General features: G+C 36.5%; 2 protein-coding genes, 2 long non-coding RNA genes and 4 pseudogenes across 4 annotated transcripts; 7 read left to right on the top strand and 1 right to left on the bottom strand.

Moving 5' to 3' along the window:
• The first annotated feature begins 17,374 nt into the window (after positions 1-17,374).
• Positions 17,375-18,295, top strand: LOC146898350 (uncharacterized; annotated as a pseudogene).
• A 1,255-nt stretch (positions 18,296-19,550) lies between these two features.
• On the top strand, positions 19,551-21,528 carry LOC146898349 (uncharacterized). Its single transcript, XM_085733924.1, has 3 exons — positions 19,551-20,613; positions 20,878-21,021; positions 21,182-21,528. Exons 1-3 carry the CDS (start codon positions 19,759-19,761, stop codon positions 21,410-21,412), a joined length of 1,230 nt encoding a protein of 409 aa, XP_085590050.1. The 5' UTR covers positions 19,551-19,758; the 3' UTR covers positions 21,413-21,528.
• A 2,081-nt stretch (positions 21,529-23,609) lies between these two features.
• Positions 23,610-30,426, top strand: LOC146898348 (uncharacterized). The gene is made up of 2 exons (XR_015023457.1): positions 23,610-24,023; positions 30,243-30,426. It is a non-coding gene; the product is annotated as an uncharacterized LOC146898348 (long non-coding RNA).
• Positions 30,427-41,357: 10,931 nt separating this feature from the next.
• Positions 41,358-42,826, bottom strand: LOC146898347 (uncharacterized). Its single transcript, XR_015022434.1, has 3 exons — positions 42,503-42,826; positions 42,217-42,412; positions 41,358-41,851 (listed from the first exon to the last, which is right to left on the bottom strand). It is a non-coding gene; the product is annotated as an uncharacterized LOC146898347 (long non-coding RNA).
• A 1,225-nt stretch (positions 42,827-44,051) lies between these two features.
• LOC146898346 (uncharacterized) lies at positions 44,052-45,950 on the top strand (annotated as a pseudogene).
• A 10,428-nt stretch (positions 45,951-56,378) lies between these two features.
• On the top strand, positions 56,379-58,915 carry LOC146898345 (uncharacterized; annotated as a pseudogene).
• Positions 58,916-60,490: 1,575 nt separating this feature from the next.
• LOC146898344 (uncharacterized) lies at positions 60,491-62,434 on the top strand. The gene is made up of 3 exons (XM_085734887.1): positions 60,491-61,553; positions 61,818-61,961; positions 62,122-62,434. Exons 1-3 carry the CDS (start codon positions 60,699-60,701, stop codon positions 62,350-62,352), a joined length of 1,230 nt encoding a protein of 409 aa, XP_085591013.1. The 5' UTR covers positions 60,491-60,698; the 3' UTR covers positions 62,353-62,434.
• Positions 62,435-70,229: 7,795 nt separating this feature from the next.
• LOC146898343 (uncharacterized) lies at positions 70,230-71,172 on the top strand (annotated as a pseudogene).
• The last annotated feature ends 917 nt before the right edge of the window (positions 71,173-72,089 follow it).

The raw sequence follows: 72,089 nt of genomic DNA, 5'->3' as shown, positions 1-72,089 counted from the left end.
TGCTGAATTGAGCATGGAAACTAAGATGCTTCTGAAGATTCAGAATGAGAACCTGTTTCCATGTGGTGACAGTGTGAAACCAAATTTAGCTCAGAAGGTCCTTCTCCAGCACTTCATCAAGAAGGAAAAGGTGAATGTGCCCAAATATATGTTCAAGTACCTCATAGAGTGTCTAAAACAGAGTCAGCTACTGGATAAACCCTGGGTTCCTTATGGAAGACTCTTATCAGAGATTTTCTATCAAGGAGGTGTCTTGGACTGTTTAACCAGAGCTCAAGGCTACACAGATCAGCTGCTGGATACAAAGACTGGAGCATTCATAAATGCTCAAACTCTCAAGAATATGAAGCTGATCACCAAGGTCACCAAACTTATAACTGATCTAAGTGAATCTCTTGTTGTATCTGATCTTATGAGAGATTTTCCACCCATCTGCAAACATGATCCTATTGAAGTGCAGATGAGGTACATCAAGGAACACTATGAGGCAACCAACAAGATCATCAGGTTGGATGAAGTACCTGAAGAAATGTTTGGTGGTGCAGTGCCTCTAGCAAGAGGCAGAAGGTCAAAAAGGAAAATGACTGCAGAAGAATATCTGGAGGTTGAAAAGACTGTTAAGAAGGCAAGAGTTGCTTCTGACAAGCTCAAGATTGGTGGTTCATCAGTACCATCAATTGAAGAAGCTATTGAAGACATGGATTCTAGGTTGATCATGGATGTTGGCATTACTGGTGATCAACCTGTAGTACCAAAGAAGAAGAGGAAGCCAGCAGTAAGGAGGACCAAGGACTTTCCTCATGTTTCTGAGAAGGGTAAAGCTACTACTAATGTGTCAGAAGCTGTTGGAAAAGCTATGGAGATTGCTTCTGAACTTCAAGAGAGGGTAATGACAGAAGCATCACAACTTCTTAAAATTCCTGACACTGCTGAAGATGATCAAATGAAGTCAGCTGATTGTTCAGAACCTTCTACTACAGGTAATATTTTCACACACTCAGAACCCGTAGTACATGAGATATCCAGTGACTCTCCTTCACCTTCTTCAAAATCCTCATCATCATCTTCAGATTCTGATGATGATATACCCATAGCTCAACTTGTTAGAAAAACAGTAAAGCGCCAGTCAACATCAACCAATACTAACACAAAGCCATCTCAGTCAAACACTTATGAACCAGTTGGTCATATAATCAATGAGAAGTTGACTGAGTTGGCTGTGCAGAGAGATAGAGTCATCAATAATATCTTTCGCCTTAACCCTCAACCTCTTAATATTCAACCCCTCAACATGATTGTACCAGAAAATGTTGAGACAACCTCAGAGAAAGCCTCTGAGACAACTCCAGAAGCAGCTGCTTCTGATAAAGTTGTTTCAGAAGACCCCCCACAACAAACACCTTCACCAGAAAAAGCCTCTTCACCCCCTACAACTTCATCACCCCCAATCGTTCCTGAACTATCTGTTCCTGAACAATCAACTCCTCAAAAGACCGTTCCTGAACATTCTGTTCCTGAACAACCAGTTACTAAACCCACTCCTGAACCTGAACCTGAAACTGCCGCTCCTGAACACATTGTTCCTGAGCTAACCTCTGAGGATGATCAATATGATCATGCCTCTGATATGGTAGTTGACCCCACTCCTGACCAACCATCAACCAGCCAATCATCAACTACAAATGACCAATCATCATCAAACCTACCAATTGTTCCCCTAGCCCCTCCAAAACCCTCTAAACAACCTTCACCTCCCACCATTTACCTGGATTCTCAAGTACTAAAAGATGTGTGGGAAGATATTGCTTCTGAAGTTCTCAGACTGATAGCAGGTTGAGATGACTTGGGTCATACAATAAGCTATCAGAAGCAATGGAGAAGGATCAAAGAAAGGGTCGTCAACCTTATTTCAGCACTGCATGATTCCTGCATTGAGGCTCAAGAGCAAGCCAAGCAGAAGCTGGAAGATTGGTTGAATGGCATAGAAGAGAATACTGAAGATGTTGAAGTTCTTGGTACTTGGGTGAAGAATCCACTCAGTATCAGAAGCAGAGAACCTGATGAATTCCTGCCTAAGGAGCTGCATCTGATCATTCCTTCTGAGATTCTGGAAAAGATTGATGCACCTAACCTGGCTCTAGCTCAGGAGAACAAGGTGCTCAAAGAAGAAAATGAAAGGTTGGAAACAGAGCTACTAGAGCAGAAGCTGAAGATATCAAAGTTGGAAGCTGACATGCAAGAAGCCAAGATCAGAGAAGACAACTACAGAAAAGATATGGACAAGAAGTATGCTGATGTTCAAGAGCTTATGAAGAAGATTTTAGAGAAATAAGCCAAACCCATAGTTGCACACTTTTAGCTTATTTTTCTGTCTTTTTAGGCTTTTGATATTCTTTGTTCATTTCTGCTTCTGAATTAGTTATTTTTGCTTCTGATATTATAAGCTTCTGAATTCTTCCTGCTTCTGAAAATCTTTAACTGTTTATACCTTGTATGTCATTATTTTCTTTGATAATAATGCTTGCTATGACTGTTTATTTAATCTTTGAAGATGGTTAAAATGCTTTTAATTTATTTGAATTATGATCTGAACCTTTAATCTTACGTTTTTCTCATCTCTTCTTCTTGTTTATGTCTTTTTGCTAATGACAAAAGGGGGAGTATATGTGATAGTATTTAAAGGCTCTGAGCCCCATTAATTAATGTTTGATAATTTTGAAAATTTCTATCTTTTTTATCGGTGTATCAAAAAGGGGGAGTATCAAATTTCAAATAACAATTAATTGAACCATTCTTCTTATCTATAAGTCAATTCTTTCAATTTTTTTTAGCTCTGATATTATTGTGCGAAAAATGAATTTAATTAACCTGGATAGAACTTAGGGGGAGCTTACAAACCTCACCTTAAAGACTATCAGACTCAGGGGGAGTTAGAGCTTACAAACCCCAGACTCTGAGCTTACAAACCTCAGAACCCCAAGGTCAACTTGTTAATTAGATTAACAATAATTGATCAATTTTTAAATACTATTGTTTGTCATCATCAAAAAGGGGGAGATTGTTGGAACAAAATGTGTTTAACAATGAACCTTAAAAAGTTTTGATGATAACAAGGTATTAAAAATTGTAAATTGGAGTAGCTAATATTTGTTCAAGTGTACAGGACCACAGTTAAAAAAAGTTACATCATTGATTGGTTCTGAATGAGCAAATAAAGAGCAAAAGAAAATGAAGCTTAGATGATTCTGAAGGCAATACGCTCCTGAAAGTAAAAGCGCTCCTGAAGTCAAGCTGCTCCTGAAGAAATAGCGCTCCTGAAGAATAGTGCTCCTGAAGAAGTAGTGCTCCTGAAGAATAGTGCTTCTGAAGACAAGAGGTCCAGAAGCCACATCATCAGAAGCTGCACCATCAGAAGCTGCAGAAGCTGCATCATCAGAAGCTGCCTCATCAGAAGTCATTTCACCAGAAGCTGAAGATCAACTGGATTTGCAGAAGATTCAAAGATTGAAGAATCTACATTGCAAAAGCTGTCTATTGGTTTCGAAAACACAGCAGAAAATTAGTGGAACTTTGCAACGGTCATTTCAAAGGTGTTTGAAGGCATGTGCTTGCAATTTGGACGAAAGCGTTGACATTGTACTTTGTACGAATTGTACAACCACGTTCTCCACTACTCTGTTTTGTGTCCACGCTACAAGACAAGAAAACAGCTTCAGAATACGGCTTCGCCTGCAAAGATGTTCCTTTGGATAAGGAATGAATTTCAAATTTGTTCTTCATAGGACAACAACCAAATCAGGAAAAATATCATTGGTGAAAGATCAAGCTTCAACAACGACTCTTTGGTGTGCTGGCAATTTCACAATGTCTCTTTCACACCTCTATATAAAGGAGTGAAGACTTAGAGTTTTGGTAATGCAAGAACGCTGAACGAAAGACTCACAACTACAGAAAAGATATGGACAAGAAGTATGCTGATGTTCAAGAGCTTCTGAAGAAGATTTTAGAGAAATAAGCCAAACCCATAGTTGCACACTTTTAGCTTATTTTTCTGTCTTTTTAGGCTTTTGATATTCTTTGTTCATTTCTGCTTCTGAATTAGTTCTTTTTGCTTCTGATATTATAAGCTTCTGAATTCTTCCTGCTTCTGAAAATCTTTAACTGTTTATACCTTGTATGTCATTATTTTCTTTGATAATAATGCTTGCTATGACTGTTTATTTAATCTTTGAGGATGGTTAAAATGCTTTTAATTTATTTGAATTATGATCTGAACCTTTAATCTTACGTTTTTCTCATCTCTTCTTTTTGTTTATGTCTTTTTGCTAATGACAAAAGGGGGAGTATATGTGATAGTATTTAAAGGCTCTGAGCCCCATTAATTAATGTTTGATAATTTTGAAAATTTCTATCTTTTTTATCGGTGTATCAAAAAGGGGGAGTATCAAATTTCAAATAACAATTAATTGAACCATTCTTCTTATCTATAAGTCAATTCTTTCAATTTTTTTTAGCTCTGATATTATTGTGCGAAAAATGAATTTAATTAACCTGGATAGAACTTAGGGGGAGCTTACAAACCTCACCTTAAAGACTATCAGACTCAGGGGGAGTTAGAGCTTACAAACCCCAGACTCTGAGCTTACAAACCTCAGAACCCCAAGGTCAACTTGTTAATTAGATTAACAATAATTGATCAATTTTTAAATACTATTGTTTGTCATCATCAAAAAGGGGGAGATTGTTGGAACAAAATGTGTTTAACAATGAACCTTAAAAAGTTTTGATGATAACAAGGTATTAAAAATTGTAAATTGGAGTAGCTAATATTTGTTCAAGTGTACAGGACCACAGTTAAAAAAAGTTACATCATTGATTGGTTCTGAATGAGCAAATAAAGAGCAAAAGAAAATGAAGCTTAGATGATTCTGAAGGCAATACGCTCCTGAAAGTAAAAGCGCTCCTGAAGTCAAGCTGCTCCTGAAGAAATAGCGCTCCTGAAGAATAGTGCTCCTGAAGAAGTAGTGCTCCTGAAGAATAGTGCTTCTGAAGACAAGAGGTCCAGAAGCCACATCATCAGAAGCTGCACCATCAGAAGCTGCAGAAGCTGCATCATCAGAAGCTGCCTCATCAGAAGTCATTTCACCAGAAGCTGAAGATCAACTGGATTTGCAGAAGATTCAAAGATTTAAGAATCTACATTGCAAAAGCTGTCTATTGGTTTCGAAAACACAGCAGAAAATTAGTGGAACTTTGCAACGGTCATTTCAAAGGTGTTTGAAGGCATGTGCTTGCAATTTGGACGAAAGCGTTGACATTGTACTTTGTACGAATTGTACAACCACGTTCTCCACTACTCTGTTTTGTGTCCACGCTACAAGACAAGAAAACAGCTTCAGAATATGGCTTCGCCTGCAAAGATGTTCCTTTGGATAAGGAATGAATTTCAAATTTGTTCTTCATAGGACAACAACCAAATCAGGAAAAATATCATTGGTGAAAGATCAAGCTTCAACAACGACTCTTTGGTGTGCTGGCAATTTCACAACGTCTCTTTCACACCTCTATATAAAGGAGTGAAGACTTAGAGTTTTGGTAATGCAAGAACGCTGAACGAAAGACTCACAACTACAGAAAAGATATGGACAAGAAGTATGCTGATGTTCAAGAGCTTCTGAAGAAGATTTTAGAGAAATAAGCCAAACCCATAGTTGCACACTTTTAGCTTATTTTTCTGTCTTTTTAGGCTTTTGATATTCTTTGTTCATTTCTGCTTCTGAATTAGTTCTTTTTGCTTCTGATATTATAAGCTTCTGAATTCTTCCTGCTTCTGAAAATCTTTAACTGTTTATACCTTGTATGTCATTATTTGCTTTGATAATAATGCTTGCTATGACTGTTTATTTAATCTTTGAAGATGGTTAAAATGCTTTTAATTTATTTGAATTATGATCTGAACCTTTAATCTTACGTTTTTCTCATCTCTTCTTTTTGTTTATGTCTTTTTGCTAATGACAAAAGGGGGAGTATATGTGATAGTATTTAAAGGCTCTGAGCCCCATTAATTAATGTTTGATAATTTTGAAAATTTCTATCTTTTTTATCGGTGTATCAAAAAGGGGGAGTATCAAATTTCAAATAACAATTAATTGAACCATTCTTCTTATCTATAAGTCAATTCTTTCAATTTTTTTTAGCTCTGATATTATTGTGCGAAAAATGAATTTAATTAACCTGGATAGAACTTAGGGGGAGCTTACAAACCTCACCTTAAAGACTATCAGACTCAGGGGGAGTTAGAGCTTACAAACCTCAGACTCTGAGCTTACAAACCTCAGAACCCCAAGGTCAACTTGTTAATTAGATTAACAATAATTGATCAATTTTTAAATACTATTGTTTGTCATCATCAAAAAGGGGGAGATTGTTGGAACAAAATGTGTTTAACAATAAACCTTAAAAAGTTTTGATGATAACAAGGTATTAAAAATTGTAAATTGGACTAGCTAATATTTGTTCAAGTGTACAGGACCACAGTTAAAAAAAGTTACATCATTGATTGGTTCTGAATGAGCAAATAAAGAGCAAAAGAAAATGAAGCTTAGATGATTCTGAAGGCAATACGCTCCTAAAAGTAAAAGCGCTCCTGAAGTCAAGCTGCTCTTGAAGAAATAGCGCTCCTGAAGAATAGTGCTCCTGAAGAAGTAGTGCTCCTGAAGAATAGTGCTTCTGAAGACAAGAGGTCCAGAAGCCACATCATCAGAAGCTGCACCATCAGAAGCTGCATCATCAGAAGCTGCCTCATCAGAAGTCATTTCACCAGAAGCTGAAGATCAACTGGATTTGCAGAAGATTCAAAGATTGAAGAATCTACATTGCAAAAGCTGTCTATTGGTTGCGAAAACACAGCAGAAAATTAGTGGAACTTTGCAACGGTCATTTCAAAGGTGTTTGAAGGCATGTGCTTGCAATTTGGACGAAAGCGTTGACATTGTACTTTGTACGAATTGTACAACCACGTTCTCCACTACTCTGTTTTGTGTCCACGCTACAAGACAAGAAAACAGGTTCAGAATACAGCTTCGCCTGCAAAGATGTTCCTTTGGATAAGGAATGAATTTCAAATTTGTTCTTCATAGGACAACAACCAAATCAGGAAAAATATCATTGGTGAAAGATCAAGCTTCAACAACGACTCTTTGGTGTGCTGGCAATTTCACAACGTCTCTTTCACACCTCTATATAAAGGAGTGAAGACTTAGAGTTTTGGTAATGCAAGAACGCTGAACGAAAGACTCACAACTAGAGAAAAGATATGGACAAGAAGTATGCTGATGTTCAAGAGCTTCTGAAGAAGATTTTAGAGAAATAAGCCAAACCCATAGTTGCACACTTTTAGCTTATTTTTCTGTCTTTTTAGGCTTTTGATATTCTTTGTTCATTTCTGCTTCTGAATTAGTTCTTTTTGCTTCTGATATTATAAGCTTCTGAATTCTTCCTGCTTCTGAAAATCTTTAACTGTTTATACCTTGTATGTCATTATTTGCTTTGATAATAATGCTTGCTATGACTGTTTATTTAATCTTTGAAGATGGTTAAAATGCTTTTAATTTATTTGAATTATGATCTGAACCTTTAATCTTACGTTTTTCTCATCTCTTCTTTTTGTTTATGTCTTTTTGCTAATGACAAAAGGGGGAGTATATGTGATAGTATTTAAAGGCTCTGAGCCCCATTAATTAATGTTTGATAATTTTGAAAATTTCTATCTTTTTTATCGGTGTATCAAAAAGGGGGAGTATCAAATTTCAAATAACAATTAATTGAACCATTCTTCTTATCTATAAGTCAATTCTTTCAATTTTTTTTAGCTCTGATATTATTGTGCGAAAAATGAATTTAATTAACCTGGATAGAACTTAGGGGGAGCTTACAAACCTCACCTTAAAGACTATCAGACTCAGGGGGAGTTAGAACTTACAAACCTCAGACTCTGAGCTTACAAACCGTAGAACCCCAAGGTCAACTTGTTAATTAGATTAACAATAATTGATCAATTTTTAAATACTATTGTTTGTCATCATCAAAAAGGGGGAGATTGTTGGAACAAAATGTGTTTAACAATGAACCTTAAAAAGTTTTGATGATAACAAGGTATTAAAAATTGTAAATTGGACTAGCTAATATTTGTTCAAGTGTACAGGACCACAGTTAAAAAAAGTTACATCATTGATTGGTTCTGAATGAGCAAATAAAGAGCAAAAGAAAATGAAGCTTAGATGATTCTGAAGGCAATACGCTCCTGAAAGTAAAAGCGCTCCTGAAGTCAAGCTGCTCCTGAAGAAATAGCGCTCCTGAAGAATAGTGCTCCTGAAGAAGTAGTGCTCCTGAAGAATAGTGCTTCTGAAGACAAGAGGTCCAGAAGCCACATCATCAGAAGCTGCACCATCAGAAGCTGCAGAAGCTGCACCATCAGAAGCTGCAGAAGCTGCATCATCAGAAGCTGCCTCATCAGAAGTCATTTCACCAGAAGCTGAAGATCAACTGGATTTGCAGAAGATTCAAAGATTGAAGAATCTACATTGCAAAAGCTGTCTATTGGTTTCGAAAACACAGCAGAAAATTAGTGGAACTTTGCAACGGTCATTTCAAAGGTGTTTGAAGGCATGTGCTTGCAATTTGGACGAAAGCGTTGACATTGTACTTTGTACAAATTGTACAACCACGTTCTCCACTACTCTGTTTTGTGTCCACACTACAAGACAAGAAAACAGCTTCAGAATACAGCTTCGCCTGCAAAGATGTTCCTTTGGATAAGGAATGAATTTCAAATTTGTTCTTCATAGGACAACAACCAAATCAGGCAAAATATCATTGGTGAAAGATCAAGCTTCAACAACGACTCTTTGGTGTGCTGGCAATTTCACAACGTCTCTTTCACACCTCTATATAAAGGAGTGAAGACTTAGAGTTTTGGTAATGCAAGAACGCTGAACGAAAGACTCACAACATTTTTACAAGTGCCAAACCTCTGCTGAAACTGTTCTGCATTCACTTAGAATTTCTGTGTTTCAAAGTCATATCTTAGAAATTCTTAAGTCCATTGAGTCTGTATCTGATTTATATTGTGAGCACCTCTGATTGTATATCAAGTGTTCAACCTTAAACAATTTTCTGTGTAATTTTGTTTAGTTAGGAAGTCTCTTGCAGTTGTGCTTGAGCAGGAAGTCTCTTGATTGTGTTCTTGAGCAAAGGAAGTCTCTAGCTTGTGTGCTTGAGCAAAGGAAGTCTCTTGCTTGTATGCTTGAGCAATTGTAATCAGATATTACTCTTAGTGAAATCTCCTTGGAAGTGCAAGGGGGACTGGACTACTTCCGGATTGTGGAAGGAACCAGTATAATTGCTTTGTGTTGTTCTTCTTCTCTCTCTCTGTTTTATTCCACTGCATTTAGATTCTGATCATCACTTCAGAAGCTGTCTCACTTAGCTTCTGATCAGTATGTTCAGTTTTTAGGAGAAACGAAGAATTTTTCAAAACACAATTCAACGCCCCTTCTTGTGTTTTTCTCACCTTCATTATCAACTCGTTCTATGATTTTAGAGTAACAACCGGGGCCTAAACTCAGTATTTATATATAGTAGAAAATCACCAACGTCAATGACCCGTGCGTTAGATTACAAAGTGTTTTTTAAAAGAAAAATCAACGAGCAAGCATTGGTATGATTAAGCAAAATATAGTATGCGAGAATACGAAGGTACAAGGTTAGATGTTCAAGAAAGGTATGTACAAGTGCTAGATGAGTTTGTCAAGGGAATTCAAGTTTGGTCAGAAACAAGTTCAAGTATGATATGTGTACCTCAGCAGGTAAACCCAACCAGCAAGAACGTAAGGTCTATCCCCAAGTAAAGTAATATGAGTATACGATAAGTTATCATGAGTTTTGATCTGACAAGGCATTAGTAAAGACAAGTGTAAGGTTGTGACGTTGGTTGCAAAATGGAAGACTTTGAGAACAGTTCAAGAAGTTAGTAATCAAGTGGCGAACAGCAATGTGAAGTTTCACTCGCTCTAACGGAATAGAGTAACGGTTTAAGCCAACCGGTGGGAATCAGAGTAGCGCCGGGGAAGTTAATCGGTAATCACGGAACATGGAATTTTAGTAAGTATGAATCTTCATGAAGATGTTCGGTTGGTAACACAAGTTTAACAAGAAGCATTATAAGGCAAGCGAAGAGTTCTCGATGTGATAAGTATGTATGAATGTTTATATAGTCAGCATTGGCTAAGGTAAAAGTTTTAAGTATGTGTCTTTACCTGAGTAAGATGAGAAAGACAAGAGTTGCCATATATGAATTAGTTAGGATGCATGAATGATGATAATGGAAAACATGTAAGATTCAGAAGGTTTCCTTTTGTGACTCAAGTAAAGAATCGAAGCATCAAGAATGATGACCGGTATTCAGAGAAGGTAGTAATGTTCAAGTAATACTTGAAAAAGACTATTTGAAGATTCAAGTTTAGTGTTCCTAGATAAGAGGAATAAGATAATGTCAAGAGGTCCAAGGATTTTCTATGGTTATGATAAGTGGTAATGTGAATAAGTATATCGGTTAAGAAGGGAAGAATCCACTCGTGAAGTTAAGCATACTATCAAGAAAGGAGATGCAACCCTTGAGTTTTATGCAATGAGATCCATACCCCCGTATGCAATACTTGTTGACTGAAAACGATACTTGTTAAGACATGCCAAGCCATGATTTTATAACTTTTAAAGCTAAGATTGGTATTAAGGAACTTGGGAACGATGCTTATTTTAGAAACATGGAATTATACATTTTTGAAATTGATGAGATACGTCGTAAGAAAGTAAGTAAACTCACTTAAGACGTACAAAATTCAGGACAAACTTGTTGTGGGCAAGTTTGGGGCGAGATGTAAAATCTTTTTTTTTTTTCAAATGTAGAGACTCGTCCTGTGGTTCTGTGGTTCCATTATAGATTCAGTTTTGAAATGATAAATCTTTTTAAGTCATGTATTTATCGTTCCAAGAACCCGTATACCAAAGTTTAAGAAAATTATTTAAGCAAGATGACAGAACATGTATCGTTAACATTTAACAAATGGCACTCGAAAGTATGTACACGATATGGAAACAACAATGTCCGTATGGTATCAATATCATACGGGATACACGGGTTCGTGGTTAAGAGTGCTCAATGCGGGAGCAAATGGACTTAGTAGGAAGTTTCAAGAGCATGTGAACCACAACATTGGTTATTAGATTGTCAGATGAAGTGACAAATGTGATTTTACTTTTTCATGTCAAGCTATGTGAGTTACTGATAAATGCCAAGAAGTGTTAATTTCATGTTATATTTTAAGCACTTTTTGTTACTTGTTCTGCAAGTTATTGTAGGAAAAGCCGAGAAATAAGCGTTAAATGCCTTATTACGCTTTATATATCTTACTCTATCCTTTTGTGCAGGAATTAGCCTCAAGACACTGATCAAAGACCAAAAATCATGAAAAAGTGCAAATTAGCAGAAGAGGCCATGAAGAACGTCGCTATTAGCAACAAATACGCTATTAGCGAAATTCCTCCAGAAGGTTACGCTATTGGCGTATCTGGAGCGAAGTTTCTAGAGGCCATGAAGAACGTCGCTATTAGCGACATTTACGCTATTAGCGTAATTAGTCCAAGGGACTACGCTATTAGCGCAATTTGGGCGAACTCATGAAGATCAGAGCAATAGGACCAACATGGCACAACCTCATTGGCCACATCTTAAGCCGACTTGCTTCGCTAATAGCACATATTTCGCTATTAGCGTAAGCTTACAAACTCAGCCCATTTAAATAGGATTTTTACCTCTCTTTGGATAGATTATTAGATATAGACTGTTTTATTAGATATTTTTCTACATTCTTATAGAGATAAAATAGGGTAGATCATATAGAGTGAGAGTGATTTTGAAAGTTGGATCTTTCTTCCTTTGTTGAGACATCACAAGGTGAATGAATCCTTCCTTTTCAATCCATCCTTGCAAGGCTTCCATGATGATGTGTAGCTAAATATTCTTTGTTGGGATGAGAGGTACTTAATCCTTGCTAACATGTAATCTTTTGATCTTGCAATATATGGTTCTAGCAATTTATATTCAATATTGTTGTTATTCTTGTGTTAATGCTTTCAATGAGATTCAAGATGATTTGGACACGAACTCTTGAATCTAGAGCTAGAGTAGCAATATATCTTAGGTTAAACTTACTTGACATCTTTGTTAATCTTTGATAATCACCATAATCAAGAGTTTAATGCTTTTGGACACTTAGTCAGGCTGGACACGGTCGATTAAGTGATCCGATCGTCGTTGTGATCGTTTAAGGGATTTGGACACGAATGTTTAAACGATACCTTAGAGTCAATTATATCGCTTTGGACACGAAGGATAGTCTAGAATTGATTGTGATAATATTGGTTATAAAGCTAGAATTCGTATGGATCATTAGGTTACGTGTGACGCTTGGTTAAGGAACTATACTCCTAACAAGTTTCAATCCTTATTTATCTCAACTTTTACTTTTTGCAATTAGTTAGCTAGTTACATTTCAATTCAAACAAACAAGTACTCTTAATACTTAGAATGATAATTGATGTTAAACTGTCCTTGATAACACACTATTCCCTGTGGAGACGATACACAAATACTTATCTTGTTTGATGCAAAACTGCTTCATCAGTTACCCATTATTCCGGGTGCAAAGAGGTCGCATGAGGTTGAAAGCTTTCCTAAGGCTCTGAAAAGAGATAAGAGGTTCGTGGAATCGTTTTTATGAGTAATACAAGTTAGAGGCATGTGTCTCAAGGTACAGTAAGTAAACTGATGTATGAATTATATGTTTACTCGATAAAATTATGTATGCATGAAAAGATGTTTTAATGTTGCAAGTAAGCACTGCAGGGCACACCTGGTTTCCGGTAGGATTCCAGTTAAAAGGCAAATCCTGAGTGTTCATGTTTATGATAAGATACCTTTATGAATGGTTTATGTTAGGTGGGTAAGATACGAGTCCGAGACAATAAGTCTATGTGTAGCAAGGTAAGTTCCAAATCATGATGTAACAAGTTAACTCTAAATTTTGAGTGATATTAAGATGAACAAAGCTATATGCTTATGTGTCTGAATCAAGAAACAAGACGAAACACAATCAATGATGAACTTCTCAAGAGTTTGTGTTTCGAATATGTATGGCTTAGACTAAAGATGGTAAGATTTTGTCATGATGTTTGGTAGTCGATCTCTAAATTTCGAGGACGAAATTTCTTTAAGGGGGTAGGATGTAATATCTCACCTGTCAGTATCGGTATATTACCCGTTAATCGTGCTAGAGGAAATAATTCATGAAAAGTAAGTTAATGGTTAATATTTTATCAGATGTCAGTTTTTACGGGAAAAGTATCAGAGTCGTTTTAAACACGCTTGAGGCAAGGGCAAAATGGTAATTTCACATGGAAAGGATATTTAATTGGTTTTATCCCAAAAATATCTCATTTTCTCCCTTATCTTCTCTCTCTAAGTTGAAGAACATTTCACTCTCCCTTCTCTCTTCTCTCTCACGTCTCTTTCTCTCTTCCTCTCCATCAAACCTTCTCAAATCTTCTTCTTCCCTAACAAGATTTTATGCTTTGATCTCCCATGTTGTCCTAAGTTTGAGAAGCTTGGGGTTTTGCTTGAATCTCTCCTTTTCTGTCTATAAACTTATCTCATCTCTTTCTCTTTGAGGTAGCAATTTTTCCAAGTTTGTGGAAGTGGTGAGTTAAGTATGGATTTCTAGCAACTAGTGAGCAAGAATCAACCTGGGTTTTGGATAGAAGCTTTGAGAACATCTTGTGATCAAGAATTAGGGTTATGGTGAAGAAATCTTTGGGTTGGAATAAAGATGATCAAGCAAGGATCATGATGTCTTATATTGCAAGAAATATCAAGATGGTTTTGGTTTGAGCAAAGGAAGCAAGTGATCACAAACTAGGGTTTTGTCATGTTTGAGCTTGGAGCTTGGAGTTGTTACAAGAACTTGTTTAGGTGAGTTCCATAGATAGTTTTCCCACCCTTTGGGACCATGATTATGCCATGTTAGATTAATATGAAAACTATGAAATTCTAGGGTTTATGTAAGATGATAGTTGCCCCTTCTCTTGCCATGCATACTAAACATGTTAATACTTGCCATGTAAATGTTTTACAAGTTTCCTATGACCTCTAAGAGTCATGACATGCTTAGAGACACTTGGATTGAGGTTTTTGGGTCAAAAATACCATTTTTAAGTGTTCTGGACTGTCATAACTCGTCGGGGCGAGCTATTACTTGCCACAGCGAGCAGAAAGGGCAGAACCAAAGGTTTTGCTTGCCTCCTACTCGCCATGGCAAGCAGCTGCTCGCCTCCCACATGAAGTTACTCGCCTAGGCGAGCAAGTGGTGCCTTCTGGTACTGCTTGCTCGTTTCAAGCAGATTCAGTGTTTTCGTACCGGATTCTTTTGTGCAGTCTTTTCTAAAAGTAGACCCCTCAAACCAAGGTCCTAAATGGTAATCAAGGAAAGCAAGATTTTTATGATAAAGAGGAAAGTATTAAGCTTATTAGTAAGGCATGGCATACGAGAGAATCATGTCATGAATCGGGTAGGCAAGTAACTCATTAAGCAAGGGAAAAACTAGAGCCTCGATATAGTAGTCGAGAACTAGCAAGATAGCAAGAATCCCTAGAATGGTAAGACGCGAAGCATGTTATCTATGAACAAGAATAAGATAGCAAGTATGTTAAGCCATGGATTGATTAGTTAATCTCTCCACCATGATCAAGTATTAGCATGACAAGTATGAATTTACCGCTAATCGGATCGATCAAGGTTCCGAGGTAAATATGTAAGCATGAATAGGTTTAACCTACTCGAACGACAAGACCATGATTAATGTAATGTAGGTGGCATGTCTCTTGCTATCCACGCCAGGGGGATACAAGGGGTTCTCGTAATGAGAACGATTCAAGCCGTAAGGGACCCGCATGTCACCGAGTAAACAAGACGTAGGTGCTCGTGTCTCTTGTTATCCACATCAGGAGGATACGGGAGGTTCTCGACTCAAGGGGAACGGTTTAAGCCGTAAGGGACCCGCACGACACCGAGGGAGTCTGATGCGCGTACATCGGTCATGTATGGGATTGTTCTCAGGGTTACTCCACCCGGGGCTCTCCGTAAAATGAATCAAGATAATGATTGTTTGTTCAACGCTAACCTAATAAATGAACTTATGTACGACCATGCATGTTATGATTATGATTATTCAAGAATGTTTTCATGTATGATCATGTTAAGAACAAGAGCACTAGATGCTATTAGACAAGTACAAGTCATGAATAGAACAAGTAAAGAACATGATACTGATGACGATCTTAGGTTTCCCCTAATCGTCCAGTTTAGATTCGTGTCATGACATGTTATGTTTAGGCCTCGATACGTAGAGCGTATTCTTGGCAATGCAGTCCTAGATTCCCCCTCTGCCGCCATGACACGTATAGGAAGTGAAGCCTATAACATGTAAGTTAAGCCTATGACGGGTCTAGCATGCACTACCATCTAGGAAACATGACCACACACGTATAATCAACCGCCAAGTTGTATTGTAGACACGTGGTGACCGTAGGTTTCCCCTGAGGTTACCTATAGCCTAGGATTTAGGGGAACTCACTGAGACATTATGTCTCATCCCAATCCTTATTTGTTTCAGATAAACAGGTTGGACGGTAAGCTAGTAGCCGAATGGATGTTTCAACAAGTGATCGTTCGTACCCGCAGCAGGATGTTATGGATTTCAAGGACCTATTTATTATGCTTTAGTAAAGATGAGTAGTTTATCTTTGTACGAACGCATGTTGTTGTAAATAATATTCATTCGAAGTTTTATTGTTGTATATTTTAATGTATCCAGTACTAAACTTAACGCACGTGCTAGACTTTCTAGATACGTCTAGTATGGGTGTTACATTTGGTATCAGAGCAAGTCGATTCAGACCGTGCCTTGGGTCATTAAGTTACAACAAAGGTAGTGGGACCATTGGGTTCCGGGTAAATGTTCTATTTGTTGATGTTAGTTGAGCCTGATCAACTCAATTTAAGATTCAACGATTAGAACAGATGCCTGAGAACTGAATAGGACCCAGGAGGAACGAAGTATGTGATGAAGAAACACTGAAAGTGCGAGTTCAGAAGTTTGATCGTGCCAAAAGGTGGCCGGTGAACTAAGCAAGTAGAAGTGTGAATCCTCCGGGAATGTAAGGCATGTTAAGAAGGGACGTTCCGACAATGTCGGGTAAGATGTTAGTGATACTTGCTGTACCCGTAAGTGCAGAAGTTGGATATATTTAAGCATGACCGAAAGTTTCGGTAAGAGTTGTTGTTGGAACGAGTTTATGATATTCTGGGATGCCAGAACAAGGCTACAAGATATTGAGAAGTCGACATATGTTGACGGAGTCTGCAGGCTCTCAGGAATAGCATTATATGAATGGAGTTAAGGACATAAATGTTTGGAAATTTGTGTAAGTGGCAACGTAAAGAGGTAAGCTATTCGTAGTAGAGGAAATTTTATGTTATCAGGATTAAGGCATTGATTTCTTACGTGCCAAGAATTGTAACAAAAAAGGTTGATGTTGCCGTGCATATGTTATAGAATATTTCATGATGCTAGGAATGAATGATGTGCATTGTATACTTGAGAATAAAAAAAAAAAAAATTCATGCAAAGAATGTTTTCTGAAAAATAGAGTTGGAGAAGCTCACCAATAGCGAACATGGGACGAAACTTTCCATTTTTATGAAACCTACCAGTTCGTTCCTATGGTTCGCAATGAATATTGGGGAGATGTCTTCACAATAATGTCTCCACTTGTCGATGGTTACATCCGCAGCCACCAAAGGACAAGAATGATCGTGGGAAACAATTTATTATTGCTGAGGCAGCACCCCCTAAACCATCTCGGCAGAACAATGATGTGGGTGCTTACACTTCGGCCAATGGAAGCATTTGGATGTGGGTTTCGGCTCCGGTTGCTTCAACAGTTACTACCACTCAGAGGGTACCGGTTTCTGCTACTCCTACATCTCTGGTTTCGACTTCACAGGCCATTTTGGCTCCTATTCCTTCCTCTGCATTGAACTCTAATTCACAGGTGGGGCCGATTTCTACTGTTACTTCAACAGTGGCTACTTCTCATACGGACGTCCCTGTATCCATGTCGTCTCTGTCGTCCAACTCTTTCAGCTTTCCATTACACAATGCGTTTGACATAATCTCTCCTGAGGAGTTGCCACGTGTTATGCCAGTGTTAGAGGTTGTTTCCCCTGTTGCGCACGATGACGTGCATCCAGAGCGGTTGAATCAGACATCGCTGGAGGAGTTGTAGAACCCCACACTGGATGATGTCACTGTTACGCTTTATGATGATATGGAAAACAATCGTTCAAGCCCCCGGGAGCTGGGGGAGAGTCCCAAGGGTTCTAACGAGCGTGTACCACATTCATCCCCTGATGAGCACAATGAGCATAATGAGGTGCATGAGGTGTTTGTAGAATCAGTTCAGGTTCAGACGGATACTGTTATTGAGCACGTTGACGTGCATTCTGGGTCAGGCCATTCCTTGGTGTCACCTGTGATTGTAGAGCAGTCCCTTGGTGTAAGCATGCCCACGACAATTCAAGAGGAGCAAGTGGTTGTCGAGTTACAACAACAAGAAGTTCATCCCAGTAAGAATATTCAGCACGGTCTAGATTTGTGGAACAGAGTTCGTGAATATGATGAAAGATAAGCTGCTGAAGACTTCACACCGGTCCTAACAAGGAAGCAGAAACATAAAATTAAAGTACAACAGGTCTTAGCAAAGCAGCCTACTAAAACCCGTTCTCGGGGTGGTAATCATCCGACTGCTCCATGAATTTTCTCTATTGGAATGTTAGAGGTATCAGTAATTCTGATACTTGGATTGTTTTAAAGAATTTATATCTGTCTCACAAACCTTTTCATTCGGGGTTGTTTTTGTTTACTATTTTTTTTTCTTTATGTTTTCTTTTGAGGGTTTTGGTCTAGTCCCCCCTCCTTTGTAATTATTTTCCCCCTTTTTTTTTTTAATAAAATCGCTAGAGTTTGGCGGCATAGGATGGAGGTTTCTCGGGGTGCCAACATAGTTGGGATGTCGATGTTGCCTCTTGACGCCTGTCCTCTCTCCTTGCTTATCAAAAAAAAAACATATTACCTATTTAATGGATACCCACATGATCATGACGTCGACACAAATATCATATTTGTTCAACGGGAGGAGCTCAATAATAATAGTAATAATAATAATAATAATAATAATAATAATAATAATAATAATAATAATAATAATAATAATAATAACAACAACAACTATTGTCATCCCTAAACCCAAGAGTAATTATGTTCCTTTACGTCCCTATGAGCATAGTTCAGTTTGCAGGGACATGCATTGTTATATGCAGGGTTCGGGGTTTGAACCCCAAACTCCCCACATATTCACCTAAAAAAGATGAATTCTAACCACTAGGATACTTGACCCAAAAAATAATAATATTCCTTTACTATCTTTTTTTTTTAGTGTTATTTCTTTACATCTATTAAGAAGAACCACATTAATAATCTTTTCGTGTTTATTCATTTTTTAATTTTATGAAAAGTATTACTTTGCAACTATTGAAATAATAGAGTAATGTGAAAATATAATCATTTAAATCAATTTTGACAACAACTTCTGCCAAGACTCACTAAGAATTTGTTTGATTGTGGTAAAAGTATCCGCATCAGTTATATACATGTTTTTATTAAAAAAATTGGATGTAATAACTAATATCACTAATTAATTTTTGTTTTTTTTCGAAATCATATTCCCTGATTTTTTTTTGTTGAATTTGAAGTGTATTATTAAAACATATAAAGTAAACTCTCACATATGAAAATATAAAATAAAAAAATTCTCTTAAATTTTATTTGTAATGATAATTGATAAAGGGTGACACCACAAGATATTGCGAGATGGATTGTATTACTGTATATTAAAAATGACTATATTGATCCAATTTTTAACAGGTATACACGGTAACGATTATTTTACTTTTGTAAAAAAATTAAAAATTTATTTGGTATGAATCATTTTTTTTTCAAAAGAAAATTATAACAACCAATATCTCTAACTAATTAATATTTGTAAATAATATTGTTAATTATAATATTTTGTTGAGATGTATTCAAAATAAACTTTTTATTTCTAAAAATAGCCAGATAAAAGGAATTTATCTAACTGACTTGCATTTTTAGATTTTCTAATAAATTCTTAACGATTTTTTTTGTTGTTAAACTACTTAACAATATATAAAAACAACTCAGAAACCTAAAAATGTGAGTCAACATATGTGTTGGGATTGTTAAAAAATGTATAAAACATGCAATATCTACACGTCAAAGTTATGTCAATCCTTTAGATTTCAACTATAAAAGTAGGCAACATGCAAGATCTCCACATCTTCACAAAATTGAATTCTACAAGTTTTTAACTTCAATTCCAAGGAGTTCAAGAAGGAAGAAATCTCCACTACGGTATTTTCATTTATTAACTTACACAAAATAATAACAATAGAAGCATTAATCATAACTAATGATGTAACAATAATCATTTGCTTGCAGGTAAACATGAGATTAATCTCTAAATCGTGTATTTTCTCATTATCATTACTTGTGATGCTATCAAGCACAACTTATTCACAACCACAGTCTCCAAAAGTTATCCAATCAACAACATATTTGTCAAAAGAGTTTGAAGTGGGGCCTGGAGAAGTCGCAGATAAACAAATGTATAATATTGAATTTCCAAAGGGTCATGTTGGAATCAAGAGCTTTGATGTTGATCTAGTTGATGAACATGGAAACTCTGTACCATTGCATGAAACTTACATTCATCATTGGTATATTTTAAAATATATTCTAAAGAAGAATATGTCAGTGTCACGAGATCCAAATGATCATACCAAACCTTCTGGGGATCTCATTTACAAAAGAAATGATGGAACATGCAACAAGGGTATTCTTCCACATCAATGGAGTTCTGGAAGTGAAACGCGAGGAACAAGTACAAAACTTCCTTATCCATTTGCGGTTGAAATAGGTAACCTTGCAGATATTACAGAAGGGTGGGAAGAGCAATGGTTGTTGGGTGTGCTGGTCATTGATACACGAGGCGTTGCAGATAAGAAAATTTGTATTCAATGTAGGTGTGACCAGTTTAATCTCCCTGAAAATTTTTATGATGTGACAGTTGGATTCCATGGAAAAGTGACTCCTGAATATAAAGCAGGAGTCCTTTGTTGCCAAGATAAGTTTCAGTGCAAAATGAGAAAGGGATTTCAAGCACCAAGGAGAAATCTTGCCATAAGATACAACATAACCTGGGTTAACTGGGACCAACACCAAATTCCAGTTAGATTTTATGTACTTGATGTCACTGATCGGGTAAAAACAAATGGTTCAGAAACAATCCATGATTGTCAGGTAAGTAAATAATTTAAATTATTATTTTTTAATTTTTGTGGTTAATTAAATTTTGTCACGACCAATATGTGGCTTAGGCGATTGGGTTTGAAAACCTTAGTAGGAGGCTCATTGAAACTCTATTTACTATCAAAGAATATTAAAAACTATCATTTGCATGTAAAAACAAAACAAGATAATTTCTTAAACCTGATGATAATAGTTTTTTTATTACTTTGCACGTTATAAACAAGTGATCCACAAAGTTTTCTAAATTTATTACAGGCAGAGTTTACTATTTCAAAAAATAATAGTACAAACCTATTCCACGTTCAAAAAGCAAGCATCCCTATGAAGAAAGGTGGTTATCTTATCTACGCCTCTGGTCATGCGCATACAGGTGTTATTAATGCAACATTATACGGACAGGTAAAGTTTAATATTATTCATTTGACTAAATTTTGTTAAATTTGGTTATGTTATCTCATTGTATTTTTTAAATGAAAATAAATTTTCTTGATTCCATATATAGTCAAATTAATCTCATGAAATGATTTATTAATTGTTTTGTTTTCCATTAATTAATTAGGATGGAAGAACTTTGTGTACATCGACACCAACATATGGAACGGGAAAAGAAGCAGGGAATGAGGAAGGTTACCTTGTTGGAATGTCTGTATGTTATCCAAAACTAGGTTCAATGAAGATTGATGATGGTGAAACCGTGACCGTAGAATCAATATATAAAAATGAATTTCTCCCTGCAGTTATGGGAGATATGCACTTCTATTTGGCTGATGTACTGCCACAAGAAGCATAGACATCAAACTTCTATAAATTTGTAAATGTTTGATTAGATAAATTAGTCTTTGATACCATTAATGTAACACCATAAACCCAAATTTTAGATACTTAATAAAATAAATTATTTACAAATTATTTTTGCAGCTGATTTAATTTAAGTATAAAAATTAACTTTCAATAAAAAGCTTAGGATGCCACATTTCAATATTTCACAAAACTTTTATATGAAGAATTAAATTAAAATATCTTGGAGTAAAAGGAACCAAAGTTTATCAAATTATTTATGATCTAATAGACAATTGGCTTTATCTCTAAAATGGTTTAAAAAATAGTATTATCGATCCAATAGTCTTACCTACCAAAAAATAGTTCCATGGACACATTCCTTACCCAATTTGAATCATCGACCGACAATATACAAGAATTGTGCTTTCGTAAACATGCACACACAAATAATAAAGGGGTGATTAGTCAAAAAACATAAAAGATAATACATAAGTATTAAGAACAATGAGTATGTAAATATATCGTATAGTCACGGATGCGCATCGTAAAATGCATGGAAATGTGATAATTTTATGATATATATTAATTTTGAACCATGATATTGTGTTTTTAAAATGAGATGTTTGGATGCATTGACAAATAGACGCACTTTGAATAGAACTTGAAGCACTTAGGAACATAGTAACCATGTAAAAAGCATGTGAGAACGTCTCTAATAATGTTAAACTGAAGAAGAGCATAAGGTATCTGATCCAACATGGAATGTTTCACCTAATCCTAGGAAAATCAATTTATATTTAAGAAAGGAACACAAAATCCAATAAATAGGTACACACACGTTATCTAGAAGACATCTCCTTCCATGATATGACACGGATGATCATATGCTCGATCTCCCATGGAGGCTCAAGCAATTACATACACAGTTCAAGATGTATCATATTTCTTTTAAGACACATAACCTATTCACGACCTCATTGATATATTTCTCTCAAACATATACTAATACCTTACGATGCAACACACAGTGCAACCCACATATGAAAAAATCCAACTTATTGATACCACTACTCTCATCACTATGTAAGCTATTTGGTGTATTTAATTATAATTATAATAGTATATTTCTCCTAGAGAACAACTCTTGTATAGTGTTTAATGGCATTCTTAAGTAAGATTCAATATTATATTCTGTTAAATATTCAATATTTTACAATATATTTAAAGTTATAATATTTTGTGAAAATGATAATACTATGACTTCTGTTATTATTTGCTAAAAAAACCTACTTTGATGTAATTATGAAAAAAAAAATGTTGTAGGGTAACATATACTTGGAAACATAACGTTATTTTTTATAATATAGTTATTATTTGCTAAAAAAACCTTACTTTGATGTAATTATGAAGAAAAAAAATGTTGTAGGGTAACATATACTTGGAAACATAACGTTATTTTTTATAATATATTAAGAAACATTATCATTCTTATATGTTTTAGATCTATTTCATGTAGAATATATGTTTTAGATCTTTTTCATGTATAACTACGAGTAGTATGGTAAAAAAAAATTTTCGTACTGGTACCTATAGAAAATTCTCCATTGACATGAGACGGGTAGCTTAATATATATATATATATATATATATATATATATATATGTATGTATATATATAAACTAGAAAATAAATGGATATCCCAACCACCCGTTAATTAATTGGTACATATGTGGATCAATTGTACTCGTGTCAGCGATTATCTGTACCCATTAATAAAATAATAAAAATACTTACACATCCCTTATTAAATATATAATGGCTGATTTTTAAACTATTATTTTGTGGTAAAACATTTTTAAACACGCTAGAGGCAAGGGCATAAAAGTAATTTCACGCAAAAAGGATATTTAAATGGTTTTTGGGAGAAATATCTCATTATCTCAATCTCTTTCTCTCTCTAAGTTGGAAGGAATATTTTCTCTCCCTTCTCTCTCTCCTTCTCACGCCACTTTTCCCTTCTTCTTCTCCATCAATTTTCCAAATCTTCTTCCTCTCCATAGCAAGTGAATGATATTACTCCCTCATGATCTCTTGTACAAGTAGAAGCTTGATTAAGGTTGGATTTCTCTTTTTCCATCTCTCATGAAGTTCATTCCATCTTTTCTCCTCTTCACCAATCTTAATGAAACTTCATCCTCTTTTGGTAAGTTTCCAAACTTGTTCTCTTATGATCATTTAAGATTAAGGAAGTATGGATTATGTTTGATTTTCTTCTATTTCTCCTCTTGAAGAAGTGATTGGAAATCTAGGGTTTGGTGTATGGTGAAGGTGAATCCTAATTGGTGCAAGGTATGGTCTCCACATGAACAAGGTAATAATAATAAGTTTGAATGGATAAATATCTCTATCCTTCCTCACCAAGAATTCCTTTTGACATTATGTTTTGAATATGTGTTTTGAGGGTAATGTTGAAGTATGGTTTTGAGCTTGAAATGGCGTTTTGGTTTGCAAGAAAAGGATGATAGGTTTGAATGGTATGAGTAATGAAGCAAAGGGAGCAAAACTAAGGTTTTGGGCATGTTTGAGCTTGGAGCTTGGAGTTGCTTCAAGATTATGATTAGGTGAGTTCCATAGATAGACTCCCCCCCCCCCTTTGGGATTATGATTATGCCATGTATGTCTATTATGAATAATATGAAATTCTAGGGTTCAAGTATTAGTCTAGTTGCCCCTTTTTATGCCATGAATGCTATACATGATAATTCTTGCCATATACATGTTTTACAAGTTTTATATGATCAATTATGTTCCAATATGCTTAGAGACACTTGGTTTGAGGTTTTTGGGTCAAAAATACCAATTTTAAGTGTTCTGGACTGTCCTAACTCGCCACGGCGAGCAATTACTCGCCATGGCGAGCTAGTACTGCGAATGGGGGGTTTTGCTCGCCCCCAACTCGCAGCTGCGAGCTGCTGCTCGCCTCCCCAGCAAATCTACTCGCCTAGGCGAGTAAGACAGGGAGAATTTCCATTGTTTTGCTCGCTTCAGGCAGGCGTGGGGATTCGCGACGCAGTTTTCTCTGTGGTGTCTTTTTACGAATGTAAACCCCTCAAACCAAGGTCCTAAATGATGATTAAAGAAAGCATGATTTTTATGATATGAGGCAAGTATTAAGCATGTTAGTAAGGCATGGCATACGAGAGAAATCATGTCATGAAACGGGTAGCAAACTATGCATTAAACAAGAGGAAGACTAGAGCCTCGACATAGTCGTTGAGAACTAGCTAGTTAGCAAGATTCCTAGAATGCTAAGACGTGAAGTATAAACTCTTCGCATATGTTAAGAGTGTTTAGCAAGCATGATAAGATGTGGTTTGATTAGTTAATCACTCCACCACGATTAAGTATGTACATGAACAAGTATAAGTTTACCGCTAATCGGATCGACTCAAGGGTCTGAGGTAATAAGCAAGTAAGTATGTATATGTTTATCTTATGCACAACAAGACCATGACTAATAAGTGTAGGTGACATGTCTCTTGATATCCACATCAGGGGGGATACAAGGGGTTCTCATTATGAGAACGATTTAAGCCGTAAGGGACCCGCATGTCACTGAGTAACAAGATGTAGGTGCTCGTGTCTCTTGTTATCCACGCCAGGGGGATACGGGAGGTTCTCAACCTAAGGGGAACGGTTTAAGCCGCAAGGGACCCGCACGGCACCGAGGGAGTCCGATGTACGTACATCGGTCATGTATGGGATTGTACTCGGGGTTACTCCACCCGGGACTATCCATAAAATGAACCAAGATAATTGTTTGTTCAACGCTAACATAATAATGAATGAACTTAGATACGTATATGTATGATATGATTATGATTACGTTATGTTCATGATTATGCAAGAGTGAATCCATACAAGTTTATGTTTAAGAATGAGAGCATTAGATGCTACATGATAATTACAAGGCATGGAATAGAACTAGTAAAGAACTTGATACCGATGACGATCTTAGGATTCCCCTAATCGTCCGGTTTAGAATCGTGCCATGATTATGTTATGTTTAGGCCTTGATACATAGAGGGTATTCTTGGCAATGCAATTTTAGACTCCCCCTCGACCGCCATGATACGTATAGGAAGTGAAGCCTATAACAAGTTAAGATATGATTATGACGGCTCTAGTATGCACTACCGTCTAAGTATGCAAGTCCCCACACACGTATAATCAACCGTCAGGTTGTAATGTAGACACGTGGTGACCGTAGGTTTTCCCTTGAGGTTGCCTATAGCCTAGGATTTAGGGGAACTCACTGAGACATTATGTCTCATCCCAATCCTTATTTGTTTCAGATTATTAGGATGGATGGCAAGCTAGTAGCCGAATGGATTTTCAGCAAGAGCTCGTTCGTACCCGAAGCGTGAAGAATATGGATCTCAAGGATGTATTTATTTTAGATAAGATAATATGTGATGTATTGTTATTGTACGAACGTGTTTTGTTGTATATAAATTCATTTGAAGTTTTTATGTTGTATATTTTAATGTATCCAATACTTAATTCAACGCGCGTGCTAGACTTTCTAGATACGTCTAGTATGGGTGTTACATTTGGTATCAGAGCTGGTCGATTCAGACCGTGCCTTGGGTCATTAAATTACAACTAAGGTAGTGGGACCATTGGGTTCCGGGTAAATGTTCTATTTGTTGATGTTAGTTGAGCCTGATCAACTCAATTTAGCATTTAACGATTAGAATGGATGCCTGAGAGCTGAATAGGACCTAGGAGGAACGAAGTATGTGATGAAGAAGTTTGACCGTGCCAAAGGAGGCTGATGAACTAATCAAGTGGATGTGTGAATCCTCCGGGAATGTAAGGTACGTTAAGAAGGAACGTTCCGACAATGTCGGGTAAGATGTTAGTGATACTTCATGTACCCGAAAGTGAATAAGTTGGATATATGTATCTAACCATGACCGAAAGTTTCGGTAAGAGTTGTTGTTGGAACGAGTTAATGATATTCTGGAATGTCAGTACAAGGTTACAAGTTAGTGAGAAGTCGACGTATGTTGACGGAGTCAGCGAGCTGTCAGAAATGGTAATATATGAATGAAGTTAAAGACTTAAGAGGAAGTTCTATGTTATCAGGATTGAGCCATTGATTTCCGATGTGCCAAGAATTGTATCGAAAAAGGTTGATGTTGCCATGCATATGTCATATAATATTTCACGATGATAGGAGTGAATGATGTGCATTGTATACTTGAGAATAAGAATTTCATGCAAAGAATGTTTTCTGAAAATATAGTTGGAGAAGCTCACCAATAGCAAGCATGGGACGAAACTTTCCGTTTTTATTAGATCTACCAGTTCGTTCCTATGGTTTGCAATGACTATTGGTGAGATGTTCTTACAATAATCTTTTATATGATGAAAATCTTTTACGACATCAAGTAACGAATGCATATCATATCCTAAGATTTTCAAGGAAAAAGACATGGGCAACCATCAACGAAATCGATACGGTTTAAGGTAGCATTGGAAGATAATGTGTTAAGAGTCAAGAACAAGCCAAGATCAAGAATATAGAAGTTACGACATTTAGAAGGAAAGTTACAGATGTTTATGCATGAGGTATGAAGTAGGAAGTTAAAGTGGTGCAAAGTTATGAGGAATCACAAGGTTCGCGGATTATGTGGAATTATGACGTATCTCTCGAATCTATGTTTTGCTTAATAGACTTGCTAAGGCTCGATATGATGTTGAAATATAAAGTTTAAATAATTTTAGAAAGATTTGTGCCTATGGGTGATTGAAGTTTTCTTTAAGGAAAAATTAACGAGCAAGCAATGGTATGGTTCAGCAAAATATAGTATGCGAGAATGCGTGAAGGTACAAGGATTAGATGTTCAAGAAAGATATGTCCAGGTGCAAGATGAGTTTGTCAAAGAATTTGAGTTTACTCGGAAATAAGTTCAAGTATGATATGTATGATAAATACAACCAGCTAGGACGTAAGGTTTACCCCCAAGTCAAGTATTATGAGTATAAGATAAGTTATCACGAGTTTTGAATTTACAAGGCAAGTGTAAGGTGGTGATGTTGGTTGCAACATGGAAGTTCTCAAGAAGTAAGTAATCAAGTGATAAGCATGAATTGAAGTCTCAATTACTTTAATGGATTATAGTATTTGTTTAAGCCAACCGGAGGGAATCAGAGTAGCGTCATGAAAGTTAATCGGTAATCATGGAATATGGAAAACTTGTAAGATTCAGAAGGTTTGACTTGCGACTCAAGTAAAGAATCAAGTTTAGTGTTTCGAAGAAGAGGAACAATGTTAATGTCAAGAGGTTCAAGGATTTCCTACGGATATGTAAGCAAGTTATCATGAGAGAGAAGCAACTTTTAAGTGATGTGCAATGAGATTCATAATCTTGTATGAAATACTTGTTGAGTGAAAACGATACATGTTAAGACATTTCAAGCCATGATTTTATAACTTTTAAAGCTAAGATTAGTATTTAGGAACTTGGGAACGATACTTATTCTTAACTCATGAAATTTTACATTTTCAAAACTGACAAGATACGTCGTAAGTAATCTCACTTAAGACGTACAAGCTTCAGAACCAACTTGTCGTGGACAAGTTTGGGGCGAGCAGTTAAATCTTTTTCAAAATATAGAAACTCGTCTGGTGGTTCTGTGGTACCATTACACAATCAGTTTTGGAAATGATAAAACCTTTTTAGTCATGTGTACATTCGTTCCAAGAACTCGAATACCAAAGTTTAAGAAAAAATTTCTTTAAGAAAGATTTTAGAACACGTATCGTTATCATTTAACAAGAGACGTCACTTGAAAGAATGCCCATGCTATTGGAACGACAATATTCGTATGAAGTCAATATCATGTAGGATACACGGAAGTGTATTAAGAGTATACGATGTATGTGCAAGTGGATATGTTAGAAAGTGTCAAAAGCATGTGAACCACAACGTTGGTTATTAGATTGTCAGATGAAGTGGCTAGTTGATTTCACTTTTTCAGGTCAGGCAATATGAGTTACCCATTAGTTCGGATGCGATAAGAATGCAATGAGATTGCAATGAAGTCGAAAGATTTCCTAAGGTTCTGAAAAGAGATAAAAGATTCATGAAATCGTTTACATGAGTAATACAAGTAAGAAGCATGTGTCTAGAAGTACAGTAAGTAAACTGATGTAGAAAATATACGTTTACCCGATAAGATTATGTATGCATGGAAAGATGATTCAAAGTTACAAGTAAGCACTGCAGGGCAAACCTGGTTTCCGATAGGACTCCAGCTAAAAGGAAAATCCTGATTGTTCATGTTTATGATAAGATACATTTATGAAAGGTTTATGTTAAGCGGGTAAGATACGAGTTCAAGACAATGAGTCTATGTGTAGCGGGTAAAATCCTGACTGCTCGCTGCTGCTCGCCTCCCCAGCAAATCTACTCGCCTAGGCGAGTAAGACAGGGAGAATTTCCATTGTTTTGCTCGCTTAAGGCAGGCGTGGGGATTCGCGACGCAGTTTTCTCTGTGGTGTCTTTTTACGAATGTAAACCCCTCAAACCAAGGTCCTAAATGATGATTAAAGAAAGCATGATTTTTATGATATGAGGCAAGTATTAAGCATGTTAGTAAGGCATGGCATACGAGAGAAATCATGTCATGAAACGGGTAGCAAACTATCCATTAAGCAAGAGGAAGACTAGAGCCTCGACATAGTCGTTGAGAACTAGCTAGTTAGCAAGATTCCTAGAATGCTAAGACGTGAAGTATAAACTCTTTGCATATGTTAAGAGTGTTTAGCAAGCATGATAAGATGTGGTTTGATTAGTTAATCACTCCACCACGATTAAGTATGTACATGAACAAGTATAAGTTTACCGCTAATCGGATTGACTCAAGGGTCTGAGGTAATAAGCAAGTAAGTATGTATATGTTTAACTTATGCACGACAAGACCATGACTAATAAGTGTAGGTGACATGTCTCTTGATATCCACATCAGGGGGGATACAAGGGGTTCTCATTATGAGAACGATTTAAGCCGTAAGGGACCCGCATGTCACTGAGTAACAAGATGTAGGTGCTCGTGTCTCTTGTTATCCACGCCAGGGGGATACGGGAGGTTCTCGACCTAAGGGGAACGGTTTAAGCCGCAAGGGACCCGCACGACACCGAGGGAGTCCGATGTACGTACATCGGTCATGTATGGGATTGTACTCGGGGTTACTCCACCCGGGACTATCCATAAAATGAACCAAGATAATTGTTTGTTCAACGCTAACATAATAATGAATGAACTTAGATACGTATATGTATGATATGATTATGATTACGTTATGTTCATGATTATTCAAGAGTGAATCCATACAAGTTTATGTTTAAGAATGAGAGCATTAGATGCTACATGATAAGTACAAGGCATGGAATAGAACTAGTAAAGAACATGATACCGATGACGATCTTAGGATTCCCCTAATCGTCCGGTTTAGAATCGTGCCATGATTATGTTATGTTTAGGCCTTGATACATAGAGGGTATTCTTGGCAATGCGGTTTTAGACTTCCCCTCGACCGCCATGACACGTATAGGAAGTGAAGCCTATAACAAGTTAAGATATGATTATGACGGCTCTAGTATGCACTACCGTCTAAGTATGCAAGTCCCCACACACGTATAATCAACCTTCAGGTTGTAATGTAGACACGTGGTGACCGTAGGTTTTCCCTTGAGGTTGCCTATAGCCTAGGATTTAGGGGAACTCACTGAGACATTATGTCTCATCCCAATCCTTATTTGTTTTAGATTATCAGGATGGATGGCAAGCTAGTAGCCGAATGGATTTTCAGCAAGAGCTCGTTCGTACCCGAAGCGTGAAGAATATGGATCTCAAGGATGTATTTATTTTAGATAAGATAATATGTGATGTATTGTTATTGTACGAACGTGTTTTGTTGTATATAAATTCATTTGAAGTTTTTATGTTGTATATTTTAATGTATCCAATACTAAATTCAACGCGCGTGCTAGACTTTCTAGATACGTCTAGTATGGGTGTTACATCCGCTTAACTCGAAAAGCAACATGATTTGCCTTGATTTAATCCCAAATCAATTTGTCCTTCTTTTGTTGAAAGATGATTGCCCACTACCTCCATCATCTACAGAGTGGATGCTACACAAGAGTGAAGAGGCGGAAACATGGGAGGATGAATTTTTGGATCAACACGACCATTTCCAAACACTCATGGAGATTGAGAAACAAGAGAGACCAGTTTCACCAAAAAAATCAACAAATCAAGACAATCCTATTATGTTTGATGACACTCTGGTTAAAGCATATGAAGAATTTGAAGATGTTGTGGAACATTTAGACGATTTAATTTCATTAGATGAAATATGACACTTTTTGGTCGTTGTTCATCCGTTTTTTAGTCGATATGCACCAACGTATTTTTTGGGATATATAATGTAATGACCATTTTTTGTGGCCAAGATGTAACTAACCTTTAATGAATTATATATATATATATATATATATATATATATATATATATATATAATAGAGTAGTTAACTGCCGCTGAGGCTAGCGGTGGTTAACTGCTGCCGGGTACCTGAGCGGTGGTTAACTACCGCTGGGGGCTTTTTTGGAATTTTCATGTGTTATTAGGAACTTTTTATCGTCAGAACAACAATTTTCTAAGAGCCCGTCTTTTTATAGTCCGTGCAAGATGGACTCTTAGAAAATTGTTGTTCTGACTATAAAAAGTTCCTAATACCCCTTATTGTAGTTAACTCAAATCCATGTGTCTAAATGGGCTACCTGTTTAATATGGATTCGAGTTTTATTGAGCTGGGTCAAAAAACCTTATTTAAATACAGAACATTATACCATGTATCCCTGCACTTATACTTTCACCTCGTACAAACCTTAAAAAAAAAAAAAAAATCCAATTTTACCTCTTTTGTCATTGGACTTCATCCCTATAAAATATTTTCTATACCGATTTTTTTTTTCTTCAAACAATCAAATTTATAAATTGTAAAATAGAAAAAAGTTTTTCTGAAGAAAAAAAAAACATAATGGAATTCTACAACTTTGAATTTCCACCCTGAGTCTGTTCCCAAATCACTTCCATCTCCGCATCACCTTTACTTTTCCATCGAAGTAGATCTTGCTGGAGGTGCTGACGGTGGTGTGAGGTGTTGAACTGTTCCTGCTCCGTCTTTCCTTGTTCCATTCCATTTTCAGGAGTGACAAACAGAAGGTTTTGTGGTTAGAGCAGTTCGATATGTTGGACCAGGCATATGAAGGATATGGCTTCCATAACTGTGGTCCTCTGTCCATACCTTGTGATGTGTTCCTGTTTGAAGATTTTCTTCTTTCCCTTGGAGGATGAACAATCACACATGGTGGTGGGGTAGGGTGTTTTGTGTGGTTTAAGTGGTGGTTTATATGGTGGTGCTAAAGCGGGGTTTTTGGTGGTGGTGATTGTGGTGGTTTTTAGTGGTTATGGGTGGTTGTGAGATTGGATTCGGAGGCGTTGGTGGGTGGTTCGGTTCGAGTGTAGGTGGTGACGGATGTGTGGTGCGAAGGGGGTGATGTGTGGTGTTGATCTGTGTAGTCCGATTCCGGCAGCTGCAGGTGTGGCGATAGCTTTTCCATATACGATTAATCCTCCTTCAATGAACTTCTGGATCGTTTGTCGTCGTAAGGATCGTGATGGTTGTGGTTGTTCGCGTCGGTGGTTGTGTATCTTCTGATTCTGCTTGATTTGGTGTCAGACACCCTCCGGGTTCACTGTGTATCTGTTATTTGAGGTGGTGGAGGCGGGTGTTTGTTGGGGTGATTTCTCTTGGAGGCAGTCTTTGTTACGCGGGTCCATGTTCGTCGTCACTAGTTCTTATTTGCGTTATTTGGGTTGTTAAGGTGTTTAGGGTGTTTGGAGGGTGCGTGTCGCGTTGTGATGAGCCTTTTCCTTTGATTTGTTGTTTGCAGCATCGCTTATCTTGTCTTTTGTCTTACATATTGTGTGATGGTTTCCTATGGGCCGATCACTTTTGCTTCGAGATCGGGAGTCAGTGTTTAGCTGCAATCTTGTCTGGCTTGACATGGTGTTTCTCTGGTGTACCGGGGGTGAAGGGTGCCCTGCTGATTTGGTCCTATAGTCTGGTGGGCCGATCGCTTTTGATTCGAGATCGGGAGTCAGTTCTTTGGCTCAAGTTGGTTTTTGGGCTTGTTTTGGTGTTCTTTCGGTGGATCGGAGGTCGAAAGGTGGTGGAAGTTGTATGATCCTTCAGTTAGGAGCTTTTCGAATGTGGCTCAGCTTTGGTGTTGAGGTCTGGGAGTTTTATTTTGAGGGGTGTGCTTTGGGGGTGAGTAGTGACGATGGGTGGTGTGGATACCGTTTTTACAGGGCTCGTTTTCATGAAGAAGTCTGTTTTTGGTGGCGACGTATTTTGCTGGGTTTGTCTTCAAGGGTGTTTTTTAGGGTAGGGTGTTTATTTTCGGGTGTTCTGCCTTTATACGGCGGCTTTAGTTTGTATTTTCTAATTCACCGATCTCTGTTTTTCTTGAGCAGAGATCCGGTTGTTTAATAAAATTTGCCGTTTCAAAAAAAAAAATATGCTAGAGCATAAGCTCAACACTCCTTTTCAATAATTTTGGGTAGCAAAGTTAACGAAATTTGATTTTTCCATTCAGTACAAGGAAGGAGTTTCCAATGTAGTTGTCGATGCTCTTTTCCATAGTTTTGAAAATCGGACCGGACCGGCTGGTTGAACCGGTCCGACCGTGAACCGGAAGGGTGATTGTGATTAGGTTAATAGTAACAAATGAGGGGTTTTGCATGTGGGAAAGTGTTTGGTTTTTTTTCATAAAAGAGAATGAGAAAGCGACTAGGTCATACCATATTTCCTTCCCAAAATTAATTGAGTAACTACAAACTATGAATAGAGTGCTATTGATTGTTTGTTCTCAATATCTTTGATCGAAATAGTTGTGTCAATGTCTGGGTCACTAACATTCTTCAATGGTTACGTTCCATAATGTCTTAGATGATCTATAAACTAATTGAAAGTTTTACTTTTGTTGAAGAAGCTAAACTAACCTACTCAAGATTGGCTAATTGAAGGTTTAAGAATAGCAAAATAAGTAACAAACATGGCTATTGAACCTCTTGGACACTTAAGAAAAGGACCAGCCTTAACAAACTTTGATTTTGATTTTAAACAATTTTAATAATGTCCAATTATAATGAGTTTAATTTGTATACACTATCAATGTAATTTTTTTTTTATTCATACATTCATTCAATAATGTGCTATCAAATGATTTAATGATTTTTTTTAAACACATTATATTGATGTGTCAAACAATCATTTGATGCATTTATAAAGTATTCTTACATTGATAATGTAAACAAGTTAAATCAAATTGATATATAAAAAATAGTTTAAACTTACAAAAAATTGAGAAAGATCTCAATAAAATTAAGAAAAATAAAACATCCATACATGGATGGGAGAGTAACTCTTTTCATGCTCATGTCTAAACGCTATACATTGCTTGTATCAATGTATTTGTGAGGTAATAAGCAGAGGCTTTAAACCAAGTAATATATTAAATAGTTGAAGGCTTGAGGCACAACATTATTATATTAAAAAAGTCTTAACATCATCAGGGATATCCCAATAGGGGTTGACAATGAAAGACTATAACACAGTGGCTACAGAGGCATCTTAGTCATAATTAAACTGCAAGTTAGAACTTAAAACATTTTTGGTCCATGGTTCCCTGTCTAGGACTGTTTTTTACAACGTTTTGTACAAAATAGAGTATCATGGACAATATCAATATGTCCAAACCCCACTACGATTTGACCTTCAAGTTATTTTATTATCAATTGGTCATTTAAGTTTCTTTTGGTTATAAATTGGCCTTTTAAGTTATAGAATATTTACACTATCACCCAATTTTCAGCAAACTTTGTTCAAATGTGTTTATGGACCCTTTAACATTGAGGTGATAGGTCTAAAAATGCTTATGACATCAAACATGGTTAGTTACACACATTATTATAAATCAATTAATTAATCAATTCTATTTCAAATCAAAATACTTAAAAGAACTTAAAGACGAATTTTTAACAAAAAAACTTAACTTGTTAGAATCATATAAAATAAAGACACGGGTGGAATTTGGCCTTCAAAAAATTTCAAAATGGGATTTTTTTTTTATACGTCCACACTATTCCTTATTCATTAGGCTCTTTCCACTTAAACAATAGGTGATCATACTTTTCAGCATTTAATTTACGGACATGACATTTTCTAGCAAATTTGAAAAGCAAAACAAAATCAATAGCATAATCTGAATTCATAAAATGAAATAAACTGAACCATAAACTGTACAACGTCAGACATGATCAATATCAATAGATATCAAAATCTAGAATGCCATCATTAGAATTTGATAATTTCAAACTAAACATAAACATAAAATCTAGATTAAAATTTTGAAAAATACTTTTGAACTTCTGACTTAACTTCCCATATTTTATTTTTTTTTGAACGGCAAAATATTATTAACCGACGAGCCCGTGCGAGATGCACTAATAAGCTCGGGTGGAAAAAAAAAACAACAAACAAGGGGAAATCGGTTGCCAATCAATCACCTGGCTCGAACAAAAACCCCTTAAAAACCACCCTATTACAAGACATGCAAAAAAGAGGCTAACATAAACATATAGGACATACACTACATGCAGACCCCAGCCGCAAAACCCAATAGCCAAAAACTGCCCAGCCACCTAAGGAAAAGTGCAGGCCGAAACCACAGACTCTAGCAGCACAAACCATAGCAGATTAAACCTGCTAACAGCCCTCCGAAGCCACAAACACACCAACAAACCTGCACTAGGTACACAACCACTGCTAGAGGAACCCCAACAATGAAACACTGCTGTCAGCTACAGCCACAGCAGCCACGCCAAACCAGAGAACGGGGGCAGCCGGCACACCAAAACCCACCAAAAAACCATCACCAACAGAAAACCGCCCAAACCAATCCTACCGGATCAAACACCAAGACAAAACCGCGGATTCCAACACCATTCATAAAACAAGCAAGTTGCAATTTTCAAACGAGACAAACTCCAATGCCAAGACAACACCTTGATATGTTCCACCAACTCATCCACCCCAATAATCTTATTATTAAAAATCCGATTATTTCGTGCCTTCCAAACCTCCCAAACCACCGCATGCCAAATCAACCAAGCACCCCTTCGAAGTTTCTTGGTTTCTCTCGACCAACACAAAGCATGAACGAAAAGGTTAGGGGGAGTAATAAAATTAAAATCTAACCATCTCATAACCTTCCGCCAAACTAAAGACACCACCTCACAATGTAGAAAGAGATGAACCGCCGATTCAACTTCTAGATCACAAAAAACACATCTCTTAGGATCTTCCATCCCTAATAGCCGTCTTTTGGCTAGATTGACCTTAGTCGGAATTCGATCAAGAAGCAAAGTCCACGAGAATGCCAACACTTTTCCGGGTGCCTTACTCCTCCATATCTCCCGGAAAATCACCTCCTCCTCGTAAGACACAACATCCTCCGGTACGTTTTGATTTTGAAGAAGTGAGAAACACGACTTGAAGGAAAATACCCCATCTTTGTCCGGTTTCCACACCCACACATCCACACCGTCCCCCCTAACAACTTCGTTTAACTTCCCTAAAAGGGAATGAACGAGCACCTTTTCCCACTCAAACAACTCACGCCTCCAACACAACCTCCACCTACCCCCTTCCGCATTCCTCTCATAACAATCCCTCACCATTCCGTCTTGAACATTAACTAAGGAGTATAGACGCGGAAACGCTTCCATTAAAGGAACATTGTCCACCCACGGATCCTTCCAAAAGAAAGTATTGGAACCCACACCCACCTTTCTAAACAACTCATTGCCAAACCACCGACCCCCTACTTGTTCCAACCCCATCAAATCTTTCCACCAACGCGAAGAATAGGAAGGCCAAACCTCCCCCACCAACCTACTACGGAGGCTCACCATAGGGCCATATTTGTCCTCTAGAACCTCTTTCCACAATGCCGGACCATCCTCAAGAAGCCTCCATTTCCATTTGGCTAGGAGACTAATGTTAACCAAGTTGATGTCTCTCACCCCAAGACCCCCTTTACTTCTAGGTTGACAAACCTTTCTCCACTTAACCCAACAAATCTTCTTTTTCTCCCCAACACCTCCCCAAAGGAACCTTCTTTGAATCGCTTCCATCTTTTTAATCACCTTAACCGGCATCCTCAAAAAGGAAAGATAGAATATGGGTATCGAATTTAACACCGAATTTAAGAGAACAATGCGTCCTCCTAAACTAATGTATTTGTTCCCCCAAGAATTAAGCTTAGCACGAATCCTATCTAACACCGGTTCCCAAGTCGACAATTTCCGCGCATTAGCTCCCACCGGTAGTCCCAAATACATGAATGGAATCGAACCCACTTTACAATTGAGAAAAGACGAAGCCATCCGTAAAAAATCCGCCGAGACATTCACACCAATAAGACAACTTTTATGGAAATTGACCCTTAGTCCCGATACCAACTCAAACCCCCTTAATAAAGCCTTAAGGGTCCAAAGATTCTCAACCGAAGCTTCTCCAATGCATAAGGTATCATCCGCATATTGGAGATGAGAAATCACCGTACCACCTCTCTTAATCTCAAACCCCTTGAAAAGATTCCGATTCACCGCATTCGCCATAAGCCCACTAAAACCTTCCGCCACTAAAAGAAAGAGGAAAGGGGCCAACGGATCTCCTTGCTTTAAACCCCTTTTAATATTAATTTCCTCGGTCGGACTCCCGTTTACAAGAATAGACATGCTACCCCCAAACACACACGCCTTCATCCAAGCAATCCATTTACCCGCAAAACCCATCCTCCTAAGCATATACTCCAAGAAACTCCACTCCACCGAGTCGTAGGCTTTCTCAAAATCCACCTTAAGAATTAAACACTCCCGCTTCCTTAATCTCGCCACCTCCACAACCTCATTCACAATCACTACACCATCCTCCAAATGCCTACCTTTTAAAAACGCCGATTGAGATTTGGAAATTAGAGGATTCATAACCTTAGCAAGTCTACCGGCCAACACCTTGGCAAAAATCTTATATATACACCCCCAACAAAGATATCGGACGAAATTCTTTAAGAGAAAGAGGACATTTCACCTTTGGAATAAGAGTAACAAAATAGGACAAAAGGCTCCTTGGCAACACCTCATTGCCATGGAATTGATCAAAGAAGATTCTCACCTCATGCTTAATAAGATACCAAAATTGCTTAATAAAAGCAAAGTTGAAACCATCCGGTCCCGGGCTCTTATTTCCATCACTCTCCTTCACCACCAACTCTATTTCCTCCAAAGAAAAGGGCAACACTAGGGAGCAATTATCGGCATCGGAAATAGAAGCAAACTCAACCCCATCCAACTTCGGTCTTTCCCACTCATCACTCGCCACATGAGCCTTGAAATAATTTACCACCTCCCTCCTAATCTCATTCACCTCTAACACCCAATCATTACCCACTTTCAAGGCTTTAATGCCATTACGATGAGCTCTACTCTTCACACACCCGTGGAAATACTTCGAATTAACATCTCCCTCTTTAAGCCATTTAGATCTAGATCTTTGATAAAGTAACGCCTCTTTGCTCTTCCATAATTTCCAAAGTTCTTCAAACTTCCCCTTCCTCACCTCCACCTCTTCATTTGACAACAAGCCAAGCTCGCCTTTTCCATCTAGCTCCTCTATCTCCTCCCTCAACAAAGATAGCCGCCTCTCCACATTCCCATATTCCACCCTATTCCATTCTCTAATGGTCTCCTTCAAGCTCTTCAACTTTGATTTAAGCACAAAACTCATCCACCCTCCACCCCCATTCCTCCTCCACGCATCTTCAACCACCCCCTTAAACTTCCTATTATCCAACCAATGGTTATTAAACCGAAACGGCCTCGGACCCCAATCGGTTACATCGCCTTTAAGCACAATCGGGCAATGATAGGAAACATCCCTAGGGAGAGCCCACAAAGCAACATTTCCCCAACACTCACCCCATTCCTCCGATATAAGCACTCTATCTATTCTACTCATAGATTGACCCTTTGAATTATACCACGTGAATTTCCTACCAACAATATTCACATCTACCACCTCTAATGAATTCACCACATCATTAAAAAGCTCAATTTCTCTTCTATAAATGCCATTAGGAACCTCATTCACCCCCCTTCTTTCCTCCCTATGAAGCACCGAATTAAAGTCTCCAATAAAACACCACGCTCCCACACCCAAAGAGCTCCTCATCCTAACAAGCTTCTCCCACAACCGTTGTTTACACGACAAGTCACATTTAGAATAAACATTCACCACTAAACATCTTCTATTCAATGGACCCCACTCCAAGCAAACACCAACAAGTCCTTCACCCACAAAAGAAAAGATAAAAGTAGCAAGAGATTTACGCCAAATAGATAAAATACCTCCACTATTGCCCACCGAAGGAAGACACACCCATTGAAAATCATCATCACACCATAAATTACGACACACCGCATCCGTTATCACCTTCATTTTAGTTTCTTGAATTGCCAAAAAATCAACTTTTTGACCCAACACTAACTCCCTAATCTTTTTACGCTTCACCACACTTCCCAACCCTCTAGCATTGAAAGACAACACTATCATAAATTACCTTCCTTCCTCTCCCTACTTACTCTTATTGCTACATCAACATCCTCGGACACAACCAACCTATCCACCACTCTACCATCCGCTAAGGTAAATGTGATACCATCCTCTTTAGCAACCTTTAATAAATGCTCAGCATCTGCCTTTTTCCTTTTAAGATCACCCATCAAAGTGATAGGTGTCTCCGGCACTACCGAACCATCGTCCTCGAATAAAGCACTAACGCCCGAACGTGAAGGGAGCGAGCACTCCACTTCCGGTAACTCCTTCGCCCCTACCACAACCTTCCTAATTTGATTTTTGGATTTACCGTCCTCATCACCTCCTTTACCACGAATCTTGACCCCTTTATTAGCAATATCCTTCATAGAAACACATCTAGCTGCTCCCTTCGATAAAGCCCCTTTTTTTGGTTTCTTGAGACCAATATTTTCTTTACACGCTGCTAAATGAACCTCCCTCCCATCATCAGAAGTAGAAATTAAATCCGAAGTATTTACTTCCACTGGCCCAAGAATAACAGGCCCAATTGGTTCAGGCTCGGGCAAACTTAATGGAACTGGGTCGGGTTGGCTCGGGTCCACTTGGTGCGGTTGACAGTTTAAATTTTCCAACCCAATATCTATTTCAAAATTCACTCTTCCCTCCCCATATTGTGGTGTTGACTCAGTCACAAGTTCCTCCACTTGTTCCAACTGCCCAGCGGTTCCCTCAAGTGCAGCAGGACCCACACAACTTACCAGCTGTCCCCCATCAGATGGAGACTTTCTACTTCTCTCTGCCACATCACAATCATATGGCTGCACACCAAAAAGGCTACAGAGAATAGACCCTCTCCTCTCCCACTCCCTTCTTGACACCTCACTCTTGTGGGACCCCCCTTCTCCTTCTTCCTCAGACTCTGTTTCAGACACATCTTCACCAGACGAAAAACCACCAGAGCATACCGCCGGACCACCATCTCCCATCTCCGCCGTCGTCCGTCTCAAACCATCCTCCTCCCCTCTGTAATCTGACTCCTCCGACACCCCTTCTTCCTCTAACACCTCTTCATAAGCTTGGGATTGATCCTCCACCACCCATACCTCAAACTTAGCTCCCATCACCCTCAGACACACCTTTTTATTGATAAAGCCAAGTTCCTTTGTAGAGATCAATAGTCTCACCACATCCAGCCTTTTCCTCTCAGCCGTAGCGACATCAAAATCAACGAATTCTCCTAGTAAGTTCCCCATCAGCTTGAAGCATTTTTCTTCCCAAACATGAAGGGGGACGCCCCTCAGTTTGACCCACACATGCCTCTTCTTAGCCACTAGCTGTGGAGACCAAGGTTGCACAGCAGCAAAGTTGTTCTTCCACCACTCTTGCTTCATACTTCTAACTGCCTCCATCCCTCCCTCCAGATTGCACTTCAGCAGCACCAAGTTGTCTCCCATACTAGACACTCTAACGCCCTTAAAACCCTCCATAAAGAAGCTAGTTTGTACCATCTTTGCCTCCCTTGGATAGTGTAGAAAACCAACACAGCAACCCTCCAAAAGTTCTAGCGCCTCCTCACCCGGAAGAACCTCCAGCTCAGGTACCACTTCCTCTCCGCCGATCTCAGATCCTCCGCCATCACCCAAAGCCTGTATGAATGACTTCCCCTTATCCACCATAGAGCTCGAGCCCACCACCCTACGCGCCGCTGTCTTCACTTCCGGCATCGCCTCCTTTGAGTCCCTGGTAAAACGAGCCAGATTGACTCTAAGACGCCTACCTCCACACCACACCTCAGCCAGCTTAGCTTCCAAAGCCACCGGATTTGTAACATCTTTAAACTTAACAAACCCAAATCTTCTACCCTCTTTGTTGAGCTTCTTGGGTATGAAGACTTCCATCACATTCCCAAATCTAGCAAAAGAACTCCACAGGACCGTTGTTTTGATCTCCTCAGAAAAATTAGTGAAGAAGAAAGAAGTAGTGGTGCGGTCCAAGAAGCTGAACGAGATACGCTTCTTAGTCTGGACAGGCACTCCCTCATTTTGGTTCTCCCTGTTTGACCCACTTGACCCATTTCCCCTCTCACTTTCTCTCTCTAGGTTCTCTCTCATCACTATGAAAATATTTCCCAAATGAATGTGTTTAACAAATGAAAATAGAAACAAGGATTTCAAAATCTAGAATTTCATTCCTAGAATTCGATATTATTACACTAAACATAAACACAAAATCTAAAATACATTTTTGAGCAATCATTTTGAACTAGTTAGTGACCCTTAAATCTTTGTGTAGGATCAGTGAGGAACTTAAACACTTTCTCAGATGATAGAGGAATCCAAAGGGTGGCTTGTCTTCACATGTGTTTTTCTCAATAGAAATCCCAAGTTACTTGACATGGTTAAACATTCAAAGAACATCTTAACCATTCAATGAGAAAGCATCAACACACTCTTCATCACACTCTTTGTTTCTGTTTTTCTATATTTTATGTGTTTCACTGCTTCATCTAAAGTTTGGCAAAAAGGACCATACGAGAAGCCATTGTTGTGTAATGCTTGCGGATTGGATTTCAAGTCTAAAGGAACCCTTGATAACTATCTCCCGAAGATAGCCCGGCAAAATCTGTCAATGGTTGCAGAATCTACCTGCCAAAGACATTAAAATCAAAGCATCTTAGTACTTTAAAAATAAAAAATCAATGTGACACCTAGGTGATTGTATAAGTAATGCATAATATCAAGAGACTTTAATGTGATTGTATTAGAGACGAGATGATTAGATTTTACAACATTTAATTAGCAGCAATGACATGCACCACCCAATTCAAAAAGCAAAAAAAGATCAGCAGTTCAACACAATCCGAATTAAAAAAATGAAATAAAACGACTCATCCGATAACTATATACTTGATCGGAATCAATAAATATCGAAATATTGAATGTCTGCACTAGAATTAGATGAACTAACAATTCGAAACATAAGATATAACGTAAATTAAATTTATGAGTACCATTTTTATCGATCCATCCTTCTGACCTTTGGACTTGAATCCCATCCTGTCCGCTTTTTTAATCAGAGAAATTACACTCGTTGATGAAATAGAAAAATTGAACGATGTCACCAATAAACCACCAAAGAAAGGACATAGTAGGTGACGACAAAAAATTAAAATCATGATCAAGGAATAGCATCAGGTCACAATGAACCTGTAAAAAATTAAAATAAGAACACGGAAGTAATAAAATGATATGGCAGAAATGACAATGAATAGATGCAATCAGATCCAATCTGCATACCTGTGTGTAATTAAACCAAGAGAACGTTCTGTCTACATTTGGTTGAAATGATTGACTGCAGATAATAATGTGAAGAGCGGCCAGGGGATGGGACAGAGTGGGTAGCAGCGGCTAGGGTTCCTATCCAAACCCTAACTATCTAATATATACTATCGCATTGAGCAACTTTTTGCTTTGGACCAAAAACACCTCCTTTTCTTTTAAAAATATGGGCAATTATGTAATTTAGAATTAAATATTATTTTTATTAAATAATTTGTTGTATTCCTGTATGAGTTTTTTTTTTTTTCTTTTTCTCAAAACAAATGTTTGTGTTCTTTTTTGCCTTCAAATGATGTGCAACTCTCGCTTTTTTTTGTGTTAATATTTTTTTGTCTTTAAAATAAAATGAATACACTCGAGACAACTGCAAATACTTTTTGTAAATAAACCCAATTTTTCTAAAAGAAATATATTATATTATATGCAGGGTTCGGGGTTTGAACCCCAAACTCCCCACATATTCACCTAAAAAAGATGAATTCTAACCACTAGGATACTTGACCCAAAAAATAATAATATTCCTTTACTATCTTTTTTTTTAGTGATATTCCTTTACATCTATTAAGAAGAACCACATTAATAATCTCTTCGTGTTTATTCATTTTTTAATTTTATGAAAAGTATTACTTTGCAACTATTGAAATAATAGAGTAACGTGAAAATATAATCATTTAAATCAATTTTGACAACAACTTCTGCCAAGACTCACTAAGAATTTGTTTGATTGTGGTAAAAGTATCCGCATCAGTTATATACATGTTTTTATTAAAAAAAATTGGATGTAATAACTAATATCACTAATTAATTTTTGTTTTTTTTTCGAAATCATATTCCCTGATTTTTTTTTTTGTTGAATTTGAAGTGTATTATTAAAACATATAAAGTAAACTCTCACATATGAAAATATAAAATAAAAAAATTCTCTTAAATTTTATTTGTAATGATAATTGATAAAGGGTGACACCACAAGATATTGCGAGATAGATTGTATTACTGTATATTAAAAATGACTATATTGATCCAATTTTTAACAGGTATACACGGTAACGATTATTTTACTTTTGTAAAAAAATTAAAAATTTATTTGGTATGAATCATTTTTTTTCAAAAGAAAATTATAACAACCAATATCTCTAACTAATTAATATTTGTAAATAATATTGTTAATTATAATATTTTGTTGAGATGTATTCAAAATAAACTTTTTATTTCTAAAAATAGCCAGATAAAAGGAATTTATCTAACTGACTTGCATTTTTAGATTTTCTAATAAATTCTTAACGATTTTTTTTGTTGTTAAACTACTTAACAATATATAAAAACAACTCAAAAACCTAAAAATGTGAGTCAACATATGTGTTGGGATTGTTAAAAAAAGTATAAAACATGCAATATCTACACGTCAAAGTTATGTCAATCCTTTAGATTTCAACTATAAAAGTAGGCAACATGCAAGATCTCCACATCTTCACAAAATTGAATTCTACAAGTTTTTAACTTCAATTCCAAGGAGTTCAAGAAGGAAGAAATCTCCACTACGGTATTTTCATTTATTAACATACACAAAATAATAACAATAGAAGCATTAATCATAACTAATGATGTAACAATAATCATTTGCTTGCAGGTAAACATGAGATTAATCTCTAAATCGTGTATTTTCTCATTATCATTACTTGTGATGCTATCAAGCACAACTTATTCACAACCACAGTCTCCAAAAGTTATCCAATCAACAACATATTTGTCAAAAGAGTTTGAAGTGGGGCCTGGAGAAGTCGCAGATAAACAAATGTATAATATTGAATTTCCAAAGGGTCATGTTGGAATCAAGAGCTTTGATGTTGATCTAGTTGATGAACATGGAAACTCTGTACCATTGCATGAAACTTACATTCATCATTGGTATATTTTAAAATATATTCTAAAGAAGAATATGTCAGTGTCACGAGATCCAAATGATCATACCAAACCTTCTGGGGATCTCATTTACAAAAGAAATGATGGAACATGCAACAAGGGTATTCTTCCACATCAATGGAGTTCTGGAAGTGAAACGCGAGGAACAAGTACAAAACTTCCTTATCCATTTGCGGTTGAAATAGGTAACCTTGCAGATATTACAGAAGGGTGGGAAGAGCAATGGTTGTTGGGTGTGCTGGTCATTGATACATGAGGCGTTGCAGATAAGAAAATTTGTATTCAATGTAGGTGTGACCAGTTTAATCTCCCTGAAAATTTTTATGATGTGACAGTTGGATTCCATGGAAAAGTGACTCCTGAATATAAAGCAGGAGTCCTTTGTTGCCAAGATAAGTTTCAGTGCAAAATGAGAAAGGGATTTCAAGCACCAAGGAGAAATCTTGCCATAAGATACAACATAACCTGGGTTAACTGGGACCAACACCAAATTCCAGTTAGATTTTATGTACTTGATGTCACTGATCGGGTAAAAACAAATGGTTCAGAAACAATCCATGATTGTCAGGTAAGTAAATAATTTAAATTATTATTTTTTAATTTTTGTGGTTAATTAAATTTTGTCACGACCAATATGTGGCTTAGGCGATTGGGTTTGAAAACCTTAGTAGGAGGCTCATTGAAACTCTATTTACTATCAAAGAATATTAAAAACTATCATTTGCATGTAAAAACAAAACAAGATAATTTCTTAAACCTGATGATAATAGTTTTTTTATTACTTTGCACGTTATAAACAAGTGATCCACAAAGTTTTCTAAATTTATTACAGGCAGAGTTTACTATTTCAAAAAATAATAGTACAAACCTATTCCACGTTCAAAAAGCAAGCATCCCTATGAAGAAAGGTGGTTATCTTATCTACGCCTCTGGTCATGCGCATACAGGTGTTATTAATGCAACATTATACGGACAGGTAAAGTTTAATATTATTCATTTGACTAAATTTTGTTAAATTTGGTTATGTTATCTCATTGTATTTTTTAAATGAAAATAAATTTTCTTGATTCCATATATAGTCAAATTAATCTCATGAAATGATTTATTAATTGTTTTGTTTTCCATTAATTAATTAGGATGGAAGAACTTTGTGTACATCGACACCAACATATGGAACGGGAAAAGAAGCAGGGAATGAGGAAGGTTACCTTGTTGGAATGTCTGTATGTTATCCAAAACTAGGTTCAATGAAGATTGATGATGGTGAAACCGTGACCGTAGAATCAATATATAAAAATGAATTTCTCCCTGCAGTTATGGGAGATATGCACTTCTATTTGGCTGATGTACTGCCACAAGAAGCATAGACATCAAACTTCTATAAATTTGTAAATGTTTGATTAGATAAATTAGTCTTTGATACCATTAATGTAACACCATAAACCCAAATTTTAGATACTTAATAAAATAAATTATTTACAAATGATTTTTGCAGCTGATTTAATTTAAGTATAAAAATTAACTTTCAATAAAAAGCTTAGGATGCCACATTTCAATATTTCACAAAACATTTATATGAAGAATTAAATTAAAATATCTTGGAGTAAAAGGAACCAAAGTTTATCAAATTATTTATGATCTAATAGACAATTGGCTTTATCTCTAAAATGGTTTAAAAAATAGTATTATCGATCCAATAGTCTTACCTACCAAAAAATAGTTCCATGGACACATTCCTTACCCAATTTGAATCATCGACCGACAATATACAAGAATTGTGCTTTCGTAAACATGCACACACAAATAATAAAGGGGTGATTAGTCAAAAAAACATAAAAGATAATACATAAGTATTAAGAACAATGAGTATGTATATATATCGTATAGTCACGGATGCGCATCGTAAAATACATGGAAATGTGATAATTTTATGATATATATTAATTTTGAACCATGATATTGTGTTTTTAAAATGAGATGTTTCGATGCATTGACAAATAGACGCACTTTGAATAGAACTTGAAGCACTTAGTAACCATGTAAAAAGCATGTGAGAACGTCTCTAATAATGTTAAACTGAAGAAGAGCATAAGGTATCTGATCCAACATGGAATGTTTCACCTAATCCTAGGAAAATCAATTTATATTTAAGAAAGGAACACAAAATCCAATAAATAGGTACACACACGTTATCTAGAAGACACCTCCTACCATGATATGACACAGATGATCATATGCTCGATCTCCCATGGAGGCTCAAGCAATTACATACACAGTTCAAGATGTATCATATTTCTTTTAAGACACATAACCTATTCACGACCTCATTGATATATTTCTCTCACACATATACTAATACCTTACGATGCAACACACAGTGCAACCCACATATGAAAAAATCCAACTTATTGATACCACTACTCTCATCACTATGTAAGCTATTTGGTGTATTTAATTATAATTATAATAGTATATTTCTCCTAGAGAACAACTCTTGTATAGTGTTTAATGGCATTCTTAAGTAAGATTCAATATTATATTCTGTTAAATATTCAATATTTTACAATATATTTAAAGTTATAATATTTTGTGAAAATGATAATACTATGACTTCTGTTATTATTTGCTAAAAAAACCTTACTTTGATGTAATTATGAAAAAAAAATGTTGTAGGGTAACATATACTTGGAAACATAACGTTATTTTTTATAATATAGTTATTATTTGCTAAAAAAACCTTACTTTGATGTAATTATGAAGAAAAAAAATGTTGTAGGGTAACATATACTTGGAAACATAACGTTATTTTTTATAATATATTAAGAAACATTATCATTCTTATATGTTTTAGATCTATTTCATGTAGAATATATGTTTTAGATCTTTTTCATGTATAACTACGAGTAGTATGGTAAAAAAAAAATTTCGTACTGGTACCTATAGAAAATTCTCCATTGACATGAGACGGGTAGCTTAATATATATATATAATATATATATATATATATATATGTATATATATAAACTAGAAAATAAATGGATATCCCAACCACCCGTTAATTAATTGGTACATATGTGGATCAATTGTACTCGTGTCAGCGATTATCTGTACCCATTAATAAAATAATAAAAATACTTACACATCCCTTATTAAATATATAATGGCTGATTTTTAAACTATTATTTTGTGGTAAAACGTTTTTAAACACGCTAGAGGCAAGGGCATAAAAGTAATTTCACGAAAAAAGGATATTTAAATGGTTTTTGGGAGAAATATCTCATTATCTCAATCTCTTTCTCTCTCTAAGTTGGAAGGAATATTTTCTCTCCCTTCTCTCTCTCCTTCTCACGCCACTTTTCCCTTCTTCTTCTCCATCAATTTTCCAAATCTTCTTCCTCTCCATAGCAAGTGAATGATATTACTCCCTCATGATCTCTTGTACAAGTAGAAGCTTGATTAAGGTTGGATTTCTCTTTTTCCATCTCTCATGAAGTTCATTCCATCTTTTCTCCTCTTCACCAATCTTAATGAAACTTCATCCTCTTTTGGTAAGTTTCCAAACTTGTTCTCTTATGATCATTTAAGATTAAGGAAGTATGGATTATGTTTGATTTTCTTCTATTTCTCCTCTTGAAGAAGTGATTGGAAATCTAGGGTTTGGTGTATGGTGAAGGTGAATCCTAATTGGTGCAAGGTATGGTCTCCACATGAACAAGGTAATAATAATAAGTTTGAATGGATAAATATCTCTATCCTTCCTCACCAAGAATTCCTTTTGACATTATGTTTTGAATATGTGTTTTGAGGGTAATGTTGAAGTATGGTTTTGAGCTTGAAATGGCGTTTTGGTTTGCAAGAAAAGGATGATAGGTTTGAATGGTATGAGTAATGAAGCAAAGGGAGCAAAACTAAGGTTTTGGGCATGTTTGAGCTTGGAGCTTGGAGTTGCTTCAAGATTATGATTAGGTGAGTTCCATAGATAGACTTCCCCCCCTTTGGGATTATGATTATGCCATGTATGTCTATTATGAATAATATGAAATTCTAGGGTTCAAGTATTAGTCTAGTTGCCCCTTTTTATGCCATGAATGCTATACATGATAATTCTTGCCATATACATGTTTTACAAGTTTTATATGATCAATTATGTTCCAATATGCTTAGAGACACTTGGTTTGAGGATTTTGGGTCAAAAATACCAATTTTAAGTGTTCTGGACTGTCCTAACTCGCCACGGCGAGCAATTACTCGCCATGGCGAGCTAGTACTGCGAATGGGGGGTTTTGCTCGCCCCCAACTCGCAGCTGCTCGCCTCCCCAGCAAATCTACTCGCCTAGGCGAGTAAGACAGGGAGAATTTCCATTGTTTTGCTCGCTTCAGGCAGGCGTGGGGATTCGCGACGCAGTTTTCTCTGTGGTGTCTTTTTACGAATGTAAACCCCTCAAACCAAGGTCCTAAATGATGATTAACGAAAGCATGATTTTTATGATATGAGGCAAGTATTAAGCATGTTAGTAAGGCATGGCATACGAGAGAAATCATGTCATGAAACGGGTAGCAAACTATCCATTAAGCAAGAGGAAGACTAGAGCCTCGACATAGTCGTTGAGAACTAGCTAGTTAGCAAGATTCCTAGAATGCTAAGACGTGAAGTATAAACTCTTCGCATATGTTAAGAGTGTTTAGCAAGCATGATAAGATGTGGTTTGATTAGTTAATCACTCCACCACGATTAAGTATGTACATGAACAAGTATAAGTTTACCGCTAATCGGATTGACTCAAGGGTCTGAGGTAATAAGCAAGTAAGTATGTATATGTTTAACTTATGCACGACAAGACCATGACTAATAAGTGTAGGTGACATGTCTCTTGATATCCACATCAGGGGGGATACAAGGGGTTCTCATTATGAGAACGATTTAAGCCGTAAGGGACCCGCATGTCACTGAGTAACAAGATGTAGGTTCTCGTGTCTCTTGTTATCCACGCCAGGGGGATACGGGAGGTTCTCGACCTAAGGGGAACGGTTTAAGCCGCAAGGGACCCGCACGACACCGAGGGAGTCCGATGTACGTACATCGGTCATGTATGGGATTGTACTCGGGGTTACTCCACCCGGGACTATCCATAAAATGAACCAAGATAATTGTTTGTTCAACGCTAACATAATAATGAATGAACTTAGATACGTATATGTATGATATGATTATGATTACGTTATGTTCATGATTATGCAAGAGTGAATCCATACAAGTTTATGTTTAAGAATGAGAGCATTAGATGCTACATGATAAGTACAAGGCATGGAATAGAACTAGTAAAGAACATGATACCGATGACGATCTTAGGATTCCCCTAATCGTCCGGTTTAGAATCGTGCCATGATTATGTTATGTTTAGGCCTTGATACATAGAGGGTATTCTTGGCAATGCGGTTTTAGACTTCCCCTCGACCGCCATGACACGTATAGGAAGTGAAGCCTATAACAAGTTAAGATATGATTATGACGGCTCTAGTATGCACTACCGTCTAAGTATGCAAGTCCCCACACACGTATAATCAACCGTCAGGTTGTAATGTAGACACGTGGTGACCGTAGGTTTTCCCTTGAGGTTGCCTATAGCCTAGGATTTAGGGGAACTCACTGAGACATTATGTCTCATCCCAATCCTTATTTGTTTCAGATTATCAGGATGGATGGCAAGCTAGTAGCCGAATGGATTTTCAGCAAGAGCTCGTTCGTACCCGAAGCGTGAAGAATATGGATCTCAAGGATGTATTTATTTTAGATAAGATAATATGTGATGTATTGTTATTATACGAACGTGTTTTGTTGTATATAAATTCATTTGAAGTTTTTATGTTGTATATTTTAATGTATCCAATACTAAATTCAACGCGCGTGCTAGACTTTCTAGATACGTCTAGTATGGGTGTTACATCCGCTTAACTCGAAAAGCAACATGATTTGCCTTGATTTAATCCCAAATCAATTTGTCCTTCTTTTGTTGAAAGATGATTGCCCACTACCTCCATCATCTACAGAGTGGATGCTACACAAGAGTGAAGAGGCGGAAACATGGGAGGATGAATTTTTGGATCAACACGACCATTTCCAAACACTCATGGAGATTGAGAAACAAGAGAGACCAGTTTCACCAAAAAAATCAACAAATCAAGACAATCCTATTATGTTTGATGACACTCTGGTTAAAGCAAATGAAGAATTTGAAGATGTTGTGGAACATTTAGACGATTTAATTTCATTAGATGAAATATGACACTTTTTGGTCGTTGTTCATCCGTTTTTTGGTCGATATGCACCAACGTATTTTTTGGGATATATAATGTAATGACCATTTTTTGTGGCCAAGATGTAACTAACCTTTAATGAATTATATATATATATATATATATATATATATATATTTGACTTTCGCATTTATTATAAATTAATGGAATTCTAGTGTAATGTGTAGCATAATGTGGAAAATTTGGCGAATTTCAAACAATTGTGTAACATTAACGTATTATCAGTTTTGTGTAATGTTACCGAATAATTGATAAACTATAAAATGATGATGTTTGTAATTTCTGGATGTTGTTGTTTCGGTTTGATTTCATGCGGAATTGCCATTTGAAATTACAGGTAAAAACAGGCAAAAATGGCTGGAAATCACAGTGTAGACTGCACTGGTTTTTTTCCTAGTGTGAACGGTAGTTAACTGCCGCTGAGGCTAGCGGTGGTTAACTGCTGCCGGGTACCTGAGCGGTGGTTAACTACCGCTGGGGGCTTTTTTGGAATTTTCATGTGTTATTAGGAACTTTTTATCGTCAGAACAACAATTTTCTAAGAGCCCGTCTTTTTATAGTCCGTGCAAGATGGACTCTTAGAAAATTGTTGTTCTGACTATAAAAAGTTCCTAATACCCCTTATTGTAGTTAACTCAAATCCATGTGTCTAAATGGGCTACCTGTTTAATATGGATTCGAGTTTTATTGAGCTGGGTCAAAAAACCTTATTTAAATACAGAACATTATACCATGTATCCCTGCACTTATACTTTCACCTCGTACAAACCTTAAAAAAAAAAAAAAAATCCAATTTTACCTCTTTTGTCATTGGACTTCATCCCTATAAAATATTTTCTATACCGATTTTTTTTTTCTTCAAACAATCAAATTTATAAATTGTAAAATAGAAAAAAGTTTTTCTGAAGAAAAAAAAAACATAATGGAATTCTACAACTTTGAATTTCCACCCTGAGTCTGTTCCCAAATCACTTCCATCTCCGCATCACCTTTACTTTTCCATCGAAGTAGATCTTGCTGGAGGTGCTGACGGTGGTGTGAGGTGTTGAACTGTTCCTGCTCCGTCTTTCCTTGTTCCATTCCATTTTCAGGAGTGACAAACAGAAGGTTTTGTGGTTAGAGCAGTTCGATATGTTGGACCAGGCATATGAAGGATATGGCTTCCATAACTGTGGTCCTCTGTCCATACCTTGTGATGTGTTCCTGTTTGAAGATTTTCTTCTTTCCCTTGGAGGATGAACAATCACACATGGTGGTGGGGTAGGGTGTTTTGTGTGGTTTAAGTGGTGGTTTATATGGTGGTGCTAAAGCGGGGTTTTTGGTGGTGGTGATTGTGGTGGTTTTTGGTGGTTATGGGTGGTTGCGAGATTGGATTCGGAGGCGTTGGTGGGTGGTTCGGTTCGAGTGTAGGTGGTGACGGATGTGTGGTGCGAAGGGGGTGATGTGTGGTGTTGATCTGTGTAGTCCGATTCCGGCAGCTGCAGGTGTGGCGATAGCTTTTCCATATACGATTAATCCTCCTTCAATGAACTTCTGGATAGTTTGTCGTCGTAAGGATCGTGATGGTTGTGGTTGTTCGCGTCGGTGGTTGTGTATCTTCTGATTCTGCTTGATTTGGTGTCAGACACCCTCCAGGTTCACTGTGTATCTGTTATTTGAGGTGGTGGAGGCGGGTGTTTGTTGGGGTGATTTCTCTTGGAGGCAGTCTTTGTTACGCGGGTCCATGTTCGTCGTCACTAGCTCTTATTTGCGTTATTTGGGTTGTTAAGGTGTTTAGGGTGTTTGGAGGGTGCGTGTCGCGTTGTGATGAGCCTTTTCCTTTGATTTGTTGTTTGCAGCATCGCTTATCTTGTCTTTTGTCTTACATATTGTGTGCTGGTTTCCTATGGGCCGATCACTTTTGCTTCGAGATCGGGAGTCAGTGTTTAGCTGCAATCTTGTCTGGCTTGACATGGTGTTTCTCTGGTGTACCGGGGGTGAAGGGTGCCCTGCTGATTTGGTCCTATAGTTTGGTGGGCCGATCGCTTTTGATTCGAGATCGGGAGTCAGTTCTTTGGCTCAAGTTGGTTTTTGGGCTTGTTTTGGTGTTCTTTCGGTGGATCGGAGGTCGAAAGGTGGTGGAAGCTGTATGATCCTTCAGTTAGGAGCTTTTCGAATGTGGCTCAGCTTTGGTGTTGAGGTCTGGGAGTTTTATTTTGAGGGGTGTTCTTTGGGGGTGAGTAGTGACGATGGGTGGTGTGGATACCGTTTTTACAGGGCTCGTTTTCATGAAGAAGTCTGTTTTTGGTGGCGACGTATTTTGCTGGGTTTGTCTTCAAGGGTGTTTTTTAGGGTAGGGTGTTTATTTTCGGGTGTTCTGCCTTTATACGGCGGCTTTAGTTTGTATTTTCTAATTCACCGATCTCTGTTTTTCTTGAGCAGAGATCCGGTTGTTTAATAAAATTTGCCGTTTCAAAAAAAAAAAAATGCTAGAGCATAAGCTCAACACTCCTTTTCAATAATTTTGGGTAGCAAAGTTAACGAAATTTGATTTTTCCATTCAGTACAAGGAAGGAGTTTCCAATGTAGTTGTCGATGCTCTTTTCCATAGTTTTGAAAATCGGACCGGACCGGCTGGTTGAACCGGTCCGACCGTGAACCGGAAGGGTGATTGTGATTAGGTTAATAGTAACAAATGAGGGGTTTTGCATGTAGGAAAGTGTTTGGTTTTTTTTCATAAAAGAGAATGAGAAAGCGACTAGGTCATACCATATTTCCTTCCCAAAATTAATTGAGTAACTACAAACTATGAATAGAGTGCTATTGATTGTTTGTTCTCAATATCTTTGATCGAAATAGTTGTGTCAATGTCTGGGTCACTAACATTCTTCAATGGTTACGTTCCATAATGTCTTAGATGATCTATAAACTAATTGAAAGTTTTACTTTTGTTGAAGAAGCTAAACTAACCTACTCAAGATTGGCTAATTGAAGGTTTAAGAATAGCAAAATAAGTAACAAACATGGCTATTGAACCTCTTGGACACTTAAGAAAAGGACCAGCCTTAACAAACTTTGATTTTGATTTTAAACAATTTTAATAATGTCCAACTATAATGAGTTTAATTTGTATACACTATCAATGTAATTTTTTTTTTATTCATACATTCATTCAATAATGTGCTATCAAATGATTTAATGATTTTTTTTAAACACATTATATTGATGTGTCAAACAATCATTTGATGCATTTATAAAGTATTCTTACATTGATAATGTAAACAAGTTAAATCAAATTGATATATAAAAAATAGTTTAAACTTACAAAAAATTGAGAAAGATCTCAATAAAATTAAGAAAAATAAAACATCCATACATGGATGGGAGAGTAACTCTTTTCATGCTCATGTCTAAACGCTATACATTGCTTGTATCAATGTATTTGTGAGGTAATAAGCAGAGGCTTTAAACCAAGTAATATATTAAATAGTTGAAGGCTTGAGGCACAACATTATTATATTAAAAAAGTCTTAACATCATCAGGGATATCCCAATAGGGGTTGACAATGAAAGACTATAACACAGTGGCTACAGAGGCATCTTAGTCATAATTAAACTGCAAGTTAGAACTTAAAACATTTTTGGTCCATGGTTCCCTGTCTAGGACTGTTTTTTACAACGTTTTGTACAAAATAGAGTATCATGGACAATATCAATATGTCCAAACCCCACTACGATTTGACCTTCAAGTTATTTTATTATCAATTGGTCATTTAAGTTTCTTTTGGTTATAAATTGGCCTTTTAAGTTATAGAATATTTACACTATCACCCAATTTTCAGCAAACTTTGTTCAAATGTGTTTATGGACCCTTTAACATTGAGGTGATAGGTCTAAAAATGCTTATGACATCAAACATGGTTAGTTACACACATTATTATAAATCAATTAATTAATCAATTCTATTTCAAATCAAAATACTTAAAAGAACTTAAAGACGAATTTTTAACAAAAAAACTTAACTTGTTAGAATCATATAAAATAAAGACACGGGTGGAATTTGGCCTTCAAAAAATTTCAAAATGGGATTTTTTTTTTTATACGTCCACACTATTCCTTATTCATTAGGCTCTTTCCACTTAAACAATAGGTGATCATACTTTTCAGCATTTAATTTACGGACATGACATTTTCTAGCAAATTTGAAAAGCAAAACAAAATCAATAGCATAATCTGAATTCATAAAATGAAATAAACTGAACCATAAACTGTACAACGTCAGACATGATCAATATCAATAGATATCAAAATCTAGAATGCCATCATTAGAATTTGATAATTTCAAACTAAACATAAACATAAAATCTAGATTAAAATTTTGAAAAATACTTTTGAACTTCTGACTTAACTTCCCATATTTCAAAATCTAGAATTTCATTCCTAGAATTCGATATTATTACACTAAACATAAACACAAAATCTAAAATACATTTTTGAGCAATCATTTTGAACTAGTTAGTGACCCTTAAATCTTTGTGTAGGATCAGTGAGGAACTTAAACACTTTCTCAGATGATAGAGGAATCCAAAGGGTGGCTTGTCTTCACATGTGTTTTTCTCAATAGAAATCCCAAGTTACTTGACATGGTTAAACATTCAAAGAACATCTTAACCATTCAATGAGAAAGCATCAACACACTCTTCATCACACTCTTTGTTTCTGTTTTTCTATATTTTATGTGTTTCACTGCTTCATCTAAAGTTTGGCAAAAAGGACCATACGAGAAGCCATTGTTGTGTAATGCTTGCGGATTGGATTTCAAGTCTAAAGGAACCCTTGATAACTATCTCCCGAAGATAGCCCGGCAAAATCTGTCAATGGTTGCAGAATCTACCTGCCAAAGACATTAAAATCAAAGCATCTTAGTACTTTAAAAATAAAAAATCAATGTGACACCTAGGTGATTGTATAAGTAATGCATAATATCAAGAGACTTTAATGTGATTGTATTAGAGACGAGATGATTAGATTTTACAACATTTAATTAGCAGCAATGACATGCACCACCCAATTCAAAAAGCAAAAAAAGATCAGCAGTTCAACACAATCCGAATTAAAAAAATGAAATAAAACGACTCATCCGATAACTATATACTTGATCGGAATCAATAAATATCGAAATATTGAATGTCTGCACTAGAATTAGATGAACTAACAATTCGAAACATAAGATATAACGTAAATTAAATTTATGAGTACCATTTTTATCGATCCATCCTTCTGACCTTTGGACTTGAATCCCATCCTGTCCGCTTTTTTAATCAGAGAAATTACACTCGTTGATGAAATAGAAAAATTGAACGATGTCACCAATAAACCACCAAAGAAAGGACATAGTAGGTGACGACAAAAAATTAAAATCATGATCAAGGAATAGCATCAGGTCACAATGAACCTGTAAAAAATTAAAATAAGAACACGGAAGTAATAAAATGATATGGCAGAAATGACAATGAATAGATGCAATCAGATCCAATCTGCATACCTGTGTGTAATTAAACCAAGAGAACGTTCTGTCTACATTTGGTTGAAATGATTGAATGCAGATAATAATGTGAAGAGCGGCCAGGGGATGGGACAGAGTGGGTAGCAGCGGCTAGGGTTCCTATCCAAACCCTAACTATCTAATATATACTATCGCATTGAGCAACTTTTTGCTTTGGACCAAAAACACCTCCTTTTCTTTTAAAAATATGGGCAATTATGTAATTTAGAATTAAATATTATTTTTATTAAATAATTTGTTGTATTCCTGTATGAGTTTTTTTTTTTTTTCTTTTTCTCAAAACAAATGTTTGTGTTCTTTTTTGCCTTCAAATGATGTGCAACTCTCGCTTTTTTTTGTGTTAATATTTTTTTGTCTTTAAAATAAAATGAATACACTCGAGACAACTGCAAATACTTTTTGTAAATAAACCCAATTTTTCTAAAAGAAATATATTATATGTTCCATTGATATCATAAAGTATTTTCGGATACCTCAAATTTCACATATTACCCATCGAAATAAGTTGTCACAAAGTTGGTTATTAAAGTGAGGAAAAGATGAAAACTTTCGAAAACGCTCTGCTAGGGTTCTCCTAGAATGAGCGCCGCCCAACTTCATTCTTGGATTTCCACTCCTTTTTTGTCTTCTAACAATTGCCATTCATTATTGAACAGTACTAAATTTTTCCATACATTTCTTGTTCGGTGGTGAATTTAATTTCTTGTGGTGTATCACTACTTTTTACACTTGGAATTCCACCAATTGTATTGGTTTGTGTTTGCATCTACACAAATTACGGCGGTCATCAAGATTCCATTCAATTCTTGTGGTGTACGTGATTTAATTTTACGTGAATTACCATTTGTATTGATTTGTTTGACGGTGACCCAGTATGGCATACACGTGCCCTTGGCCGTGTGTGTCCGACACCGTCCCTTCAGCAGTTGTGCAACCAGTTCCTTCAGCAGTTGTGCAACCACCTACAGTAACAACTAAATCATTTGCAGCAGCCTTAGCGGGTCAAAAAGTGAATGATGACAGACCTCTCCCTACGCCATGCATCAAAGGAGATGCTTTGAGCATCAGAATCTGCCAGGAGGAGTACCATAAGGGTGTAGAAGAATGCAATAATGCGTTAAGGGCTAGATTGACTCTTAACAAGGGGGATAAGCCGTATTCTGCACGAGACCTAAGTACCAAAATAGGGAAGCTTTGGAAAACATTGGCGGGCTGGAAAATGGTGCCTCTCGGCAAAGGGTACTATGACTTTCACTTTGACTCGGCGGATGATCTACGGAAAATATGGGCAGCAGGCACAGTCAACCTCCAGCCGGGATTATCGCAGTGGACCAAAGATTTCAAATACCTTTCTCAGAAACAGACACCTGTTTCGCTTTGGATTCGCTTGGTTGAGTTACTGCAGGAGTATTGGCGGGAGAGAACTTTAAAGGAAATCGCAAGCGCGGTTGGCACGATATGGCTTCGCTTTCAAAGTGGAAGTTCAATATGAGAGGAGACCGTTGTTTTGCCATCACTGTTACTCTATTGGGCACAATGTCTCCACTTGTCGATGGTTACATCCGCAGCCACCAAAGGACAAGAATGATCGTGGGAAACAACTTATTATTGCTGAGGCAGCACCCCCTAAACCATCTCGGCAGAACAATGATGTGGGTGCTTACACTTCGGCCAATGGAGGCATTTGGAAGTGGGTTCTGGCTCGGGTTGCTTCAACAATTACTACCACTCAGAGGGTACCGGTTTCTGCTACTCCTACATCTCTGGTTTTGACTTCACATGCCAATTCTGCTCCTATTCCTTCCTCTGCATTGAACTCTAATTCACAGGTGGGGCCGATTTCTATTGTTACTTCAACAGTGGCTACTTCTCATACGGACGTCCCTGTATCCATGTCGTCTCTGTCGTCCAACTCTTTCAGCTTTCCATTACACAATGTGTTTGACATAATATCTCCTGAGGAGTTGCCACGTGTTATGTCAATGTTAGAGTATGTTTCCACTGTTGCGCACGATGACGTGCATCCAGAGCGGTTGCATCAGACATCGCTGGAGGAGTTGGAGAACCCCACGCTGGATGATGTCACTCTTACGCTTTATGATGATATGGAAAACATTCGTTCAAGCCCTCGGGAGCTGGGGGAGAGTCCCAAGGGTTCTAACGAGCGTGTACCACATTCATCCCCTGATGAGCACAATGAGCATAATGAGGTACATGAGGTGTTTGTAGAATCAGTTCAGGTTCAGACGGATACTGTTATTGAGCACGTTGACGTGCATTCTGGGTCAGGCCATTCCTTGGTGTCACCTGTGATTGTAGAGCAGTCCCTTGGTGTAAGCATGCCCACGACAATTCAAGAGGAGCAAGTGGTTGTCGAGTTACAACAACAAGAAGTTCATCCCAGTAAGAATATTCAGCACAGTCTAGAATTGTGGAACAGAGTTCGTGAATATGATGAAAGATAAGCTGCTGAAGACTTCACACTGGTCCTAACAAGGAAGCAGAAACATAAAATTAAAGTTCAACAGGTCTTAGCAAAGCAGCCTACTAAAACCCGTTCTCGGGGTGGTAATCATCCGACTGCTCCATGAATTTTCTCTATTGGAATGTTAGAGGTATCAGTAATTCTGATACTTGGATTGTTTTAAAGAATTTATATCTGTCTCACAAACCTTTTCATTCGGGATAGATGTGGTTTACCTAACTACGGATTTCCTTAATCTGTTTTTTGGTTGTTTTTGTTTATTGTTTTTTTTTCTTTATGTTTTCTTTTGAGGGTTTTGGTCTAGTCCCCCCTCCTTTGTAATTATTTTCCCTCTTTTTTTTTAATAAAATCTCTAGAGTTTGGCGGCATAGGATGGAGGTTTCTCAGGGTGCCAACATAGTTGGGATGTCGATGTTGCCTCTTGACGCCTGTCCTCTCTCCTTGCTTATCAAAAAAAAAACATATTACCTATTTAATGGATACCCACATGATCATGACGTGGACACAAATATCATATTTGTTCAACAGGAGGAGCTCAATAATAATAATAATAATAATAATAATAATAATAATAATATCTATTGTCATCCCTAAACCCAAGAGTAATTATGTTCCTTTACGTCCCTGTGAGCATAGTTCAGTTTGCAGGGACATGCATTGTTATATGCAGGGTTCGGGGTTTGAACCCCGGACTCCCCACATATTCACCTAAAAAAGATGAATTCTAACCACTAGAATACTTGACCCAAAAAATAATAATATTCCTTTACTATCTTTTTTTTTTTTGTAGTGCTATTCCTTTACATCTATTAAGAAGAACCACATTAATAATCTTTTCGTGTTTATTCATTTTTTAATTTTATGAAAAGTATAACTTTGCAACTATTGAAATAATAGAGTAACGTGAAAATATAATCATTTAAATCAATTTTGACAACAATTTCTGCCAAGACTCACTAAGATTTTGTTTGATTGTGGTAAAAGTATCATTTGTACTCGCATCAGTTATATACATGTTTTTATTAAAAAAATTGGATGTAATAACTAATATCACTAATTAATTTTTGTTTTTTTTTTCGAAATCATATTCCCTGATTTTTTTTTCGTTGAATTTTAAGTGTATTGTTAAAACATATAAAGTAAACTCTCATATATGAAAATATAAAATAAAAAAAATTCTCTTAAATTTTATTTGTAATGATAATTGATAAAGGGTGACACCACAAGATATTGCGAGATAGATTGTATTACTGTATATTAAAAATGACTATATTGATCCAATTGTTAACAGGTATACACGGTAACGATTATTTTACTTTTGTAAAAAAATTAAAAATTTATTTGGTATGAATCATTTTTTTTCAAAAGAAAATTATAACAACCAATATCTCTAACTAATTAATATTTGTAAATAATATTGTTAATTATAATATTTTGTTGAGATGTATTCAAAATAAACTTTTTATTTCTAAAAAATAGCCAGATAAAAGGAATTATCTAACTGACTTGCATTTTTAGATTTTCTAATAAATTCTTAACGATTTTTTTGTTGTTAAACTACTTAACAATATATAAAAACAACTCAGAAACCTAAAAATGTGAGTCAACATATGTGTTGGAATTGTTAAAAAAAGTATAAAACATGCAATATCTACACGTCAAAGTTATGTCAATCCTTTAGATTTCAACTATAAAAGTAGGCAACATGCAAGATCTCCACATCTTCACAAAATTGAATTCTACAAGTTTTTAACTTCAATTCCAAGGAGTTCAAGAAGGAAGAAATCTCCACTACGGTATTTTCATTTATTAACTTACACAAAATAATAACAATAGAAGCATTAATCATAACTAATGATGTAACAATAATCATTTGCTTGCAGGTAAACATGAGATTAATCTCTAAATCGTGTATTTTCTCATTATCATTACTTGTGATGCTATCAAGCACAACTTATTCACAACCACAGTCTCCAAATGTTATCCAATCAACAACATATTTGTCAAAAGAGTTTGAAGTGGGGCCTGGAGAAGTCGCAGATAAACAAATGTATAATATTGAATTTCCAAAGGGTCATGTTGGAATCAAGAGCTTTGATGTTGATCTAGTTGATGAACATGGAAACTCTGTACCATTGCATGAAACTTACATTCATCATTGGTATATTTTAAAATATATTCTAAAGAAGAATATGTCAGTGTCACGAGATCCAAATGATCATACCAAACCTTCTGGGGATCTCATTTACAAAAGAAATGATAGAACATGCAACAAGGGTATTCTTCCACATCAATGGAGTTCTGGAAGTGAAACGCGAGGAACAAGTACAAAACTTCCTTATCCATTTGCGGTTGAAATAGGTAAACCTGCAGATATTACAGAAGGGTGGGAAGAGCAATGGTTGTTGGGTGTGTTGGTCATTGATACACGAGGCGTTGAAGATAAGAAAATTTGTATTCAATGTAGGTGTGACCAGTTTAGTCTCCCTGAAAATTTTTATGATGTGACAGTTGGATTCCATGGAAAAGTGACTCCTGAATATAAAGCAGGAGTCCTTTGTTGCCAAGATAAGTTTCAGTGCAAAATGAGAAAGGGATTTCAAGCACCAAGGAGAAATCTTGCCATAAGATACAACATAACCTGGGTTAACTGGGACCAACACCAAATTCCAGTTAGATTTTATGTACTTGACGTCACTGATCGGGTAAAAACAAATGGTTCTGAAACAATCCATGATTGTCAGGTAAGTAAATAATTTAAATTATTATTTTTTAATTTTTGTGGTTAATTAAATTTTGTCACGACCAATATGTGGCTTAGGCGATTGGGTTTGAAAACCTTAGTAGGAGGCTCATTGAAACTCTATTTACTATCAAAGAATATTAAAAAATATCATTTGCATATAAAAACAAAACAAGATAATTTCTTAAACCTGATGATAATAGTTTTTTTATTACTTTGCACGTTATAAACAAGTGATCCACAAAGTTTTCTAAATTTATTACAGGCAGAGTTTACTATTTCAAAAAATAATAGTACAAACCTATTCCACGTTCAAAAAGCAAGCATCCCTATGAAGAAAGGTGGTTATCTTATCTACGCCTCTGGTCATGCGCATACAGGTGTTATTAATGCAACATTATACGGACAGGTAAAGTTTAATATTATTCATTTGACTAAATTTTGTTAAATTTGGTTATGTTATCTCATTGTATTTTTTAAATGAAAATAAATTTTCTTGATTCCATATATAGTCAAATTAATCTCATGAAATGATTTATTAATTGTTTTGTTTTCCATTAATTAATTAGGATGGAAGAACTTTGTGTACATCGACACCAACATATGGAACGGGAAAAGAAGCAGGGAATGAGGAAGGTTACCTTGTTGGAATGTCTGTATGTTATCCAAAACTAGGTTCAATGAAGATTGATGATGGTGAAACCTTGACCGTAGAATCAATATATAAAAATGAATTTCTCCCTGCAGTTATGGGAGATATGCACTTCTATTTGGCTGATGTACTGCCACAAGAAGCATAGACATCAAACTTCTATAAATTTGTAAATGTTTGATTAGATAAATTAGTCTTTGATACCATTAATGTAACACCATAAACCCAAATTTTAGATGCTTAATAAAATAAATTATTTACCAAATTTTAGATACAAAATAAAATAAATTTTTTACACCATAAACCCAAATGATTTTAGACACATTCCTTACCCAATTTGAATCATCGACCAACAATCTACAAGAATTGTGCTTTCGTAAACATGCACACACAAATAATGGAGGGGTGATTAGTCAAAAAACATAAAAGATAATACATAAGTAATAAGAACAACGAGTATGTATATATATCGTATAATCACAGATGCGCATCGTAAAATGCATGGAAATGTGATAATTTTATGATATAGATTAATTTTGAACCATGATATTGTGTTTTTAAAATGAGATGTTTGGATGCATTGACAAATAGACGCACTTTGAATAGAACCTGAAGCACTTAGGAACATAGTAACCATGTAAAAAGCATGTGAGAACGTCTCTAATAATGTTAAACTGAAGAAGAGCATAAGGTATCTGATCCAACATGGAAAGTTTCACCTAATCCTAGGAAAATCAATTTATATTTAAGAAAGGAACACAAAATCCAATAAATAGGTACACACACGTTATCTAGAAGACATCTCCTTCCATGATATGACACAGATGATCATATGCTCGATCTCCCATGGAGGCTCAAGCAATTACATACACAGTTCAAGATGCATCATATTTCTTTTAAGACACATAACATATTCACGACCTCATTGATATATTTCTCTCACACATATACTAATACCTTACGTTGCAACACACAGTGCAACCCACATATGAAAAAATCCAACTTATTGATACCACTACTCTCATCACTATGTAAGCTATTTGGTGTATTTAATTATAATTATAATAGTATATTTCTCCTAGAGAACAACTCTTGTATAGTGTTTAATGGCATTCTTAAGTAAGATTCAATATTATATTCTGTTAAATATTCAATATTTTACAATATATTTAAAGTTATAATATTTTGTGAAAATGATAATACTATGACTTCTGTTATTATTTGCTAAAAAAACCTTACTTTGATGTAATTATGAAAAAAAAAATGTTAACATATACTTTTTTTTTTTTGAAGAAGGGTAACATATACTTGGAAACATAACGTTATTTTTTATAATATATTAAGAAACATTATCATTCTTATATGTTTTAGATCTATTTCATGTAGAATATATGTTTTAGATCTTTTTCATGTATAACTACGAGTAGTATGGTAAAATATTTTTTACTTACTGGTACCTATAGAAAATTCTCCATTGACATGAGACGGGTAGCTTAATATATATATATATAAACTGGAAAATAAATGGATTTCCAACCACCCGTTAATTAATTTGTACATATGTGGTTCAATTGTACTCGTGACAGCGATTATCTGTACCCAATAATAAAATAATAAAAATACTTACACATCCCTTATTAAATATATAATGGCTGATTTTTAAACTATTATTTTGTGGTAAAAGGAAGAAGAAAATAAGTGTGATGTATTTTGTTTTGGTTAGAAATTTTGTCGTTAAATCGAGAAAGAAATATGCGAATATTTTTGTGTTAATATTTTTTGTGTCTGTAAGAGAGAATGAATAAACTCAAGACAATTACAATTACTTTTAATAAATAAACCCAATTTTTTTTAAAAAAATATATTATATGTTCCATTGATATATAAAAGTACTTTCGGATACCTCAAATTTCACATATTACCCATTTAATGGATACCCACATGATCATGGCGTTGACACAAATATCATATTTGTTCAACGGGAGCAGCTCAATAATAATAATAATAAGAATAATAATAATAATAATAATAATAATAATAATAATAATTTTTTTTTTAAAACCAAAAAAGTAGCTAGCAAAACACTAGACTACCGAAAATATAGATATAAGAGGAAGAGAAAAATACAAAGAAAGAGAGGGGGGCCAAACCAAACCTCTTTAATGAGTAACAAACCTAAAGTTAGGCATCCCTAACTTGTTTTGAGATACAAAAGCGCTAATGCTACTAGGGAGCTGCACCCATATGTAAGGAACATTACAAGTTAAACCCATGTTTGCCAAGTGATCAACACATTGGTTACCCTCCCTAAAAATATGTGATACAATGAAGTTCATGTTTGTAACAATGTTCAAGCAGTTATCCCATATATTCCTTAACCTCCAAGGGACTAAGGCTTTGTTCTTGAAAGCATTAACCACTAGCATTGAATCAAGTTCTAGCCAAAGATTGAACCAATTGAATTGTTTTGCTAATTCAATCGCTCTCAAAGCACCTGATAATTCAGCATAATAAGCATCTTCTTGACCAGTATTCTCAGCAAAACAAAGAAGAAAATCTGAATTATGGTTTCGAAATATACCACCACAGCCAGATGAGAGAGAGTTTGAGGACCCATCAGAATTGCACTTTATCCAGTTTAGAATAGGAGGGTGCCATAAAACCTCTATGATTTGAGGGGCCCTAGGAGGATGCAAAGTGATGTTGAATTTTTTTATGATAGTAAAATCATACATGCTGGAAGAGGAAGTTGCAAGAGTGTTATTACCAGAGAGGTTGGTGCTGGAAATAAGATTAGCTATGGAGGTTCTCCAATGAATGGTTTTGTTGTTGAATCTTTTTTGGTTCCTTGCAGACCAGATTACATTGAAGATATTGATCATTGCAGCAGTAATAACTAGCTTACCTTGGGGGCTAGAGCATTTGTTAATGGTGGACCACATTTCTTCTTTAGATTGAAACTGAAGAGGACAGTTTAAACAAGTAGCAAACCATCTCCAAATATTAACTGCATACACACATAGAAAAAATAGATGAAAGTTGGATTCTTCTTGAGCCAAGCATAAAGAGCACACTGAAGGAAGATGACATCCTCGGGAGGCTAAGACTTCATCAGTAGGTAATTTATCTAGCATCATTCGCCAAACAAGCAGAGATTTGGAAGGGGGAATATCCTTTGACCAAATGAGCTTTGCCCATTTAATCTTGGGAAAGTGATGTTTTTTAAAAGCATATGCATCTTTCTGAGTTAGGTCACCTTTAGAGGAATGATTCCAAACTAGCGTATCTCTCCGATCACTAGTAGGAAGGGTAATCCGAGAGACCAACGATCTCAGATTAGGAAAGTTTTGATTCAATTCTTCAGAAATGTTCCAATTGTGATTGTTGATATAGTTCTCCAACTTCTTAGGTAACAGCTGAAGCATATGGTCAGGCACGTTGTAAGTTTGAGCAAGAACCTGTCCACACCAAGAGTCTGACCAAAAATTTATTTGTTTCCCATTACCAACTATCCAAGAACAGTTGTTCATGATAACTTGAAATTCACCTTTAACTCCACTCCATATAGATGAGAAGATGTGATGATTAATGCATTTATGGTCTCTTAAAACTCTGCTTCTAATTATGATTGCCCATTGCTCATTAGACTGGAGTAAGTTCCAACACATTTTCAGGTTAGTAGCTTCATTCAAACGTATGAGAGATTTGAGCCCTAGTCCACCCTCTTCAAAGTCTGTGCATATTTTCCTCCAAGCTACCGTCACCATTTTCCTCTTTGTGATATCACCACTATATATGAAGTTTTTCATCCATTTCTCCATATCTCTAAGAATTTTAATTGGCCAAGAATAAATAGACATTGTATGAACAAGCATTCCTTGGACCACCGATTTTACAAGTTGAATTCTTCCGGCAATAGAGAGAAGTGAAGCTTTCCATTTTGCAAGTTTGGCCTTCACCTTGTCAGCTATAGGTTGGAAGTGTATGCATTTACGTTTACCCTTAAATATGGGAGCCCCAAGATAAGTAAAAGGGAGTGAACCTATAGAAAAACCAAGCAAGTTGACAATATAATTAATTCTAGAATCAGTAATGCCACCAGCAAAAATAAAAGATTTCCTCAGATTCATGACTTGACCAGAACAGGCAGCATATCTGGTGAATAGAGATTTTAATGCTTCCAAGCTAGAGACCTTCCCTTTGCAGAACACCATTAAATCATCCGCATAAAAGCAATGTGAGGGAATGTTGTTATTCCTTGAAGCAGCAATAAGTTCTATTTTCCCTTGATCCACCAATATGGAGATACTCCTGCTTAACACCTCTTCAGCAATACAAAAGAGAAGGGGAGATAGGGGATCGCCCTGTCTCACTCCTCTATTACAATTAAAGAAACCATGCTGAGTTCCATTCATAGAGATAGACATTTTGGAAGAATGAAGAATTGACCAAATCCAGTTGCAGAATAACTCATTAAAGCCAAAAGTTTTGAGAACAAGACTAAGAAACTCCCAATTTAAAGTATCAAAAGCTTTCGATACATCTACTTTGAGAGCAAGGTTCCCTCCGAAGCACTTTTTATCCAGCACATTGATAGCTTCAGAGGTAAGGGCAATACAATCTCTTATGTTCCTGCCTTGAACAAAACCTCTTTGTTCTTTTGAAATGATACTAGGAAGAATTTTTGCTAACCTATCTGCAAGAACTTTGCTGATGATTTTGAATTTAAAATTGGCTAAAGCAATAGGTCGAAATTGATCAATACTATCAGCATTGGGAGTTTTTGGAATAAGAATGATTGAGTTAGCATTGAAATTGGGGGGAAACAAACCAGTTCTGAAAAAATCAAGCACAGCTTCATAAACATCCTTCTGCACAATACTCCAATATGATTGAAAAAAACAAGCACCAAACCCATCAGGTCCAGGTGCACCATCTGAGTTTAAATCAAAGACTGCATTTTTTACTTCTTCTTTTGATGGTAACATTGTGAGAATCCTGTTTGAAGTTTCATCAACAAGCTTTAGGATTGCCTCTTCGACAAGTGACTGATCCTGCAAAAAATAGTTAGTAGAAAAAAAAATTATAATAAGAAACCACATGCTCAGAAATTCTTTCTTGATCAGTGATGATGTCTTCACCATTTCTGAGTGATGAAATAATTTTAGTTTTATTTTTAATTTTTGTAAGCCTATGAAAATACTTGGTATTTCTATCACCATCCACATGCCACTTAAGTTTAGCTTTCTCCAACCAGAAGGTCTCTTGTTTGTGTAAGGCTAGGTCAAGGTTTGTTTGAGCAATTTTTTCTTCATTCATAAGAGTATCATTGTTCCCTGAGATGTTGATCTGGTCTTGAATATCATTCAGATTTTTTTCAGCTTCTGCTACTTGCAAATGAATGTTACCAAAGACTTCTTTATTCCAGACTTTGAGTTTGTCTTTGAGCATCTTTAATTTAGAGCTGAGAATATACATAGGGCTGCCAAGAATTCTAACATTCCAGCTCTCTTCAATCACCTTATGGCAGGTGTCATGCAAAGTCCACATTTTAAGAAATTTAAAGCTTGAGGCCATTTGTAGGTTTAGGGTTCGAAAATCAAGAAGTAAAGGGTAATGATCTGATCTAAGTTTAATCAATGATGAACAAGATATAACAGCACAAGAATCTAACCATTGTTGGTTGCATATAGTTCGATCTAACCTTTTCTTTGTATGCCTCCTACCAAATCTTCTATTGTCCCAGGTAAATTCAACTCCTCTAGTAGGAAGGTGTAACAAACTGTGCAAGTCTGACCAGCTTTGAAAATCATTCATAGGGGCCCTAGCTGGTTGAAATGCTCCTTTGTGCTCATGTGATCCTAAAATAACATTAAAGTCTCCGATAAAAGCCCAAGGCGCATCAAATTGAGTTTGCAATGAAGTGAGCTTCTGCCATAATTCTTTTCTTTTCCAGTAACTTGTAGAAGCATATACAGCAGACACATAAAAAGTATTTTCCTCCAAAATGAAAGAAAAAGAAACTTGTTGTTCATCTTTATTTACAACTATGGGGTTATAATTAAAAGTACAAAAACACCACAGATTAGGTAGAAGATTTTCTCTTGAGTTGCAGGAGAAAATCTTAAATCCTAATCTATGGAACCAAGTAAGAGGAAAATTGGAATAATCCATCCAGGGTTCAGCAACAAACACAAAATCAGGTTTATGTTTTAAAATGAGTCTCTTCAAAGCCAATCTTGATGGGGCATTGGCTATTCCCCTTATATTCCAATATAACATCTTCATTTAAAAGGTTTTGGATTACCAGTGCTTTTTCTGGTTGTGTAACTTCTAACTGGATGTTTTGGTTTAGTGACCTTCCCCTTTGGCCTACCAATCACTTGAAATTCTGAATCATCTTGCAATGCTTCCTTCTCTAGGCCCTTTAGCAATCTCTGTTCAGCCTCGTCGTCTTCATCCATGTTTGCCCAAGACTGTGCTAGAAATGCTTGATTCCTTTCTTCCATTACTTTTGAACAATCAGCCACATCTTCTTTTAAACTTGTATCAATCTCATCTTCTTTGGAATGCCCTTCTTGCTGAGTATCTTCAACAAAATCTTCTTGCGAGTCTGAATCAATTTTCTGTCCTTGTGAATTTTCTAGTGCCGAATTAACTTCATTTTCCAAACGCAGATCAGCTTCCTCCATGTCTGCTCTAATATTTGCAAGGTCATAATCATGGTTTAAGACTTCGAAACTATTCTTCTGCAAATAAACCCAATTTTTCTAAAAGAAATATATTATATGTTCCATTGATATCATAAAGTATTTTCGGATACCTCAAATTTCACATATTACCCATCGAAATAAGTTGTCACAAAGTTGGTTATTAAAGTGAGGAAAAGATGAAAACTTTCGAAAACGCTCTGCTAGGGTTCTCCTAGAATGAGCGCCGCCCAACTTCATTCTTGGATTTCCACTCCTTTTTTGTCTTCTAACAATTGCCATTCATTATTGAACAGTACTAAATTTTTCCATATATTTCTTGTTCGGTGGTGAATTTAATTTCTTGTGGTGTATCACTACTTTTTACACTTGGAATTCCACCAATTGTATTGGTTTGTGTTTGCATCTACACAAATTACGGCGGTCATCAAGATTCCATTCAATTCTTGTGGTGTACGTGATTTAATTTTACGTGAATTACCATTTGTATTGATTTGTTTGACGGTGACCCAGTATGGCATACACGTGCCCTTGGCCGTGTGTGTCCGACACCGTCCCTTCAGCAGTTGTGCAACCAGTTCCTTCAGCAGTTGTGCAACCACCTACAGTAACAACTAAATCATTTGCAGCAGCCTTAGCGGGTCAAAAAGTGAATGATGACAGACCTCTCCCTACGCCATGCATCAAAGGAGATGCTTTAAGCATCAGAATCTGCCAGGAGGAGTACCATAAGGGTGTAGAAGAATGCAATAATGCGTTAAGGGCTAGATTGACTCTTAACAAGGGAAATAAGCCGTATTCTGCACGAGACCTAAGTACCAAAATAGGGAAGCTTTGGAAGACATTGGCGGGCTGGAAAATGGTGCCTCTCGGCAAAGGGTACTATGACTTTCACTTTGACTCGGCGGATGATCTACGGAAAATATGGGCAGCAGGCACAGTCAACCTCCAGCCGGGATTATCGCAGTGGACCAAAGATTTCAAATACCTTTCTCAGAAACAGACACATGTTTTGCTTTGGATTCGCTTGGTTGAGTTACTGTAGGAGTATTGGCGGGAGAGAACTTTAAAGGAAATCGCAAGCGCGGTTGGCACGATATGAGAGGAGACCGTTGTTTTACCATCACTGTTACTCTATTGGGCACAATGTCTCCACTTGTCGATGGTTACATCCGCAGCCACCAAAGGAGAAGAATGATCGTGGGAAACAACTTATTATTGCTGAGGCAGCACCCCCTAAACCATCTCGGCAGAACAATGATGTGGGTGCTTACACTTCGGCCAATGGAGGCATTTGGAAGTGGGTTCTGGCTCGGGTTGCTTCAACAATTACTACCACTCAGAGGGTACCGGTTTCTGCTACTCCTACATCTCTGGTTTCGACTTCACATGCCAATTCTGCTCCTATTCCTTCCTCTGCATTGAACTCTAATTCACAGGTGGGGCCGATTTCTATTGTTACTTCAACAGTGGCTACTTCTCATACGGACGTCCCTGTATCCATGTCGTCTCTGTCGTCCAACTCTTTCAGCTTTCCATTACACAATGTGTTTGACATAATATCTCCTGAGGAGTTGCCACGTGTTATGTCAATGTTAGAGTATGTTTCCACTGTTGCGCACGATGACGTGCATCCAGAGCGGTTGCATCAGACATCGCTGGAGGAGTTGGAGAACCCCACGCTGGATGATGTCACTGTTACGCTTTATGATGATATGGAAAACATTCGTTCAAGCCCTCGGGAGCTGGGGGAGAGTCCCAAGGGTTCTAACGAGCGTGTACCACATTCATCCCCTGATGAGCACAATGAGCATAATGAGGTGCATGAGGTGTTTGTAGAATCAGTTCAGGTTCAGACGGATATTGTTATTGAGCACGTTGACGTGCATTCTGGGTCAGGCCATTCCTTGGTGTCACCTGTGATTGTAGAGCAGTCCCTTGGTGTAAGCATGCCCACGACAATTCAAGAGGAGCAAGTGGTTGTCGAGTTACAACAACAAGAAGTTCACCCCAGTAAGAATATTCAGCACAGTCTAGATTTGTGGAACAGAGTTCGTGAATATGATGAAAGATAAGCTGCTGAAGACTTCACACTGGTCCTAACAAGGAAGCAGAAACATAAAATTAAAGTTCAACAGGTCTTAGCAAAGCAGCCTACTAAAACCCGTTCTCGGGGTGGTAATCATCCGACTGCTCCATCAATTTTCTCTATTGGAATGTTAGAGGTATCAGTAATTCTGATACTTGGATTGTTTTAAAGAATTTATATCTGTCTCACAAACCTTTTCATTCGGGATAGATGTGGTTTACCTAACTACGGATTTCCTTAATCTGTTTTTTGGTTGTTTTTGTTTATTGTTTTTTTTTCTTTATGTTTTCTTTTGAGGGTTTTGGTCTAGTCCCCCCTCCTTTGTAATTATTTTCCCGCTTTTTTTTTAATAAAATCTCTAGAGTTTGGCGGCATAGGATGGAGGTTTCTCAGGGTGCCAACATAGTTGGGATGTCGATGTTGCCTCTTGAAGCCTGTCCTCTCTCCTTGCTTATCAAAAAAAAAACATATTACCTATTTAATGGATACCCACATGATCATGACGTGGACACAAATATCATATTTGTTCAACGGGAGGAGCTCAATAATAATAATAATAATAATAATAATAATATCTATTGTCATCCCTAAACCCAAGAGTAATTATGTTCCTTTACGTCCCTGTGAGCATAGTTCAGTTTGCAGGGACATGCATTGTTATATGCAGGGTTCGGGGTTTGAACCCCGGACTCCCCACATATTCACCTAAAAAAGATGAATTCTAACCACTAGAATACTTGACCCAAAAAATAATAATATTCCTTTACTATCTTTTTTTTTGTAGTGCTATTCCTTTACATCTATTAAGAAGAACCACATTAATAATCTTTTCGTGTTTATTCATTTTTTAATTTTATGAAAAGTATAACTTTGCAACTATTGAAATAATAGAGTAACGTGAAAATATAATCATTTAAATCAATTTTGACAACAATTTCTGCCAAGACTCACTAAGATTTTGTTTGATTGTGGTAAAAGTATCATTTGTACTCGCATCAGTTATATACATGTTTTTATTAAAAAAATTGGATGTGATAACTAATATCACTAATTAATTTTTGTTTTTTTTTTCGAAATCATATTCCC

The sequence above is a fragment of the Medicago sativa genome, chromosome 8, assembly GCF_051527215.1.
Source record: "Medicago sativa cultivar Bolivia chromosome 8, Bolivia_mono, whole genome shotgun sequence".
In the NCBI taxonomy this organism is placed as follows: Eukaryota; Viridiplantae; Streptophyta; class Magnoliopsida; order Fabales; family Fabaceae; genus Medicago; species Medicago sativa.
Note: the sequence above shows the minus strand (reverse complement) of the source record. Positions and strands in the feature narration are given on the sequence as shown.

Excerpts from the sequence above, each read along its gene's own strand:
- LOC146898349 (XM_085733924.1), top strand. The coding sequence starts at position 19,759 with ATGAGATTAATCTCTAAATCGTGTATTTTCTCATTATCATTACTTGTG. Across the intron at positions 20,614-20,877 it reads AAACAATCCATGATTGTCAG|GCAGAGTTTACTATTTCAAA; the intron begins GTAAGTAAATAA and ends AATTTATTACAG. Across the intron at positions 21,022-21,181 it reads ATGCAACATTATACGGACAG|GATGGAAGAACTTTGTGTAC; the intron begins GTAAAGTTTAAT and ends TTAATTAATTAG.
- LOC146898344 (XM_085734887.1), top strand. The coding sequence starts at position 60,699 with ATGAGATTAATCTCTAAATCGTGTATTTTCTCATTATCATTACTTGTG. Across the intron at positions 61,554-61,817 it reads AAACAATCCATGATTGTCAG|GCAGAGTTTACTATTTCAAA; the intron begins GTAAGTAAATAA and ends AATTTATTACAG. Across the intron at positions 61,962-62,121 it reads ATGCAACATTATACGGACAG|GATGGAAGAACTTTGTGTAC; the intron begins GTAAAGTTTAAT and ends TTAATTAATTAG.